The following is a 52,754-nucleotide window of genomic DNA, read 5'->3' on the forward strand; positions in this document are numbered from 1 at the left end:
TAACAAATAACAACTTTGTTGCCCTATGAAGGGGGGGGCCCGAATAATTTCTTGCATAGGGGCCCACTACAGTCGATGTCCACCCCTGCAACTAGTGTGGACGCAGCCCCACTCATGCAGCCCCTAACCAGGAGCCCCATACATGCTCCCAATACATTATATCATCATTACCACAGCATAGCACAGGCAGGAAAGATCACTGTATGACAGAGCAGCACGCGGGCATAGTCTATATTATGTCTGCAGACTGGTCCCATACAGCACATCCCTCGCTTCCGAGCACGCTCAGTGCCGCAGAATGGATCCCTGCACACGGAAGCACATGGATCCGTGTTGTCCTGGATCCGTGCTCCATGTTAATTCCAGACGTGTAGCCGCGGATCCGTGCGTCTCCCTGTGCCTGCGTGTTTTTCAGATGACACAAAACTGCAACAAGTTGCGTTTTTGTGCATCTGATAAAATATGCAGACATGCGGATCTGTGGGAAAACGGTGACAATTGGATGCACAGACCCATCCGTCACCAGTGAAAGTCAATGGAGACAAAAACGGATCAGTGCACAGCCAAAATATGCAAGTGTGAGACCAGCGTCACCCTATATAATGATTGGGGCTGGACCGAGATCTCTCCACAGGTTTTACCTAAAATCACTTTATATTACTTCCCCTACCCTTAGGGCTCAACTCACTAGCGAGAGACTCGGACAATTCTTGTGCGAGTCTCTCGCATGGAAACCTGGCGCTGCCGCCGGCACCGGGACTGGAGCGTGCGGCAGCATAGAAGTACATGTATCCGCACGCTCCGGTCCGAGTGCTGGTGGCAGTGCCAGGTTTTCATGCGTGAGAAGTGCATTTATCCACATCTCCTCCTCTCCTGACCGCTCCTCCCCCCAGATGAGTCACATTCAGGATTCACTGCTTCCAGACGCCAGAAAAAAAAAACAAAAAACGGCTCATTCTCCCTGCAGAGCCGGCTCATTTCGTTCACAGCAGGGAGCCGGCTCTTTGTATCGGATCGTTCACGAACGACACATCACAGTTGCCTCTCTTCTTTGGCGCCGCAGCAGCAGGTGAGCGGAGCGTGTGGTTCCTGATGAAAGTGTGTCCGGTGCGTGACGTCATCGTGAGCGCAGACCTGAGGCAGCGCTTTGTCTGCTGAGCGTATGCATGGGGATGGCGCAGTGTGTGGCTGAGCTGTGTGGAGTCTGCCGTGCTCAATGGTCCCCTATTGTGTGCTCACTGGTGTCCTAACCAGTCTGGCATTGACTTATGCTACTCGCCAACATCCCCTTTAAGGGGCACTTGTACCAAAAACTTAGACACACCCCTGTATAATTAGATAATTAGTGGTGCTACAGGATGCAGGACCTCCAGCCAAGAATCCCCCTAGTTGTCCTGCAGTGATTTGTAGCACAATCTCACAGCCCATGTTCAGTTTCCCTGCAGCGCCCCCAGAGGGGAAATAAGGCATTACACCGCTTTCCATTCAGTCGAAGAGATGAGGCTCCTGACCAGGGATTGTCAGGCCTGATCTCCTTTAAGGGGCATCCATATTCCATGCTGCAGTTTGTTTTGAAAAAACTCACCCTCCCCTGGTCCATTGCGGAGTCTCCATTGCTGTTCCCAGTGTAAGTTATTGTCTGGCAGTATTGATGTCACTCCAACAGCGCTTCAGCCAATCAATTCTATCAAATCGGGTAAAGCTCAGTGATTGACTACAGTGCTGTCAATGTGATGTCCTCGTTACAGACAATATCAGATGCTTGGAGCAGAATTCTAGAGTTTTCTGAAGCTGGAAATCCCCTTTGAACCTCAGGCAGCATGAATCAGAGACCCTACAACACACAGGGAGAGACTTGTCAGTCTAGGGGATCGGGGCCGAGAGAAGCCACCAGGGATCTATCTCTTGGCAGGGATGTAGCAATTGCAGAGGGTGCGACCAGTCCTGTGCAAGAGGGGACCTGCCCATGCCAGTGACTATTTCAACTGGATGTGTGTCCGAGGATACACATTCAGCTGAACTGTATTGCAGCACACAGACCCACAGAGCGGCACATACCATAGCCAGACTGTGCTCTGGCTATAGAAGAGGATGCTGAACATCGTGGAAGATGGGCCAATGAGCTGGAACATTATATCAAGAAAAGCCCAGGATGGGGGACACGTTACTGGCAGGGGCCCAGGATGGGGAAAATGAAATCAGGATGGGGGGCATTATACCAGGAAGGGGTCCAGAAATGGAGGATATTGTACAGAAAGGGGTGCAGGATTGGGGACATCATACTAGGAAGGTTGCCCAGTTTGGGAGACATTTTACCAGGAGTGGGTCAATGATGAGGGACATTATTACAGGAAAAGGCCCATAATGTTGGACATTCCTACTGGAAGGAGTCCAGGATTAGAAACATTCATACTGGAAGGGGCACAGGATGTTGGACATTATTGCAGGAAGGGGCCCAGGATGGCTACGTTAGAACAGGATGAGGGACATTATTACATTATGGAGGGTGGGGGGCAAACACACATGTCTTTAATGGATTCAGGATGCTATGAGGGCTGATACATATGAGCAACATCTAGGTGGGAGCCCCGGTCCAAATTTTGCATCATGACTCTAGTTACCCCACTGCTTTTCGGACTAGTCTCATTGTCTCTTGCTGGTATTTATAATTATGCTTCCTCTTAAACACTGCATCGTTTTAGAGTAAACCATATGTTTTCCTTCTATAGCGCCACCATACTCCTCAGTGCTTTGCAGCCATGATCATTGTACATGGCAGTAATAATGGAGCCTGTCACTAGTTTTTCCCGTCTGAGGTTTGAGGAGCATTAATCTTTCAGGCTCTTTTGACCTTTGATGAAATCAATTTACTTCTGTGACATAAAGTTATCAGAACATCAGAAGGGCCAGCTGTCGTAGCAGACCACCAAGGTGCTGGAGACCCCACTTAGTCTGGCCTAAAGGGCAAAGGCTACCAGTCATCGCTCCGCTGTCTTCTTGTAGGAGCCTTTATGGCATATACCGGCTGTGGTTGGAATAAGAAAAATCTCTTCTTTGTATCTTTCAGGGACATCGTTATTGGAATCATGGCCGCCACGTCTCAGTACGTCCTCCCCAATGACCTTCCCGTCGCTTTACTTGATTGTGAAGAGGCCTTTTCACTTCTATCAGCGGAAGAGAAGCTTTACACCCATTTTTTGTCTCGAGCGTCATTTTATGGAGGACTGATCGTTCTCTTCCAGACCTCGCCTGAATCTCCAGCCATATACATTCTGCTTAACAGGCTCTTCCGGGCGCAGGAGCCCTCTGTGCTGCATGGAGTGGCCCAGGCCCAGGGGTTGACCGATGAGGAATACCAGGTATGTGTATGTATATTTATTAAAGGGGGATTCCGGCTCCACTCTTTTCCGTGTCGGGAGGTGAGTGGGGCAGGTATTGTCTCTTATACAGGTATCTGAATGGTCATGAGCGGCTGTTCTCGTGCACCTCCCCTTACAAGTACTAGTTCATGAGATTGATATGTGCTGATTGAACACATGACCCAACAGATATCTGCAGACGTGACATTACTTACTCCATTTACCTCCATGGAAGTGAGCAGAGCCGGAATAGTCAATCGATGGCTTCTCCACCACGGAGATACGGTTTGAATAAAAGCATGGTTTAAGCACCTATATCCTGTTAAAAGGGGTTATCCCACAAACACTTATCTAACCACAGGATCGGTGAGAGTCTGACTACTGGGATCCATGTGAATTCAGTACTGTACATGTGTGACCAGAGGTCCCATACACTGTAGATATGCTTACCACTTCTCCACACATATTTATGGGACCACCATTCTTGTCCCTGCAGTGGAACCCACACTGATCATACATTTTATGCCTAACCTCTGGATCGGGGATACATTTTGTCGAGAACTATTTTAATTTTCTTTTACTGTGGACTTAAAAACTAACAGGCATGTAGCTGCTAACAGCGGCAACTACCAGCCTTTTCCATCCAGCGGCCGATACAGAGAGGTCACCGGCGATTCAGCTGCTCCATGTCAACAGACCAGCTATTCTTCTTCTGAACTGCTCTGTCGACAGGGTGTGACTGCCAACGTCATGCTGATTGAAAGCCAGCTCCCCGTAGTTAGGCAGCAGGGATCTGGCTGTCAATCAGCATGACTTCAGCAGTCACTCCCCGTCAACAGAGCAGAGCGGGAGATAAGTCACTGCTCTGTCAAAGTGGCGTCAATGAAATCCGCTGAATCCCCCGCAGGAGCTGTCTGTGATCACTCTGAGTTGGGAGAGATCGGTGCCGGGGCAGGCAGATAGGTAGCAACTACCTGGCTGTTAGTTCTTAGGTCCATGGTAAAAAAAAAATAAACAGATAATGCCTTTAATGGCAAGAGAAGAAGGAGTGACGGTGATTGGAGCTGTAGACGTTCCTTCCCTTTGTTGATTGTTGTAATGGTGAAGATGACATCTACAGCTGTGGGTTGATCATTCGTGTCTTCAGAACCTGAGCAAATAATTGCCGGAGTCTCATGATAGAATATAATATATTCTGCAGTCTCTCCAGTACAGATCTGCACACTATGTACAAATGATGTACAACACCTATATCACCATGCGCTGTAGTGACACGAGCTGTGGGGTCTATGGTGCGGTGATGGTAAGGACACATGGACATCCTGTATCTCCCCTCTTATTCTTGCAGGCCCTCCTAGTTTACACTGCTGGATTTTTTGCCAATATGGGAAACTACAAATCCTTTGGGGATACAAAGTTTGTTCCTACTGTTCCTAAGGTAAGTGCTTTCCAATGGTGAAGAGAAAGTTTCTGTATAGACGGAGTCATTGCTGACTGTTTCCTGTGCAGGAGAAGCTGGAGAAGCTGCTGCGCGCAAGTGAGGCCTTCACTGAAGACCCAGAAGGGATGGAAGCACTGTGGAAGATGGTGGAAGATGGCATGTACTCACTGGAGCCGCAGGAGAGACAGCTGGGTCTAGGGGACCATGTAAGTGGCCAGAACTAAAACATGAGTAAGGGTAACGTTATTTAGGCTAACATTTACAGGAGGAGTCATTTATGAGCGGTGCAACAGAGTTGTAACAAAACATTGCGCACATATTAAAGGGAGCACAGAATGACTATTGAGACCAAGCACTGGCGCCTAGTGTTCACATTTAAATACACCTTCCCACCTACTTGATTTCCATTTCTTTCCATACTCTTCATCGATAAAACCAGATCTGTCGCTCAAAGAAGGGAGGGTGGAGATAGATGGGAATGTGGTACTTTAACCCCTTAACGACCGCCGATACGCCTTTTAACGGCCGTAATTAAGGGTGCTAAAACCACAGCGCCGTTAATTCACGGCGCTGTGTAGAAAGTACATAGCGCCCCCCAGTGTCGGATTTTCTCCGGGGTCTCGGCTGCCAGGGGTAGCCGAGACCCCAGAGAACATGAATCGGTCGGTTTTTACCAACCCTGCTTTTGCGATCACCGTTATTAACCCTATAACGGCGACCGCAAAAAAAAAGCGATTTTACATTAAATTTCTCTTTCCTCTGATGTGATCGCACATCAGAGGAGAGAAAAATGGGGTCCCCGATTCCCCCCCCGGTACCTCTCCGTGGTCCTCCGTCCCCTCCTGGTGGTCCCGAGTCCTGCCGGTGTCCTCCGATGGGCGCCGCCATCTTGAAAATGGCAGGCGCATTCGCAGTGCGCCCACCGGGAATCTGCCGGCTCCGGCTGGCAGATTCCATTCATTATTTTGATCACTATGATAAACAATCATAGTGATCAAAATAAAAAAAAATAGTATATAACCCCCCCCTGTTTATCACCCCCTTATATAGGCAAACATAATAAGATAAAGAAAATATTTTTTTTTTCAGTTTTCCATTAGGGTTAGGGCTAGAGTTAGGGTTGGGTTAGGGTTAGAATTAGGGCGAACTAGCATTAGGGTTAGGATTAGGGTTGGGATTAGTGTTAGGGTTGGGATTAGGGTTAGGGGTGTGTTGGGGTTAGGGTTGGAGCAAGAATTTAGGGGTTTCCACTATTTACCAAGTTTGGGGGTCTAAAAATTGGGTCTAAAAAATCACTTTTGTGGAAATAAAAAATACTTTTTATTTTCACGGCTCTGCGTTTATAAACTTCTGTGAAGCGCTTGGGGGTTCAAAGTGCTCACCACACATCTAGATAAGTTCCTTAGGGGGTCTAATTTCCAAAATGGGGTCACTTGTGGGGGGTTTCCACTGTTTAGGCACAGCAGGGCTCTGCAAACGCAACATGATGCCCGCAGACCATTCCATCAAAGTCTGCATTCCAAACTGGCACTCCTTCCCTTCCGAGCTCTCCCATGCGCCCAAACAGTGGTTCCCCCCCACATATGGGGTATCAGCGTACTCAGGACAAATCGCACAACAACTGTGGGGGTATAATTTCTCCTGTTACCCTTGTAAAAATAAAAATTTGTGGGCGAAAAGATCATTTTTGTGGAAAAAAAATGGATTTTTTATTTTCACGGCTCTACGTTATAAACTTCTGTGAAGCACTTGAAGGTTCAAAGTGCTCACCACACATCTACATAAGTTCCTTAATGGGTCTAGTTTCCAAAATGGGGTCACTTGTTGGAGGTTTCCACTGCTTAGGCACATTAAGGGCTCTCCGAACGCAACATGGCATCCGATCTCAATTCCAGCCAATTCTGCCTTGAAAAAGTCAAGCGGCGCTCCATCCCTTGCGAGCTCTGCCATGTGCTGAAAAAGTGGTTTACCCACACATATGGGGTATCGGCGTATTCAGTAGAAATTGTACAACAAATTTCGTGGTTGATTTTGTCTTTTAACACTTGTGAAAATAAAAAAAATTGGTTCTGAAGTAACTTTTTTGAAAAAAAAAAGTTAAATGTTAATTTTTTCCTTCCACATTGCTTTAGTTCCTGTGAAGCACTTAAAGGGTTAATAAACTTCTTGAATGTGGTTTTGAGCACCTCGAGGGGTCTAGTTTTTAGAATGTTGCCACTTTTGGGTATTTTCTGTCATGTACACCCCTCAAAATGACTTTAAATATGATGTGGTCCCTAAAAAAATGGTTTTGTAAATTTTGTTGTAAAAATGAGAAATCGCTGGTCAACTTTTAACCCTTATAACTTCCTAACAAAAATAAATTTTGCTTCCAAAATTGTGCTGATGTAAAGTAGACATGTGGGAAATGTTATTTATTAAGAAATTTGTGTGACACATCTCTCTGATTTAAGGGCATAAAAATTTAAAGTTTTAAAATTGCAAAATTTTCGCCATATTTCCATTTTTTTCATAAATAAACACAAGACTTATCGAAGAAATTTTACCACTAACATGAAGTACAATATGTCACGAAAAAACATTCTCAGTATCAGCGGGATCCATTAAAGCGTTCCAGAGTTATAACCTCATAAAGGGACAGTGGTCAGAATTGTAAAAATTGGCCTGGTCATTAAGCTGCAAACTGACTCTGTCGCTAAGGGGTTAATGCTTGGCCATTCCAAGGGTGCACAGAGTGCCTCAGCTTGGTTTGAACAGTCATTCTGTACTGACACTCACTTTCCTCATGTGCAGGCATTGCACGACTTTATGTATCCGTGATTACATCTACTAGCCACTAACTGTCACTATATCAGTAGTCTTTATACCTAAGGTCCTGCAGTGCCTGCATATGGGGAAAGAGATATAGTGAATCACAAAAACTATACTGCATTTCTAATTGGAGGTATTTGCTAATATTATTATTACACCTACACAACATTGGGATAGGATCTTTGAGTTGGGAATATCCCTTTATGTTCCGGATATCCCCTTTAAGCGCACTGTTTTGGATTATAAATCTGAAAATACTCTACTAGTTCTATGACTGTTTCTGATTGTTGGCGCTTCTTTGCTAAAACATCACTATTTATATGATCATTTTATACTTTTGTTTTCTTATAGGGTATTAGCACTTATTTTTCTGCAAATTGCACATTGGAAGATGCCGAACTGATTCAGAAGTTCCTTGACTCAAAGGTAAATGAATCAAGTTGTTCTGCTCACTCCTCTGCTTCTGGGATTACATACCTGTCAAGATGCGCTGATTTTCCTTTTCTCGTAGAGCCTTAGTGCCTACAACACGCGACTATTCAAAACTCAGGACGACGGTGGCAGAACCAAGTATGAAGTTCGTCTGGCATCGGTCAGCAAAGAAGGTGAGCAATTAAATGGGGTGGCGAACAGGAAAGTAACGTTTACACCTGACATTGCCGTTATTTATAGGCCTTCATTTCATATCCGTAGGATCTGGGGATGCATCGTCTGATCTGTCAAAGGTCTTGGGACAATTTGAGTTTGAAGGTCACGAGATCCGAGTCACAAAGGGGGATTACTCTCCTTTACTGCTAAGAGTGAGGGAAAACCTGGAGAAAGCCAAGGTATGTCCTGTACTGAACGCTGTTTCGGACACCAGGGTGTATGTACGGTCCTTATAGCCTGCACGTAAAGGAAAATATGTAATGTGTATATTTCAGAAGTTGGGTTTTGTGGATAATTCAGAAAAGTTAATAGGTATTTGCATCTCACTAAATGATCAACGGGGTCCAACCTTTAGGACCCCCCCCATGAGCCTTTAAAATTAGGATGAGAAAGCATGTAGTGCCCCCCCCGTAGGGAGTGCAAAAGCTCCTTTGGTTGTCTCCACCACACTGCTCACGATTTCTCTTATTAGTTACCTTCGTGACCATACTTTTATTTTCTTCCATTCTTATAGGTTTACGCTTCCAATGAAAACCAAAGGAAAATGCTGGAGGAGTATGGACGCAGCTTTCAGGAAGGGTCCATCGAAGCTCACAAAGAGGGCTCCAAATACTGGGTGCAGGACAAAGGACCAATAGTGGAGAGGTCGGAAGAGACGAGGGAGGTGGGGGGAGTAAGAATATATGAGGAGCACATGTTTTAACAGTCGACCTTTCATTACAGCTACATTGGATTCATTGAAAGTTATAGAGACCCATTTGGTTCCCGTGGAGAATTTGAAGGTGAGATCCAGAGAATTATAATATAGAAACTTACATAATTTTGTTTTCACTTTTAAATGAATATTTGGGTTTAAACAAATTATCTCTTATCTAGGGGATAGGTGATAACAGATCGGTGTGGGGGACATAAAGCCCCCGTTACACACTGCGATATCGCTGTAAAGTCACCAATTTTGTGACGTAGCAGCGATATTGCTAGCGATATTGCTGCATGTGATACTTACCTCCGACCGGCTCCCCCGCTGATTATAGCTGGTCGCGCGAGAAGCTCCTGGATCATTCCTCGTCGGCCACTTCCTGCTGGGCTTCCTGTGGCGCCGACGAGCGACGCGTGGAGCCGGGCGGGAGGACGCAGGATCGCCGCGTCTGACAGGTAAGTAGCGATCTCCGTCCCCTGCGATGTCGCTGGTGAGATCTGCCTGTGTGGCAGCTCACTAGCGACCAACTAGCGATGCACCAGCGATCCTGACCGCGTCATATCGCTAGTCGGGATCGCTGGTGCATCGCTAGGTGTAGCGGTACCCTTACTCTCGCTTGTGCTCTGCTGCTCCATTCAAAGTCTTTGGCACTTGCAAAGATGGCTGAGCGTCGCCATTTGTGTCAGTCTCCCGGACTGTGGCCAGAACTAGCTGAATGGAGAAACGTGCATGGGGCGATGTATTATAAGGAGGTGTCACACTGTGAAGGTCTTCAGTAAGGGAGAGGGGACCCAAACTGTACTTATCATGCTCCTGTTAAACCCTAATCCCCTCCCCCACCCCATGAGGCATGGGACATAAAAGTAAGGTAAACAAGACACAAATACACAACAGGGATAACAGAATACCTCTATCATACAAAAGCACTAACCAACAATAGGATAGGGACAGGGAAGAATAAAACGAAAGGGAAAATGGAATAGGAGATAAACACACACGAGCTACAAATCACTACTACTGCAAGTCCACTCCAACCACTTAGCTTTAGCACTCAGCACAGGAAGACAAATCTTTTACCAGCAGGGACTAACTGCTCAGACCCTGTATAGTTAGAGGGAGTAAATGATAAGCAGTTACAGCTGACAACAACCAGGCTGTATGGTCTCAGCCAGCATGGAAAGTGCTGAAGGAAACCAAATCCATTTAAAATAGAATATGATTCACACCATCGCAAAAGAAGTCCTGTGAGTCATTATCCGACGTGAATGTCTAACTCCAGGTCTTCTAGGGGCTCGTGATAGGAGGGCAGAAGAGAATAATGACATTTCTGTGGTTTGTTGAAACTTTATACTGTGTGACTATCTTGCTTAATTCTCTTGTAACTAGCTGTTCTTTCTGTTTTTCAGGCTTTGTGGCTGTGGTTAACAAGCTAGTGAGTGCTCGCTTTGCTCAGCTGGTCGCTGCAGCAGAACGGCTCGTTGCATCGCTTCCATGGCCGTCTACGTATGAGAAGGACACTTTCCTCCGGCCCGACTTCACCTCATTGGACGTAGTCACATTTAGTGGAAGTGGCATCCCTGCTGGCATCAACATCCCAAACTGTAAGGTTACACAGGTTTACTTGCCTATTAGTATGTGATTTTGAGTTCTTGGCACCTGCTGAATAAGACCCGTTCTGCCTTTATTTCATCTTTCATTGTGGGTTTCTTGATCCTGACTGCAATGTTTGCATATGGCTTTGAGGCTGTTAGTTCAGGTCATAAGACCAGATTTTGGTCTATAACATGGACTGTTTGGGTACAATCGTGTGAATCTAGTCGCAATCTGATTCAGAACTACATGCCGATGATGCATAGTTTTGTAAAATCATAGCATAATAGGACCTGATAATAAAACCGGCTCGTTGTTGAACCGTTACAGTGCAGCCCTGTCCTGCCATGTGTGTAGTAGCATACTTGTGGCTACATGCTGACTAGACGTTGGCCACATGCCGACTGGACGTCGGCCACATGCTGACTATACGTGCTTGTCCGCTCTCCCAACAGAGGTGCACTGAGAAAAGGATGCGCACATCTAGTCTGAATGTAAGTGGAAATCTGTAAATTGCATACTTGCGCTCCTCACCGGCCATACTGGAGAACCCTGATAGTGAGCGCCGCACAATGTCAGGTTTCAGACTTTCATCCCAAGCCTGGACAACCCCTTTAACATTTAAACAATCCACACACTCCTGTTTATGCAGGAATCTGCTGAACTGTATACTGATTGGCTTCATCTGACCAACGTTCCCAAATTAATGAATGGGATTTAGTAGAGTCTGTCACATTTTATATAAAAATAGTACATATCTTGCAAAGTGTAAATGTACGAGCACACGTGTACATGAAAAATTCTCACACGTCCATGAAACATGGCCCACGCTTGGATCAAAATACCTGTCATAACTGGACGTATAGGAGACAGTTAGCTCAGGTCAGAAGTGGTAGGGACAAGTATTACGATCCAAGTGCAGTGAACATATGAAACCAGCTTGGAGTCTGTTTAGATGGGCCGATGATCATGGAAAGAGCTTTAGAAGGAATGCTTGTTTCCAAATATCTGCCTCTTTAAACAGACCAGCGATGATTACTAAACCAGCTTAACGATCATCATCGGCAGCACATCCTCCTGCGTAAACAGAACACGTGCTGCCGAGAATATGATATGCTTTGTTCACAGAGCTATCTTAGTAATGATTGTTTTACCCTTCGCCACGACAGCACCCACTGGAGTTATCAGATCCTCCCCATTTGGAACAGGAAAGATAAAAGGGGGGTCCGCCTTTCCTCCTCAGTTTTGGTTTCCTGTTCCAAATGGGAACCTCAGGATATCCTTCAGGAAACATACCTGGGCCAGATGCACGCCGCCTGTGCGGTCTCAGTGGGAACGGCAAGGGCTGCGGTCCAGAGGCAGCGTCGGGGGGAGACTCCGTTAGACGGCTCCCCCCTCGTCTGATGGATGGAGGGTGATGACCGGGTCCAGGGAGGGCCGCCTGGTCTCACCCAGGAGCGCGCCGGGTGGCACCAGACGCGCAGGCCGCCGCTGCTAGGAGCGGTGAGTGCGCCAGTGTCGCGAAGAGAAAAAAAAAGTGAAGGAATCAGCGGTGGCGTGGGGAAGCGCAAGCCGCATGGAGAAGCGGTGGCGCGGTAGCCGGCCGGCACAGAGGCTCCTGACCCCCGGAAGTAATGATTGAACTTCTGGGGCAGGATGGCTGAGAGCGCGACGGCGCATGTGCGGCAACCCTGGGAGGAAGAGCGACTTCCGGGGGCAGACAAAAAAATAACAGAGGCAATCTATTTAAACAAGCGCCGCAGCTGAGTGGCGGTGAGCCATGTCGTCCTCAACAGAAGCGCACGCTCCAGCAGGAGACTCTGCGGGGGGCAGCTCCTCCAGGGACCGCAACACCAGGACAGACACCGCCCGCAGGAATGAGGTGGGAGAGTCAAGACATAGGACGGGATCTCAGCCATCCGATCCGGTAATATAAAGCTTCACTGGGTGAGTGTGCAATGTATATACTCAACCTACTAAGGTGACCTCTACCCCCCCTCTCCTTTTGCCATGTCTCCCCTCTTCAGGCGAAGAAAAAATAAAAATCTAAGCATAAGGAATGTGCGTTATGCGCTGAACCTCTCCCTGACTCCTACCCCAAAAAGCTCTGTAAGCAGTGCACCGGAGAGACTAGGCAAGTCTCGGCAGTGTCATCAAAGGACATTCGAGCCATAATTAGGGAGGAAATACAGGCTATTACCCACGCCAGTACTCCCTCAGAGCCTAGGAGCAAAAAACAGGTGACCCTCAGTGTCAGAGGAAGAACAGGGGTTAATCTCCGACTCCTCACTCACATCCTCGTCATCATCATCAGTCATGGAGGGACGGTCATGTTTTCCCCTGGATAGTGTGGATAGCCTGGTCAAATCCGTGAGGAACACTGGGGTGTGAGGAAGCGAGGGGTGCCCAAACCGCACAAGAAATAATGTTTGCGGGGTTGGCGGAAAAGAAAAGGAGAGCGTTCCCAGTAATACCGGCGGTTAAGGCCCTAATAAAGAGAGTCATCATTGAAAAGATCTTGGGAGTCTACTATGGGGATTTTTAAGCCAGCAGTAGCCAGCACGTGCACCGCTAGATCTATGCTCGTATGGTTGGACCAATTGGATCAACAAATCAAGCAGAAAGTGTCGAGAGAAAAACTAAGGGCCGCTATTCCATTAATCAGAGGGGCAGCAACCTTCATGGCCGATGCATCGGCAGACACTCTGAGGCTGGCAGCGAGATCGGCGGCTCTCGTGAACAACGCCAGGCGGGCAATGTGGATGAAGAGCTGGAAGGAGGATGCGCAATCGAAATCTAAGATTTGCGCAACCCCGTGCTAGGGTGAGTTTCTCTTTGGGAAATCCCTAGATGACATACTCGCCAAAGGAAAGGAAGAAGGCCTTCCCTGATTCTTCTATCCCTTTCTATAGGAGAACCTTTAAGAGGCGACCGTTTGGAAGAAGGAGACAAGCGGATAGATCAAATAGATGGGCCGCGAAGGAGGAAAAGCAAAAGGGTAGCATGTTCAGGGGTTCAACATTCCGGAAGGAAAATAAATATTGAAAAATCAGACCCACCAGTAGGGGGTAGATTAAATTTTTTTTATTCAAAATGGGAACAAATTACTTCAAGCCCAGGGATTCTAAGTATAATTAAAGAGGGAATGAAAATAGAATTCCTTCAAATCCCTTATGATTTTTTTTATCGTAACCCGCCTTAACTCGATGGTTCAACAAAGGGCCCTCGAAGAAGAAATTCGGAGCCTACTATCCAAGGGGGTTTTAGTAGAGGTCCCAGAGAGACAGGAAAGTAGAGGTTTCTACTCTCCTTTATTTTTAATCTCCAAACCAGATGGTACGTTTAGGACAATTATAAATTTAAGGAAGCTTAATACGTTTATAAAAAGTTATAAGTTTAAGATGGAATCAATCAGATCCACCATAAAGCTTCTCTTTCCAAACTGTGTAATGGCAGGGATTGATTTAAAGGATGCTTACTATCATCTTCCCATTCATAATAGATACCAAAAATACCTAAGGGTCGCAGTGGTGTTCCAAGGCAGGATCCGTCATTTTCAATACACAGCCATGCCTTTCGGCCACTCTACAGCGCCAAGAATCTTCACCAAGGTGATGGCAGAGGTGATGGCCTATCTTCGTCAAAAAGACACTCTAATCGTACCTTACCTAGATGACTTCCTAATTATCGGGAACTCGGTCACCCAATGTACTAGACATGTGGCTGACGCGATCTCATCTTTGCAGGATGTAGGCTGGATCATCAATGTACAGAAGTCCAGACTCGTTCCGCATTCCCTCCAGATGTTCTTAGGGTTCCAGTTAGACTCCACAACCCAGAGATGTCTACTTCCTCAGGTAAAGATTGCACTCATAAAAGAGAAAGTGGAGGCAGCCATAAGTAGACCACGCATGTCTCTGAGAGGGGCAATGTCGCTATTGGGGTCGCTAGATTCTTGTGCCTCGGCAGTCCAATGGGCCGATTATCATGTCTGCACACTTCAGAATCAGATCCTCCAAGAGGACAGGCGACATGGTGGTCACCTCGAGAGCAAGATAACCTTATCACAGCAGGTCTTGACTTCTCTAGAATGGTGGCTAGATGATGACCATCTATCCTCGGAAGTCCCATGGGTTATAGTACCATCTTGTATCCTAACCACTGATGCTAGCCCCCACGGCTGGGGAGCCCATATGGGGAATAGCTTTTGTCAAGGAAGGTGGAATAGAGAGGAATGGGACTACTCGTGTAACTTAAAAGAGCTGACAGGAGTATTTTATGCTCTACACCATTTTCTTCCACAGCTCCAACAGAAACATGTCATGATCTTGTCGGACAACACCACTACAGTGGCCTACATAAACAGACAGGGAGGTACACGATCACAGACTCTGATGTCTTCTGCGGCAAGGAACTTAAACTTCGCCGAAAGTTATTTGTTGTCCCTCTTGGCTCTTCATAACAGGGGAGAGAACAACCGAGAGGCAGACTTCTTAAGCTGACACACACTTCGGCAAGGGGAGTGGTGCCTCAATTGCCGAGTCTTCAAGGACATAGTAGCTTTATGGGGGCAACCTCAGGTGGACCTCTTTGCCACGAAAGAGAACAGACAGATAAAGATGTTTGCTTCCTTGTCTCCGTCAGATCACCCAGACATACTGGATGCCCTCCAGGCCTCATGGAAGTTCAACCTGGCATATGCCTTTCCTACGATGATTCTCCTGCCACAGGTTATTCGGAAGATCAGAGAGGAAAAGGCGAGAGTAATCTTGATAGCACCATTCTGGCCCAAGAGACCGTGGTTCTCATGGCTACGAATTATGTCAGTGACAGATCCTTGGGTCCTCCCTTCGATTCCCAACCTACTCTCCCAAGGCCATTTTTTCCACCCCCAAGTGGACAGCTTACACTTGACGGCGTGGAATTTGAAAGGCAGCTACTAAGATCAAGAGGCTTTTCTGAAACACTAATTGCTACGCTCCTACAGAGCAGGAAGCAGTCCACTACCCAGATTTATACAAGGATATGGAAGAAATTCCTACAGTTTCATACAGCACCTCATACTACAGAAGTCCCGATAGTTCCTATCTTAGAATTTCTACAGAGAGGGAAGGACTTGGGCCTGGCAGTAAACACACTGAAAGTCCAGGTGTCCGCATTAGGGGCACTGTACGGCCATAATATAGCAGGAAATAAGTGGATATCACGATTCATTACAGCTTGCGAACGGATAACTCCAGTTCATATACCTGCAATCCCCGCGTGGGACTTAAATCTGGTCTTAGACGCCCTGACGGAAGAACCCTTTGAGCCAATAGACACAATATCCCTCAAATACTTGTCACTCAAGATGGCCCTCTTAGTAGCACTGACATCTGCTAGGAGAGTGGGTGATATCCAGGCCCTATCCATAGACCCACCCTTTTTTCAGGTATACCAAGATAGGTTGATATTAAAGCCAGACTCCTCATACCTGCCTAAGGTATCAACAAAATTCCATAGATCTCAAGAGATACTTCTCCCATCCTTCTTTGAAAATCCCTCCACTCCAGAGGAGCGGAAATTCCACACTTTGGACGTTAAAAAACTGTCCTAAAATATATTGAGAGGTCCAGGAGCTGGAGGCAGTGTAGGGCTCTGTTCGTATCTTTTCAGGGCTGTAAAAAAGGGTACGGAGTCACGAAGAGCACCATTTCCCGATGGATCAGAGATGCCATTCGCTTAGCTTACTCCGCAAAAAATGAAGAACCTCCGGAGAGCATCAGAGCACATTCCACTAGAGCAATGGCAACCTCCTGGACCGAGAGGGGAGACATTCCAATTGAAACCATATGTAAGGCGGCAATTTGGTCATCTCCTTCTACCTTCTATAACCACTATAGACTTGACCTTTCATCAACTTCTGACCCTAAGCTTTGGCAGGACTGTCCTTGGCACGATGGTCCCACCCAGGTGATGGTCTCTGGAATCTCTCCAGTGGGTGCTGTTGTAGCAAAGGGTAAGAAGCCGGATTACTTATCGGTAATGCTCTTTTAATGAGTCCACGACAGCACCCACTCACTTCCCTCCCTGCTAAAGATATCAATAATAAAGTATATCTACTAAAGATGAATAAGTAAAATTTAAAGACATTGCCTAATCCTTGGCGGTCCTCCTGGTACTCTGAAATGCAAAACTGAGGAGGAAAGGCGGACCACCCCTTTTATCTTTCCTGTAGGGTTTCCTGTTCCAAATGGGGCGGATCCGATACCTCCAGTGGGTGCTGTCGTGGACTCATTAAAAGAGCATTACCGGTAAGTAATCCGGCTTTTCGTGTGCAAAGAATTTATGGACATCTATGGTTTGGTATCTTTGCCTGTGTGGATTGGATGGGTTATTACCGACATCTGGTGAGAATTTCATGTCAGTAGCACCTTTAGAAATATATTTACTTAGAAAACTGGTGATGTGTTCATTACTTATTTCACCCGCTGTATGTCTGGCTTCAGTGGAGGAATGGACCAATCTGCTTGTGTGTTTAGGATGGAGGATTAGTTTGGGAAAAAATACGCCAGTGATATAATAGGGTTAATAGTGCATTGACCTTTAATTCTAGGTGATATAAAATGCACTCTGTGTCTGTATTTCCGCAGATGATGACATCAGACAGAGCATTGGATTTAAGAATGTCTCTTTGGGGAATGTTTTATCGGTCGGATATGCGACGGAGCGCGATAAGCTGACCTTCTTATCCGAAGAAGACAAGGTACAGTATATACCGTATACAGAGACTGATGACTGCAGTAATGAATACCTGAGAAGTGCACCCATGCTGTGTAAGCAGCGGTCATGTATTCGGGATATTGTCTGTGCACGTTCACACTCGCATCCTTGCCCGACACGCTTTACTAGCTTTTCGAGAAGAGAGGCCCATTGTCCGGCAAAGTAACAAATGGATAAGAGAAGAGAACAAGATTCTTGCACCAAGATGTTGTACATGGGCTGGTAAATGTAATATTAAGTCCACAGGATGATGAACCTTTAGGGTGATGAAGGGAACTTGCTCTCATAGCAAGTTATGTCCCCAGATTTCACAATATAAGCTGCATTTATTATCAAACACATATTAGACCATCAAAAATCCATGCAGGATTGGTTGTGCAATCCATTGTGAAAGTTTCACTGCCAAATATTAAAATGGCCTCCTAAAATGTTCATATTTAATATTTGGATTATACAGGGATTCTAATGTGGATTTTGACAGTAAGTACACCAGGTACTTCAGGTCTAAAAAAATTTATTTAATAATTGTATTTTGGTGACAGATCTGCTTTAAAGCGTGCTCGGATGCTAACAGAGTGTCTTCGGCATATTTGAAACATGATTGAGTCCTCGCAGCTGTTAGCCCCTACACATACAGGGATTGCGTGTTTTTTTTTAGACAATCCATGCATGTGTTGCAGCTGTCGAACAGTCGGGAGAAATTCAGCCAAAGGGACTCGAACATATTTTTCGAGCACACCGAAATCACTTGGTTAGCACCCGAGCATGCTCAGATAACACCTTATCCCAGCACGTTCGCTCATCAATAGTTACATTCCATGGGAAAAAAGTCTGCTATCTCTCTAGTACCACTTACAACAGGGAGCTACCTTTTATAAGTCAGTGTTAAACTTCTTAACAAGCCTTGGAATATGGGAATTTCAGTTAAAAAGAACTTTAATCATTAACCCGTTCATGACCGGAGCTTTTATTCGTTTTTGCGTTTTTGTTTTTCGCTCCCCTTCCTCCCAGAGCCATAACTGTTTTATTTTTCCGTCAATATGGCCGTGTGAATGCTTGTTTTTTGCGTGACGAGTTGTACTTTTGAACGACACCATTGGTTTTACCATGTTGTGTACTAGAAAAGTGCGGAGATTTAAACTTTATTTTTTTTCTAGTTTTTTTTTTTATATATTTTTAAAACAATTTTTCTTTAACTTTTGGCATGCTTCAATAGCCTCCATGGGAGGCTAGAAACTGCCATAGCTCGATCAGCTCTGCTGCGTAGAGGCGGTGCTCAGATCGCCTCTGTGTAGCAGAATTACAGACTTGCTATGAGCGCCGACCACCGGGTGGCGCTTATAGCAATCCGGCTTCAACAACCATAGAGGTCTCAAGGAGACTTCTGGTTGTTATGCCGACACACCGGTGACCCGCGGTCACATGACACTGGTCACCGGTGAGCGTATTTCCGGCCCGATAGCCGGAAGTGCTTGTTAAATGCTGCTGTCAGAGTTTGACAGCGGCATTTAACTAGTTAATAGCCATGGGCGGATCGCAATTCCGCCTGCGGCTATTGCGGGCTCATTCAAAACAGCTGACATGTCCCAGCTTTGAGGTGGGCTCACTGCCGGAGCCCACATCAAAGAGGGGGATGCTGCCATGAGACGTACTATACCGTCCGATGGCAGTAAAGCGTTAAAAGGGCTCTTCTGAAAATCGCAAGTGGTCTTTTATCCGTTGGATTTGGGAAAAATTGATACCGCTGGGAGTATGAATGGATGGGACCCTCAGCGATCCCAAGAATGGGACTTTGAAGAACCTCATCTTGAATGGACCAGAGAGACACAAAGCTCAACCTTCGTTCCATTCATTGTCTGTGAGTCTGCTAGAGAAAGCTGATTGCTGCGCGCCACAATTTCCAGCAGTCCCACAGACAATGAATAGATCAAAGTGCTAGCATGAGCTCCTCTTGTCTGGTCAAGAGAAGACTTTGTATCGCCAGGTTCTAGAACCCCCATTCCCTGGATGACAGGGGGTCCCAAAGATCAGACCCTCAGCGATTAACACGATATTGAGTGAACAAGTTGTGATATATGAAGTCTTTGTGCTGCCATGAACACGACCATTATAGCAGCTGTTCCCATCCTTTAGGACGTCTTTATAAAGTACCGAGGCCCATCTTTTGAAGTTCAGGTCGGCCTGCATGAGTTATTAGGACACGGCAGTGGAAAGCTTTTTGTGCAGGTAACCTATATTTTCTCATTATGTGCAATGCTGTCCAGTTACAACATATGAACAAGCTGTTACTTGTTGTTGTTGCACCGGTCTTTCTTCCTGTTTTCTAGGATGACAAAGGAACATTCAATTTTGACAAAGAAAATATTATCAACCCAGAGACTGGGGAGCAAGTAAGTGAGACATTAGTTAGCCTGGTGCCCGAATAGGAAGAGTGAAGTAAGTCGCTGCCAAGTCTTTGATGAACAAAACTATTGGGTGTTGACATTCAATAAGCAGGATCCTACCCTTTTCACTTTATTTTGGAAGGGAGTGTAAACTAGGAATAGAATAAAAAAATTTTTTAAAGGAAAGGGTCCATCTCATCACGGGCAGAAACGGTGCCAGTCCGGACAGACAGACTCCAACTGTAAAGGAGTCCATCGCTTTCACGGGAAGCACAGTGTACCATGTTACCCATTTGGTGAAAAATGAATAAAGTTGCAACTGAGTATCCAAGACAAGTGTGACCCCAGCTCCCGAAATCTGCAGGTTCAGCTGACCTTACGATAATTTGTATGGGTGAGCTATTGGTTGTCAGGGACGGCCTATAGTTTCTGTATTTGTTGTATTCATGCTCGCAAATTCACTTGGTGTGTGTTCCAAAGACATACTGATAGGTAATTTACATTGTGAGCCCCATCGGTGACAGCAATGATGATGTATGTAAAGTGCTGCGGAATATGTTAGCGCTATATAAAAAATAAAGATTATTCTTACTGCCAGGTGAGAAGTTGGTATAAGCCTGGTGAAACTTGGGACAGTAAATTCTCTACCATCGCCTCTTCCTACGAGGAGTGCAGAGCTGAGTGTGTCGGGCTCTATCTATGCGTCAGTGAGGAGGTGTTACGGTAAGAAGCATCATCGTGATATTCTAAATGTTGTGCTATCAGACAAGTGTGCGTTTTTATCCCCCACTTCCATGGAGAAGGGGCTGGAGACTGAATCAGATTGGCTGTGACTTTTTTTTTCAAATTTTTGCTTTTTTGTTATTATACATTCCTTTTTTTTTCTTTCATTTTCACCTTGCTTTCATTTCTCTGCTATTCTTTCTCTTTCTCCTTTATCTTTCCTTTCCCTTTGTCTTTACTTTTCTTTTTTTCTATGCTTTTCTTTCCCTTCTTCTTTGCTTTCTCTTTCCTTTCACTTTGCTTTCCTATATGCTTTCGCTTTCCCTTTCTCTCTGCTTTCGGTTTGCTTTCCTTTCACTTTTCTTTCCCGTTTGCTTTTCTTTTGCTTTCCTTTCATTTGGGTTTGCTTTTCTTTCCCGTTTTCTTTGTCAATTCTTTCTTCGGATTTCACTGCGATTTCACACCTATCCATTATGAGGTGCAAAACCGCAGCCTAATCCGCAGATAAACCACAGGACTTTTGTCCTGCGGATTTACCTGCGGATTTTTCATCAAAATCCACACAACCTAAAAACTACTTGTGCACTTACCCTTGAAGTCCTAGATCTCTATTGATGATTCTGCTCCTAGGCCTTGTGCATGATAAAATGAACCCCAACAAATAAAAATCTGTCAGTCCGGCATCTGCCTAATCTGATCATATTTCAATTACTTCTTTCTACAGGATTTTTGGCCATGAATCTCAGGAAGCACAAGATGTTTTGTATGTGAATTGGCTGAACATGGTCCGAGCTGGATTGTTGGGACTGGAGTACTATACACCAGAGACTGGCAAATGGAGACAGGTGTGTTTTTTTTTTTTTCTTTTATGGCTGTTTTAAAGGGGTTGTCCTCCTTTAGTTAATTACTGAAGTGCATGTAGGTGGGGCTAAAAATCATTTTACCATTGTGTTGTATAAGAAGTTTTGCACCACTTTTCTCTTAGTTTCTCTGTTGTTTGATGTGGTCTGTGGTCATAAGTAATCTGAGAGGAGTTACAAACTCTCTGTGTCAGACCATCATAGCGGGCTGACTTACAGATTCTCAGTTAACTCATTTTGCAGCCAGCAACACAAAGGATATAGAAGACAAACTGTTCAACATTTTTAATGAAAGCTAATTGCAAAAAAAGATAGCTAGCTACAATTACATGCATTTAAGTAAAAAAAAAAAGCCTCAAAGGTTGACAACCCCTTTTAGGCTTCGTGTACGACACTGTTTTGGTTCTGACATACGACAAATTCCACCGGTGATTGACAGACCTCATTGCCTTACGTTTTCCACCTGCTTTCATCGTGCTGCAGCACTATTTTTTATTTCTTTTGATCAGATCTCTGGTTCTCATCCACAGGCTCATATGCAAGCTCGCTTTGTCATTCTCCGTGTGCTCCTGGAAGCCGGGGAGAATTTTGTCACCGTCGCACAAAAAACAGGAGCGGACGGCCGTCCTGATGCACAAGTATCACTAGACAGAAGCAAGATCATGAGCGTGGGCCGACCGGCCATCCAGCGATTCCTGCAGAAATTGCAGGTCTGTATCCTGAGAAGTAAATGGGTCGCAGAGGATCTGGGTCGCCTTTTCTCCATGCTGTCTATTCATGAAGTCACTGCTTCTCTATCTCTTTATTCCTTTGTTGTTTTTTTTTTGTTTTTTTCTTTTTTGTTGCTTATTGCTGTTCTTATCCTTCCCCCATTTTTTCAGGTATATAAATCTACAGCAGATGTAGACCGGGCTCGGGACATGTATGATGGATACTCTAAAGTTACAGAAGAAGAGCACAAGTTTCTCACCCTGCGTGACATCGTAATACTGAGAAAGGAGGAGCGCAAATTGTTTGTACAGATCAACACTCGGATTACAGGTGAGCACAACGACACATTTAGGTCTAGGGAAGTCCATTCACCTGTCTGACATCTGTATTCACCTTTATGTGGATATCTCATGCTCTGTATAAAAGTCAAAAGGGAAAAGATGTACTTACATATTGTCAGCTCTATACAGTAGCTTAGCTGTTTACCAGAAGTGGAAAACTTTTTGCTACCATTTAGTTTTGTTAGGTTATGTACATGTGTCGTGGCCAAAAGTTTTCCAATTGACGCAAACTTTGCTGCCTCGGTGTTTTTAGATCCTTTTTGGCAGATCTTTCATAAGTTTTGAAACTTTTATTGACAAATACTAAATAGTTATACTGTAGCGCTAGTCTGACAAGGGTCTTAGCAGCTGAATAAAGACAATAGCCACCTACTTGTCATAAATCATTCAAATAAAAACAAATATCCAGCTCTGGCAAAAATTAAGAAACCACTGCACAGTTTTATAAAAATCGGCTTCTCTACATGTCTGACAGCCATTCCATTCCAGTGTCAGACAGGGTCTATCACAGTGATCAAAATGAACCAATAGGAAGATTTTTCTATTGTTGCCGGGGGTCGGCCGGCAGATCTCGTTTGGTGCACTGCGCATGCACCCACCATTATCTCCCGGAAGAAGACACCGGCGCCCCAGGGGACTTCACGGGGGAAAGCAGGGACACCAGAGGATCCGGGGGGGGTGGGGGATTGAGGGACCCTATTTCTCTTTCCTCTGATGTTCGATCACATCAGAGGAGGAGGTAAATTAAATGGAAAATCAGACTTTTTTTTTGCGGTCGCCGTTATATCGTTAATAATGACGATCGCAACACTGGGGTCGGTAAAAACTGACTTGAATCATGTTCTCTGGGGTCTCGGCTACCCTCCGCTAGCTGAGTCCCCAGAGAAATTCCGACTCTGGGGGGTTCTATACACTTATTTCGCAGCGCCTTTAAAATGTGGCGCTGAGGCATAAGTACCCTTAACTGCCGCCATTAAAAGGCGTACCGGCGGTCTTTAAGGGGGGTTAAACAATATGTCATTTTTTGACACATTTGCATCTAATGTCAAAAGTTAAGTCTCCAGTGTCTGTAATAAAGTTGTGCTCCATTCCCTAAGAATGTGTTTTCCCCTCTTCTTGCAGGGGATGATGTGGAAGTTTTGCGCTATGACAGCAGTCCTTCTGGGCTGATACTGTCCGTCCTGCAGAGATTTTACAATGATGAAGAGGAACTAGAGAAGGAAATGCTGGAGCTGAGCTGTGCAGATGCCTCCTTCTGGGATAAACAGTGCAGCAGATGAATTGTGAGAAAAGCAGGCGACGTCCTGCAGGACTGTGCTGTGAAAGGGTCTGGGGAGCAATACTCTGCACACTCACAGCATAGAATGGGGGCAGTGTGCAGTCTGGATGTGCCGGCGCCATGAAGAGGATTATTATCTACATTTGGAGAATCGGGGACCCTAGGCAGCGCGGGGCGCAGTGCAGCGTCACTAATAATCACTCTCAATGGAGCAGCCCTCAAAGAGCAGGAGTGAACTCGGAGAAGTAAAAATAAAACATGATTTTATAAAACTCGATGTGTGTCATGTGTATTATATTATACAGTGATCAGCCATATCATTAAAAACCTTCTGCCTGATATCATGTAGGCTCCTATCGAGGCCTGGTCTCATCAAGATCTCTGGTAGCGTCCTGTGGATCCTATAACCCTTTTCCACCACAACCAATTTTCCTTTTTATGCATTTCTTACTCTTTTTCCAAGAGCAAAAACTTTTTCTTTCTCTTCTTTCTCTTTCTTTTTCTCTTTCTATATTTCTTTTTCTCTTTCACTCTCTCGCTTTCTCTTTTTCTCTCTTCTTTCTCTATTTCTCTTTTTCACTCTTTCACTCTACGTTTCTTTCTCTATTCCTTCATTTTTCTTCATTCTCTCTCTCCCCTTTTACAGACGTAGTGATGCTTAATATGATTGTTCTGTTTTATGTTGGAAAAGGAATGATTTGACCTCTTAGGTTTTTTCCATTTTTTTTTTTCTCACTTATGATTGGTTACTTTAGCATATTTTTTTATGTATCCTTACAGGGGTTGTCCAGTGAAAACAGGTTACCGCAGATCTATATACTTAAAGATCACGGGGATCTTCACTGGAAGAACAGTAGTGATGAGCGCAAGTGCTCTTTACTCGAGTTTGCCCTGGGTGCTCGGGTATTGCGAGTGCTTGAGTGACATGTTCAAGTCCCTGCGGCTACATGTTTCAGAGCTGGCACACAGCCACAAAACATGCGGGGATATCTTATGTATGTCAGGCAATCGCCCGCTTGTTTTGTGCCTGTGTAACAGGTGTGGGGACTCGGACATGTCACTCGAACACCCACGACACTCCGTGCGTACCCGAGCACCCTAGGCAGACTCCAATAAGGAGCACTTGCGTTGATCACTAGAGAACACAGCACTTTTATCTCCATTAGTGTGGAGCTCCATTGTCCTGAAACGTTGCGGTATTTCAGAGGAAAAGTAATTTAAAAATGTAACCGGGGGAGATGGTTATGCATCTGTGCTAATTAATCCATTCTGCACCCCCCTCTCCCATGACTGACAGGTCTCTTCTAGGTGTGAGACCTGTAACTAGGGGAGAGGGGCAGGGAGAAGCCACTGGAGATCTGTCTTTGACTAGTCAGCAGAGACGCTCTTTACCCAGATGGATTTTCTAAGTATGTTTTCTCTAAAATGCTGCGTAGTTTCAGAGTAATCACCGCTGCAATTGCGAAATCAGTGTCAGATACCTACTCCCTGTGGATTCCTGTTCCGTTTCTTGTTCTGTTTCCCTTTAACCACAATTGTAAATCTTTCTCTAGCTGACGACCGTCTTACCCGGCTCATAACGAGCCGATTCCACCTGTTGGATCAGGTGTCAGGATGGCCGAGCGGTCTAAGGCGCCAGACTCAAGATACCATCTTCCCCTATGTGGGTGTTCTGGTCTCCGAATGGAGGCGTGGGTTCAAATCCCACTTCTGACACATCTTTTTTTTTTTTCCTTTAAATGATTTAGAATTAAAATTAAAAAAGCGTTTATAGCGGCAACATGAATGTTTACCTCCTTTTTAATATTTTTATCTTTTTCGCACACTTGGGTATAACTTTAAGCCATGTTGTAATAATTTGGAATGCAGGAAAACCCGGTCACAGAGGAGCGCAAAGGACGAGGAGAAGGAGAGTAGTTAAAAGCTTTCTTTTATTAGATTCCTCTACGAGTTTCAATGGATAACATCCGTCTTCATCAGGTGGCATATACAGGAAGTGGGGGAAAGGGAGTATATAAAGGGCCACTAGCAAATAAGGTCCAATTATTAGGAACACTTGATTAGTTGGATTTAAAGCACAATTAGGGTAAAAGAGGAAAGAAAACACTTAAAATGACATGATATAAAAGACAAATACAACAGTAAAATGAGCTATTAATATAAAATAAGGGAATATATAAGACAAGATGTACAAGAACTGCTTAAAATATGCTAAAAAGAATATAGTTAAATGACTTTTTCAATAATAAGATTTAACCCCTCTGGTGCTAAAGTGCCTACCGGACTATCCCGATCTACATACAATGGGTCGCCCTCCCAGTGCTGTGGGGTACTTGGTACCGGGCCGGTGTCAGGGGGATGTGTCACAGCAGCGGTGGCCCTGGGCGCCCAAGCAATGGGGAGATGTAGTTAATGGTAGAATAGTTTGTGACGCCACCCGTGGTGTTTGGCAAATATGGTGTTAGGCCAACGCTGCAGACAGATCCGCTGGGACGGATGGTATGTGCAGCTTAGCTGGTAAAGCTCCCCACAGGTGGAGCTGTAGTCCCAGGGCAGTGTAGATGTAGCTGGCACGGAGATGTAGCAGTGCCGAAAGCGTAGGGAACAGACAAGACACAGCGGTTGTAGTTTCTGTACCTTTACTGAGTATATGCAGTCCAGAGTCCTGATTACAGATGGTATTGGAGCAGGTTAGCCTGGAAGCAGATCAGGATTCTCTCTCAGCAGAAGGGCTGTGCAGTCTCCTTCCTAGCGCTTTGTAGTGTGAAGCATTCCAGTACTTAGTTACTCTGAAATGCCTCTCTTCAGATGTTCCTAGAACTTTACTTGTATGACAGATAGCTGTAGCCTCTCGGGGACTCCTCCTGAGTCCTGGCTCACTAGTCAATTGCTGTTGTGTCCCAAGTCTTTGCTGGGAGCAGGGCATTTACAGCCTCCTGCTCCTCTGGTATCTGTGGTAGGACCGTCAGTATCCGTACCACCGTGGAGACCAGGCTCCAGTTCTGTGCGCTCTCAAGCTGAGGGAGCGCGCCTTCTGCAGCTCAACCTCTCAGCTTCGCACCTCCCGTCTGCACACTTCAACCTCCGCAGACTATCTGATCTCTTTTCCTTCAGGCCCTCAGAGGACACCCCTTTCCAGAATCCTGGTTCAAAGTTCCCCCTGCTGGCCTGGAGTGGAACTGTGTTGCATGCATTAGGTTAACTGCTGGAGAGACCCATCACTGCTTCCAAGCCTCGCATTACCCTCCCCTGGAGGAAGGTAAAGCCAGTGTGGTGACCATACCCCTGGGGGCGCCACATTTCCCCCCTAGTGAAAGTCAGCACTCCTGGGCTGAACAAAAACATGGAAAACAACATATAAACATTTAAACAACAATAATTGTACAAGATTTGAAAAAGAGAAAAATGTACAAAAACCAAGAGCTCAACAATGGTCCTATGATGATAAGTCCAGCATCAATGTCCATGGTCCATCCCTTGGTAAATGGTAAAAGGTTTTGACCACACACAAGTCCTGTGGTTCAGTGTCCATAAAACAAACCAAAGAGAACTCTTACAGGTCACCTGTAGGTACAAAACTTGAAAACAGTTACATATTTACACAATTTCAACAATTACATTACTTTATATACGATATCTAACTGGTAGTATGCCTTGTGTGGTACGGGTAGATCTGCATAAGGCTGGTTTCACATTAGCGCACGCACGGCCGGGGGTAGCTCCACCCCCGAGCCGGCTCTCTGCCCGGCGTGCCCGCCCCTTGCTTGTAGCGCCGCCTCCTAGCGCACAGCGGCGCCTGCGATCGGCGCACCCTATCTTTAGCATAGGGTGCGCAGATCATGCGCAGGCCGTGCGCTAGTTGCGCTTTGACCTGCGCTGCGCACTTTTGACGGTGCGCCGTGCGCGCCAAAATCAAACTTCGGATTTCGGCGTGCTCGGCAAGGGGCGGGCACGCCGGGCAGAGAGCCGGCTCGGGGGAGGAGCTACCCCCGGCCGTGCGTGCGCTTAAAAAGCGCTAATGTGAAACCAGCCTAAGACTGCTGCAGTGGGTAATGTACTGGATACACTACTGGATGTTCCACATGGCACAGGAATTCTAGATTGTCTAGTAACTCTTGGACTCACCATGGGCATAACAGGTTCACCACTGGCAGGGCGAGGGTTCTCTGGCTCCACTGCTGGTGTGGCCTCTGTTGTCTGATTTTCTCGATCTTCAAGGTCTTCTTGAGTCCTATTCTCCTGTGCTTCTACTTGGCGAAATAACACCGGCACCACAATTGCATCATTAACTCTAGTCCAATTCGCAGGGAACTCTCCCAGCACGGTACTGACTGTCTTTTCTTCCTCTGTAGGTGGGATGTTATCCGATCCTCCCTCTTTTTCTTTCAACTGGTCAGGGCATAACTTCAAGTGATCCCTGGATACCGCTGCTGAGGTCTCTCCTCCATCTTTACTAACAAGGCATACTTTGACATTATCAAAGTTCGAGGGCAAAATTGTATAGGGCTCCTCTTCCCATTGATCATCCAGCTTATGCAGTCTTCTTTTTCTCTTGAGAACTTGTTCTCCCGGCAAAAAAGGAACAGCAGGTGCATTTTGGTTATAAAGTCTCTCCTGCTTCTGCCTTGCCTGAGCCAGACTCTTCTCCACACATTCCTGTACCCTTCTGTACTGCTGCTGCCTCTCCTTGTCCCAGTCAGCATCTGGTGACGTTACTTCAGGCATCAGGACTCCCATGTCCAAGTCAATAGGCAGCTTTACCAGGCCTTGCTCTCATGAGGCACGCTGGAGTACAGTTGGTAGAGTTCACTGGGATATGGTTGTAGAGATCTACCAGATCGGGTAACTTTTCTGGCCACAGATTTCTCTCCTCCAAGGGCAATGTCTTCAGTAAATCAATCACTACCTGGTTCATCTTCTCACACATGCCTTTGGTCTGTGGGTGATAAGGTGTTGTCCGGATCTTCTTACAACCATATGTCAAGGTGAAAATATATTTTCTTATATAACTTTTATACTTTTATACTGTGAAACAATAAGTTTTTCCTAATTGCTTGCTAATGCAAATGTAACTGTATTAAAGATGGCTGCCAGTGTTCACTTTCACTTAAATTCAGTGTCTAAAGAGTTAAGTTAAGTTTCATTTCTCCTAAAAAAGATAACTCAGGAATGTGAAGAAGAAGTAACCATCGGGAGACGTTTTGACGAATCAGAGAGAGACTGGACACTAGATGTATACTGCATAAACCCCGCCTAATGCACGCCTTCCCCTAACACTCAATATATTATTGTGTATTTGTAAATAAAGCCAGTTGTTGTACTGCTCCTGACAGGTGTGGATGCGGGACATTAGCTAAGACTGAATCAGCTGCGTGTCTGAGTCATTCTTAATTGGTACCAGAAGTTTTGCGCTCGCACAATGATTTGGAATGACTGGTGAATGAGGATTTATTGTCGTTTACGACCCCGACAATTTGGAGCCCAACGGGGGGCGTGGACAGTGATCCGAGGCTCCTCTGGACCCATGCCTGGATGTCTGTGGATGATACCTGTAGTGGCTGACCTCGAGGACTGATCACCCTCCAAAACACGGTAAGTGAGATCATATACACTGTATGTGTCACACTTGCTAGTGTCTCAGCCGTTATTGGTTTGTCTGTGGTCTCCTTGGGTCTGAGGGGTGACCGGTCGAGTGGTGAGACTGAGTGCGATCCTGTGCCACGCTCTGAACCAGCAACTGAGAGACGTCGCATTCTGCGCGTCCTCGTGTACACCACACCTCCTCCACTGGTCATTGTACTCCATTCAACCACCCTACCCGTGACTATTGTCTAGTAGTGAAGTGGAGTGATAAATTGAGCTAGTTGCAGATTGTGGGGCAACTTAGAGGAAGGGATAGGAGACGCAGCCTCTGTGATATTGTACCAGCTAGGTAATTAAGACGTCCCGAGAAGGGACCACCTGTATTTCTGTGGAGGGCTCTCACTAGGAGACCGCCTCCCGACTGTTGGAATATCGTGGCAGGATAATCTGTTAATCACTGCTGTTCAAGGTTAGGGAAAGGAAATATTGAGCGCGAGGCTCTTTTCCTAGTACGTCGAACGTGAGGCTCCGTACTGTGGAACATCAGTGTTGATATCGCTACCAGTGGTTTTTCTGCAGAGAACCATAGTATTCTGTAAGAGTCATGCTGCGTATCTTAAAGCAGAAGAAGTCTGTGCCCCACAAGTTAGATGAGGATGCTGTGGAGGTCAAGGCAATAGTAGCGTCACGGGAAGGCAAGAAGGCAGTCAAGAATGTTGAGAGATTGTATAAGCATGTAGGATTGCCCTCATCAGGGAGATTACAGCCGGCTATGTGGCATAATCTCATAGAGAACAAACGAGGCATGTTGAAAGATAAAGGATTGTTAGAACAAGCACAAGCTCATCTGCGAGTTGCGCGAGGCTTGAAGAATGAAGGATGGAAAGAGATTGATGGGGAAGGAGGATCAGACAATGCGGAACCTGTGTTTGGTTATAAAATGCCTTTGAACTGTGATCTTATAGATTGTAAAATGGCCGCCGTGCCACTGATGATGAAAATGCAGTCCCAACCACCGCCCTATAATGGCGACAAGACGAGCTCTCCAGAAGCGTGGGTGTGTCCTGTTTGTGGCGTGCAGAATCCAACCTGGGTGGAAACCTGCCGTGTGTGTGGGGCGGGCCGTCCTTGGGGTTCCGCCCAGACCATGGACGGAAGTGGGGCATGCCACGCCTCCACCGGCAGCCATTTTGGTGCACCCGGAATTCCTCCCCAGCCACTATGTCCGCTGGTAACACTTTCCGGCGAGTACTATCAGGGACCACCACTTCCTGAGAAACCTCCAGCACCGACCGATGCTGTTCCCACCTCTAATGTTCCTGTTTCTGTTCCGGCCTCTGGGCCTAGTCTCCCGGTGCAACCCACTGTGATATTTGTAAATACACCTGGTCAAGGTCCCTTCACTCTTGATGCCCTGACCGGCAGTACGGCTTTCCGGTCCGTAATGCGTATGAGGCGCCAAGCTATCGGAGATGATGAGGGATCAGAAGATTCTGACAATCAGGTTGCTACAATTCCCCCTGCCCCGCCACTGCTATTAGGTCCGTTCGAATCCCCCCGGCCCGGAAGGAGCCCACTACCTACCCCTCTCAACAAATCCTCTAGGTTGCCCCATGACCCTGAAATCTGGTTCCCCTGTCATTCACGCTATTACATCACACCTCAGGGCTCCCAGGTTCTTTTCTCAGTGGGGTATGGGGACATAGTTACCCACCAGGTAGGAGCCATAGTGAACCCAGCTAACTCTACCCTGTCGCATAGAGGTGGTTTGGCCCAACAGATAGCTAAAAAGGGAGGCCCAGCCATAACCCAAGAGTGTCAGGCCTACCTTACCAATTATGGCCCCTTGCATCCAGGAGACGCTATGTCCACCCAGGGAGGGAATTTGCCCTGTGATATAGTGTTACACACTGCAGGCCCTATATATGATTACAGGACACCCGAGCATTGCCGTACAATATTGCAGACCGCCTTACAGACAGTGCTTATCTTTGCAGGACGGCTAGGGAGAGATACACTTCCTCGTAGAACTTTGGCTATACCATTGATATCTTCAGGACTCTTTGGATACCCACTGGGCCCCTGTATGAAGGAACACGTTGAAGTCATCAAGAATTGTCTCCAATCAACCCCAGATCTCGATTTACAAGAAGTTAGGATCGTCTGTTACCATGAATCCGGATTAGAGGGCATCATGCCCTTGGTAGCTGAATACATGATACCACTGATGCACACAGGTATAAAGCCCCTGGATGAGGTAATACCCACAGCACCCCCAACTGCCCCGAAGGATGAGGCAGTGACACATGACGAAGAAGAAGAAGGGCTGAAGCTGAAATACAAACCCTTCACTCCGGTACAAATTGATGCTATTGTTAACAAGTTACCTGACCCGGACAAATTTCCCATGCAGTATGTAAGGAAACTGGAACAGACTAGGAGCATCTACGGGGCTACATGGTCTGATCTATCAGGCATCACCTCAATCAAAGCCTCCGAATATTTTCTCCCCACCATCATGAAGGAATTGGACCCCACTAAAGCAGGACCTCTCAACTAGTTCAAGTCTGGAAAGGAGTTTATCGCTCAACTCACAAAGTGGGCCCAGGATCGTCTCTGTGACGAAGCAGGATCAATACAGGATATACAACAAGAATCTGGTGAAGCTGTGGAGAAATACGCTGCCAGACTAACTATGCAGTTTGAAGACTTGGGTTATTCAACTCATGTGAAGACGCAGGCAGCCTTGTTGGTCCGTGCTTTTATTGATGGTCTGGAAGATCCACTGAAGGATAAGGTCATGAAGCTTCGTCCCGAATTACCTGATGGTCCCCTAAAACAGGCCCTCACTGTTGTGAAGAGTTATCAGAAAATGCTTCAAAGGGAAGAAAAAGAAGCAGAAAAGGAAGCAGAGAAGGAAGCACAGAAGGACAAAGGCAAGAAGAAACCAGCCATGTATATGGCAGAAGCCTCAGAAGTACCTGTTATGGTGTATCAGGCTCAGGATCGGTATGGATCACCACGCTTGAGGCCGAGAGGGTCCCAGGGCCAAAACTACAGGGACAGACCAGTTCGTGATGACCAAGGGAGACCTCTGTGTTGGGAGTGTGCCAGCCCTGGTCATATGAGAAGAAGTTGTCCTCACAGGGGGCACCCTCAGAGACCTCTTCCTCCTCCACACTCATGAAGTTCAGGCCAACCGGTGCCCACTTTTCCCGCCACCTGTACTTCCTCGTCTTGTGGTACAGTGACCCTGGAAGTGGACAATCAACCTCTCAAGTTCTTAGTGGACACTGGGGCGGCCACCTCTGTTATCTCTTCATCTCAGCTGCCTCCTACAATCTCCCTGTCTTCAGATTTCCTCACATGTATTGGAGTTGAAGGTCAACAAACCTCATCACCACTCACTGTTCCCGTCCCAGCTGGCCCATTCTCTGGTGTCTTTGCCAAATTTCTGGTGTCTGAAACCTGCCCCGTCAACCTTCTAGGAGCTGACCTCCTTCAAAGGCTTCACGCTACCATCATCTTCGGTGATCAAGGGATGGAATTGCAATTACAAGATCCTGCCTCACAACAAGGCACTGAAGATCGTTGTGTCCTTAAGGCTTTCCCTCTGATGATGATGACTCTGCAAACGACACCTTCCCCGGATTTGCCCAATCTACCTACCACTCTGTGGTCAACTGGACCTGAGGATGTGGGTCTGCTCAAAGTGCCTCCAGTAAAAGTCCACCTCAAACCTGGGCACCCATACCCCAGACTACCTCAGTATCCGCTTAAGGCTGCCCAAGAGCGGAGCCTTGGAGTTCAGATTACCTCCCTCTTACATTCTGGAGTGCTAATCAGATGTGTTTCACCCTGTAACACACCCCTGTTTCCAGTGAAGAAGAAGACAGCTCCTGGAGACCCTCCGAAGTACAGACTTGTACAGGACCTCAGAGCAGTCAATTCAGCCACCATCTTGGAAACTCCTGTGGTACCCAACCCAAACACCTTGCTTTCTCAAGTGCCTACTTCAGCAACACTCTTCACCGTTATTGACCTGGCTAATGCTTTCTTCAGTGTCCCGCTTCATGAAGACTCACAGTTTTTATTTGCCTTCACGTTTCAAGGATCTCAGCTGACCTGGACCAGGACACCACAGGGTGCCCAGAACTCCCCTAACCAGTTCACTCATGCTATGAAGATGAACCTGGATCCGTGGGTGTTACAGAATCTTCATGTCACGCTTCTCCAGTATGTTGATGACCTACTCCTCTGTGGAACTGAAGAGAATCTGTTTGCTGCTTCTGAGTCCTTGCTCCTTTTTCTTCATTCTGCCAACTGCAAAGTCTCAAAGGCCAAGGTCCAGTGGTGCAAAGAGAAAGTCGTCTTCCTCGGACACTGCATCTCTCAAGGCTCGAGACACCTCACCGAGGACACAAAACATGCAATCGAGGATATCCCTTATCCAAAGACATACTCTGCTATGCAGTCTTTCTTAGGACTCATTACCTACTGCAGACAGTGGATTCCGGATGCTTCAAGACTCATGCAACCTTTGTATGATTGCCTCAAGACTGGAGGACCGGACTGGGATCATGCTGAAAATCCGTATATCTATGCTCAGCAAAAGGACTGTTTCCTGGCTCTCAAGGAAGCTGTTGTCAGCGCCCCTGCTCTGGGTCTCCCTGACTACACTCAGCCGTTTCATCTCTTTGTTTCAGAATCTGAAGGACATGCCTCTGGTGTGCTGGCACAGAAACATGCTGATCGTTTCCGTCCTCTGGCCTACTACTCAGCCAGGCTAGACCCTGTTGCCAGAGCTGCTCCTTCCTGCCTCAAGGCTGTGCATGCAGCCCATGTTCTTCTGGATAAGTCTGCTGACATAGCACTTGGTCATGACTTGGTCATTCAAGCTGGACATGATCTCTCTGCTGTCCTCCAACAAACATCTCCTAAGCATCTAACGAGCCAAAGACATCTCAGACTTCAGTGCTCTCTACTTCTGCCCTCCAACATCACCTTCCAGAAATGTACTACCATCAACCCAGCCACTTTGCTTCCACATTCTAGGGGGGAGTTCCCTGACGGGTATAAGGACTTACCAGACGGGAGGTCACCTGATGACCCGCATGACTGTGTAAAAGCACTGGAACAAGAAGCCTCTGCACCACAAAATGTGGTAACTCAAGAACTTCTCAACCCTGATTTGCAACTATGGACTGATGGATCTCGATTTGCAGACTTTTATGGCAAGTTCCACACTGGATATGCGGTCACCACTGAAACAGAAGTCCTTCTGGCTGAAGCCTTGCCACCTCACCTTTCGGCTCAAGAAGCCGAACTTGTGGCCCTACAACAAGCATGTTATCTAGCAGAAGGGAAGACGGCCAATGTCTACACTGACTCAAGATACGTGTCATGTCGGACGCTGTTCACACCACAGCATCCGGCAGGCAGAGGTAGTTCCACCTCCAGCCACTATAGCCTCAGTGATCTTCAGGCTCTCGGGGGTTAATCCTGCTGGAGACCAGGTTGGATGGTTAGTCACGCCCACGGTCTTTAAATAGTCATACTGGCATATGGGCGTCGCCGATTATAGCTTGTGTTTCATACCAAGTGGTTCCGGTCTGGAGTGGAGGTGTTCAAGAGAGAGAGATTCATATCTGGTGTCGTATGATCCGTCGTTATCCTTTCTCCTTCCCATATTTGTGTTTAGTTGTGCCCTGTTCACATTACTGTTTATTCCTGTGTGTGTGCGGCGCAGTGCAGTTTAAGTTCTCCCTGTCTGTCATTATTTGTGTGGGAGCTTTGGTGGTGACTTCTCACTGGGTGGAGGGTGGAGGGTTAAGTGCAGGGCTGAGCAGGAGATAAGGAAAGGTCGGAGGCTCAGGCATTTGCACCTTCAGCAAAAACCCTGGGTTGAGGGTCAGACAGGGTTTCCCCTAGTAAAGGGACACCACAGGGGCCCCGGGTATTTCAGCCTTAGTTGAACTAAGCCCCCGTGACAATACGGCTATGGAATCTGTCACGATTTTGGATTCCTGTGGAAGTCCCGAGGGTTCATTACGGCTACAGGAACCCCTGTTAAACATGCACTAAGGATTAAAGCCCTGATGAAGGCATTGGAGCTACCTGTACAAATTGCGGTGATCAAGGTCAAAGCTCACGGGAAAGTCAATTCGAAGGAGACTAGAGGAAACCATTTAGCAGATCAAGCTGCCAAAGCTGCTGCCATAAAGAATATCTCAGCAAAGTGGGAAGAAGAAGAAACAGCACCAGAAAAACCCTGTTGGGAAGGCACTGATACACCTGTGATGCCTGTGCTTACCAGAGCACAAACAAGAGAACAGGCAACCAAAGAAGCTACCCAAGCCGAAGAAGAACGAGACTTTGAGAAGTCCGAAGCCCGAAGAAAGAAGAGGGAGTTGATAGAAGACATGGAAATGGAATACCCTGCCACCGGATTTGTCTGGAAGCCAGCCCGACCACCTGAAGAGAGATTGGGGGAAGAACAAAAGTTGACCTCTAAAGAAGAAAAGAAGCAGTGGGAAGCTGCAGGAGCCATTCATGGGAATCGCAGTTCTGCCGGACAATACCAATTTCCTAGACTCTATAAGGTGGATGGGAAACCCTGTCTACCCAAAAGAATGTATCCAGCCGTTGCAGCATGGGCTCATGGATCAACTCATCGAGGAAAGAACCAAGCTCTGGCCTGTATCAAGAAGCTCTACTGGGCCCCAGGAATCTCTACCACTGTCACAGCCTACTCAAGAGCCTGCCCAGTCTGTGCCATCTGTAACCCAACAGCCACCGCCAAGGTTCCACTTCAGCATCTTGCCAAACCAGACTACCCTTGGCAGAGAATCCAGGTTGATCATATTCAGATGCCCAAGTCAGGAAAGTATGAGTATGTCCTAGTGGCTGTGGATATGTTCTCAGGATGGCCCGAAGCCTACTCAGTGACCAACATGACTGCCAAAACTACAGCTAAGAAGCTCATCACTGAAATTTCGTGCAGATTTGGAATTCCCGAAGTTGTTGAATCAGATCAAGGCCCAGCCTTCACTGCCAATGTCTACGAGGAATTGTGGCACATGTTAGGGACAGATTTGGGTCTGCACACCCCCTATCACCCCTCCAGTTCAGCCAAAGTTGAGAGAATGAACTCCACAATTAAGACCCAGTTGCTTAAAATGAGCCAGGACCACCCACTCCCATGGCCAGATTTGCTCCCCGTGGTCCTATACCATATCAGACACACCCCACAGGGAAAACACGGCCTGACTCCCTTTGAGATTCTTTTTGGTGCTCCACCTAAAGTAGGAGACATTAGGCCACAAGAGTTGTCTGAGACAAATGATAAAGTTGTACAATTTGTGATTGCATTGTCTAAGGAACTGTCTAACACCCACTCTACAGTTTCTGCTTCTCTTCCAGAATCCACAGGTGACGTGGTCCATGACTTTGTGCCAGGAGACCTGGTGTATGTGAAAAAGTTTGTGCGCAGAGATTGTCTCCAGCCGAGATTTGAAGGACCCCACACGGTGATCCTGGTCACCCCCACTGCAGTAAAACTTGAAGGAAAGAGCACCTGGATTCATGCTTCACACTGTAAAAGAGACCGAACCAGTGTTTAGTCACAGTAGTGACTGAAGGGAAATGTTGCTGTTGTTTTTGACCTTGGGACTGGGGGCCATCCTCGCCCCTACCTCTTCGGCCCCTATTGTAAATAAGAATTCTGGTCCCTTTATTCTCTGGGTAAACCTGACAGCCCCGGTGAATATCTGGCGATTTGATTTCTGTGATGTAGTCAAGTGCCTTGAGACTGAACGGGTGGTAGAGGGGATCATCCAGTTCTATATGTGTGTTACCAGACAAGACAACAATAATTGTCATTATTGGACAGATGCTGCCTGGAGTACGGGGAATGATTGGGGATATAAACCTAGTGAAGCCATGTTCCCCAAGGATGGGACGGGTAGGAGTCTTCGTGAGAGAATGCATCTAACAGCCCTTCTGCAACCATTTAGGGGCTGTAAATGGGGTAGAAGCTGTCACCCCCTTCTCCTAAATCTTGAAAGCCCTCAATCTGCTGATCTGCAGACGTTCGTACTAGGAAGGCATTATAATTATGTATTTAGTGCTGGACCTTATGCGTATTTAGGCCATATACGGCTTCAGGATATTAGCTTCAGACCAACCAAGGCCCCCGTTACCAGTACACCTAAAATAGGCCCAGGTGAGCGTTTGCAAAATGTAGTTAATGAAGTGATCCCCATTCCAGGTCTCAGTTAGCAAGAGGTTTTCTCCATAGAAACACAAACAGCCCCAAGGAAAAATTTGTGGTTAGAATGGGTGAGGTACAATGTAAAAGTCCAGAATATCTCTGTAGGATGTATTGCTTGTGCTGCTGCGAATACACACCTATACACACATGCATTGCTTTTCCCTGATGACAACACCACTGCCTGTGTCATGAATTTGTTGAAAGGTTTGAAGCCCACTGATTGCCCAGATTACATCCCACTAATTCATAAGGAACCCAAACTAAAGGTCCCAGGAGAAGTAACTGTATTAGCTGACAATTACACCTGCTATAATTCCCACGACACCACAGGTACACCAGTAGGGATCTTCGAGACAGGTTTCTGCAAAGAGAATAGTTCTCTAGATACTGACTTGTTAATCAAACATACACAATATATGTATGACATTTATTGGTTATGTGGAGATGGTAAGCTCCGTCCTAGGTTGCCAAATGCCTGGACAGGCCAATGCACCCTTGTTAAACTAGCTATGCAGTTCAAGATTCTACCCTGGGATCCAAAGATACCTGATGAACCTACCAGGAAAAGGAGAAGCCTCGATCAGCTCCATATGAGTTATGAAGAAGTTCCACTAGTATATATTGATGCTATTGGAGTGCCAAGGGGGGTGCCTGACCAATTTAAAGCCCAGAACCAGATCTATGCTGGCTTTGCTTCTATAATCCCACAGGTGCAGATTAATAAAAATGTTGAATGGATCAATTACATATATTGCAGTGAACAAAGGTTTGTCAATTTCAGCCAAGATGCCTTCCAAGGTATAGTTGAAGAATTGGGCCCTAACACTAGAATGACACTCCAAAATCGACTAGCCCTTGATATGATATTAGCTGAGAAAGGAGGAGTTTGTGGGATGGTGGGAGAGGAGTGTTGTACCTATATCCCTCAGAACTCTGGAGTGAATGGAAAAACCATGATAGCCCTTAAAAAGATAACTGGGTTAGCAGCAGAATTGAAAACTAATGCTGGAGTAGACACATCTTTCTTTTCCGGCTGGTTGGGTGGACTCAAGGGATTCCTTCTACAAGCTTGTATAGTACTGATTGCCCTCCTTGTAATTGGATCGATAACTCTTTGTTGTGTTATTCCCTTGTATAAAAAGGTTATTGCCAAAGCAACTCCGACTGGCACCTTCCTCAATCAAGAAGTAGACCCACCAGAGTACGATGGTACTGATCTAGGGGAGATCCCTAAGTATATTCCCCTCAAGAGAGTAGACAAAACCCCCCATTCTCAGATGATGTTAAGAGACTTAGTTTAGGGACAGCGGGAGAACTCCATGTGAGGTTAGTGAAGGGTTCAGCTGCCTGGAGGCCTCTCGCTAGGGGAGAGCTTCTGAGGTGTCTGGATGAAGAAATCCACCTCCCCTTTTCCCATCGCATGGACAGTCTCGAAGGATCTTTCATTAAGGGAAAAACTTAGTGTTTAGGGGGGATTGTCAAGGTGAAAATATATTTTCTTATATAACTTTTATACTTTTATACTGTGAAACAATAAGTTTTTCCTAATTGCTTGCTAATGCAAATGTAACTGTATTAAAGATGGCTGCCAGTGTTCACTTTCACTTAAATTCAGTGTCTAAAGAGTTAAGTTAAGTTTCATTTCTCCTAAAAAAGATAACTCAGGAATGTGAAGAAGAAGTAACCATCGGGAGACGTTTTGACGAATCAGAGAGAGACTGGACACTAGATGTATACTGCATAAACCCCGCCTAATGCACGCCTTCCCCTAACACTCAATATAGTATTGTGTATTTGTAAATAAAGCCAGTTGTTGTACTGCTCCTGACAGGTGTGGATGCGGGACATTAGCTAAGACTGAATCAGCTGCGTGTCTGAGTCATTCTTAATTGGTACCAGATGTTTTGCGCTCGCACAATGATTTGGAATGACTGGTGAATGAGGATTTATTGTCGTTTACGACCCCGACACATACAAGTTGCAGAACTCATGGAACACTTCTGCCTCAAAAGCTGGACTTTGATCTGTGAGTACTCTTTCAGGATACCCATGTGGCCTACAGAAGTGCTGTTGGAAGGCTCTGGCCGTTAGATCTTTGACGGGCAAAACCACCAGGAATCTTGAATAGTGGTCTACAATGGTAAGGGCATATAGAGGTAGCCTGACCGGCTTGGAATCAGCTTCACATGGTCCAGGGCCACCAACTCCAGAGGCTGTTTGGTGATGATTGGCTGTAAGGGAGCTCTCTGGCTGTCTCGATCCTTTCTGCGCAGGTTACACTGTCCACACTCCCAGCACCACCTCTCAATGGCCTTCCGCATGCCAGTCCAGTAGAACCTCTCTCGGAGCAATGTTTCCAACTTCTTCCAACCAAAGTGTCCAGCTCCATTGTGGTATGCTCCTAGGACCATTGATGCATCTCTCTTTGGGACCACCACCTGCCAGACCAGCTCATGTGTGCGGGCATTGATACTCCTCCGACACAGCTTCCCTTCATAAATGAACAGCCGACCTCTTTCCTTCCACAACTGATGAGTTTCTTCAGGAGCATTCAACTCTGGGCGTGAGTCACCTTGTGTCAGCAGCTCTTTCACCAGGCGGACTGCAGGGTCATTATCTTGTGCTTCTGCCCAATCATGCTGGGGCAACGGATTCAGAGTGACTTCCTTCAAGCCAGGCCGCCTGTTTTTCACTCCTTGAGCACGTTGGGCCGCCAGTGGCTGGTGGAAGGGAGGCAATTCTACCTCTTCCAGAGCCTCTGGGTCTTCTCCTGAATCTGGCAGATTAGGCATCCTGGATAGCGCATCAGCATTGGCATTCTTGTGCCCTGCCCGGTACTTGATGGTAAACTCATAATTGGATAACCGAGCCATCCATCGCTGCTCCAGTGCTCCTAGCTTGGCAGTGTCCAAGTGGGTCAAATGGTTGTTGTCCGTGAAGATTGTAAATTTGGCCAAAGCTAGGTAATGCCTGAACCTTTCGGTGACAGCCCAGACTATGGCAAGGAACTCCAGCTTAAAAGAACTGTAATTATCAGGGTTCCTCTCAGTGGGACGCAGCTTCCTGCTGGCGTAGGAGATCGCTCTCTCTTTTCCATTCTGTACCTGCGACAGTACTGCTCCTAATCCCACGTTGCTGGCATCCGTGTACAGCACAAAGTGTTAAGGGCTGGCGGAACACACCAAATAATAAGATGGTGTTTAGGTGCGTTCGCAGCCCGAGGTCCACCGTGCAGAGGTGTTAACTGCTGCTCGGTAATGGCGGACGCGATATGGCGGTGAAATAACGGCACACACGGGGTTGTACTGAGGCGAACTCTTATGACTTAGAGCCGCACTACCGCAAATAATAGATGCCGTAGCCTGTTTTCGCTCAAAGAGCTTGGCAGAGTAAGCGCTAGCGTAACGTCACAGAACTCAGCCCTTAGACAGCAGGACTGAAGTCCCTCTAGACTGCTAGCGCCCGGCACCGCGACTGCGATACCAACAGGGATCAAATAAATGGCGTGTGCAAGTGTGCAGACGGCCGGTATGCACTGTGGCCTACAGGTTAGCTACTAGCAGGCGCTGACTCAGTCTCTAAACCCTAACAACAGACGTATCAAAGGGTAGGGGTTTCATAATGAGTCAGACACCAGATACATGCATCCATCATCATACACACCAAACTATTTGAGTCTATCTTAGCGCATGGCCGAGCGGCCATGCGAACCTTTTATAGCCGCAGGCGTCCGTGATCCTCCTTGCTTCTCGAATGGGCCAATCCGAACACGAGCAGGACTTGAGCACATGACCTTTGATCTCCAATGGGAGATCACTCCACAGGCATGCTCAGTGGCCCGACATGAGGACTTAGTCCCTGGAGGATCTTGCTGCTGAGCAGCATGCGTTGCCAAAGCTGAACCAGGGGTGGCAGCAGCAAGCAAACCCACGGAGCTGGTCTGGACAGAGCGCTGGGACCAACGAGTTTGCTGAGCAAGCTCCTCTGCGGCTGGGGAGGAATGGGAGACCGTCGGAGGCAAGGCTCGGGACTCCCGCCTTGCGGCGCCGGAAATCCGACGCCTAACATTACCCCCCCCCCCGCTCCGCTCAAACTCTGCAATGAGAAGAGGAGCGTGGATATTCTCCACCAGGTCCGGGCCTCTGGACCATGACCCTTCCAATCCACCAAGTAAAACTTTTTGCCCCGCATCACCTTGCATCCCACAATGGCATTGACCTCAAACTCGTCAGACGACAGATCTGATGTTCTGGCAGCTGGCTCAGAAAACCGGGACATGTGAACTGGCTTGAGGAGAGACACATGAAACGTGTCCGAGATAGCCAAGTGTGGTGGAAGGGCTAGACGGTAGACCACAGGATTTATCTGCTCGAGGACCTTGAAAGGACCGATGTAGCGTGGTGCGAACTTAGCGGATTCCACCCGCAGCCTGATGTTACGGGCAGAGAGCCACACTAAGTCGCCAGGGGCAAAGGTCAGAGCAGGGCGCCGGCGGGTATCAGCGGAGGACCTCATTCTCTCCTTGGAGACCCGGATAGCATCCTGCGTGCGGTCCCAAATGTCACGTGCTTCCACCGCCCAGTCTGCCACCCTAGAGTCGGTGGATGACACGGGCATGGGCACGGGGACGCGCGGATGCTGACCGTAATTTAAGAGAAATCGGGTCTGACCGGTGGAATCGGCTACCGCGTTGTTCAAGGCGAACTCCGCCCACGGCAGTAATGATGCCCAATCATCCTGCCTAGCCGAGACAAAACGTCGCAGATATGTCACCAGGGTCTGGTTGGCTCTCTCCACCAACCCATTCGTCTCGGGATGATAGGCCGAAGAGAGATTTAGCTCAATGCTGAGCAGAGAACAGAGCTCTCTCCAGAACCGAGAAGCAAACTGGGGACCCCGGTCGCTGACAATCTTATCCGGCATGCCGTGTAGGCGGAAAACATGTTTAATGAACAATGCTGCTAGGCCTCGTGCCGACGGTAGCCGAGAGAGTGGTACTAGGTGCACCATCTTGGAGAAATGATCGGTGATCACCCAGATGACGGTGCTGCCACTGGACTTGGGCAGACCCACCACAAAGTCCATACCAACCATCTCCCAGGGCCTGTCCGCAACCGGCAGAGGATAGAGTAACCCAGTGGGCCGCTGCCGAGAGGGCCGATTCTGGGCGCAAGAGACGCACGCCTGAATATAGTCCTTGACGTCATGGGCCATATGCGGCCACCAGTACGTCCTCGCCAGTAGTTCAGTGGTCCGTTTGATCCCGAAATGACCTCCCACTCTGGACGAATGAGCCCACGAGAGGACCTCCGGTCGCAGATGGACAGCGACAAAAGTCTTGCCCGGAGGTACAGACTCAAGAGCAACCGGAGCCACGGTCCTCAGGCTCTCCGATGGGACTATCAGTCGAGGCTCCTCCTCCTCCTCTGATGACACCACAGAGCGAGAAAGAGCATCGGCTCGGACGTTCTTCTCCCCGGAGAGAAAATGTAGTGTGAAATGGAACCGGGAGAAGAACAAGGACCATCTGGCCTGACGAGAATTCAGCCGCTGAGCCGTCTGCAAATAGACCAAATTTTTGTGATCGGTGAACACCTGGAAAGGATGGCGAGCCCCCTCCAGGAGATGTCTCCATTCTGAGAAGGCCAGCTTCATTGCTAGCAACTCCCTGTCCCCGATGGAATAATTCCTCTCCACCGGTGTGAAGGTCTTGGAGAAGAAGAAGCATGGGTGCTTCCGACCTTGCGAGTCCTTCTGGAAAAGGACCGCCCCAGCACCGACGGAGGAGGCATCCACTTCTAGAATGAATGGCTTATCTACATCAGGGCGATGTAGAATGGGAGCGCTATCAAAATGGGACTTAATGGAGGCGAAAGCCTTGGAGACAGTCTCCGACCACAGTTTGGGGTTCGCACCCTTCTTGGTGAGGGCTACCACGGGTGCAACCAAAGTTGAGAAATGGGGAATGAATTGGCGATAGTAATTTATGAACCCCATAAAGCGCTGCACCGCTTTGAGAGAATGGGGTTCCTGCCAATCCATCACCGCCTGTAGCTTGGCAGGATCCATGGCCAAACCCTGGGCTGAGATGATGTAACCCAGGAAAGGCAAGGACTCCTGCTCAAACACACATTTCTCCAATTTGGCATAGAGGGAGTTGGCCCGCAGGAGATCGAAAACTTTGCGAACATCTCTCCGGTGGGAGTCAATATCTGGAGAAAAAATAAGAATATCATCCAGATAGACTACCGAGGTGGCAAGCATATCCCGGAAGATATCGTTCACAAAATCTTGGAAGACGGCTGGGGCGTTACATAGCCCGAAGGGCATCACCAGATATTCATAGTGCCCATCTCTGGTGTTAAATGCCGTCTTCCATTCGTCCCCATCACGGATGCGAATCAGGTTATAGGCTCCCCGAAGATCAAGCTTAGTAAACACTCTCGCTCCCCGTAGCCTATCAAATAGTTCCGATATCAGGGGCAGAGGATACTTGTTCTTAACGGTTATGGTGTTAAGTCCCCTGTAATCGATGCACGGACGTAATTCCCCATTCTTCTTTTGGACAAAGAAGAATCCCGCTCCCGCCGGGGACACCGACTTCCTAATGAATCCCCTTGCCAGATTCTCCCTGATATACTGCGACATGGCCTCTGTCTCTGGGAGAGATAGGGGGTATACTCGACCCCGAGGAGGCTCAGCGCCGGGCAAGAGGTCAATAGGACAGTCGTAAGGGCGGTGCGGCGGAAGGATCTCCGCCGCCTTCTTGGAAAAACGTCTGCATACTGCCGATATGGCTTGGGAAGCGAGGAGAGATCTGCAGGAACCTCAGAAGTAGCGACCTGAATGCAGTCCCTCAGACACCTACCCTCGCAGGACTTACTCCAAGCGAGGATTTTCCCCGAGGACCAGTCTATGTGGGGAGAGTGGGCCCGTAACCAGGGAACCCCTAGGAGGACCTGGTCGATACCTTCTGGCATCACAAGGAGAGACAGCATCTCCTGATGAGATGGAGACAGTGAGAGTCTCAGTGGAGCCGTCTGGTGGGTGATTTGGGACGGGAGTGTCGCCCCATTCACCACCCTAATGGTGACTGGCTGAGGTAGCAAGACCAGAGGGACTGCGTGTTGTTGAGCGAAGGCAGATGACAAAAAGTTGCCCTCCGCCCCAGAGTCCACGCAAACCTCCACCATCAGAGTGGAAGACTCAAACTCTAACGCCCCTTTAAACAGGAGCTTGGAGGAGAAATTAGCTGTGTCTAGTAGGCCCCCTCCGATAACCACTAGACGGGGGCGTTTCCCGGCCGCTGTGGGCACTGGTTAGCGTGGTGCCCAGTCTGCCGACAATGGAAGCAGACTGGGGGTACCCGCACGGACCGGGCCCTGGACCCTGTGCGGGACACCTCCATGGCCTCTGGAGGCTCAGGCGGTGGGCCGAGGGGTTCCAGCGGTCTGGCAAAATTTGGAGCCAACTTATAGCGTTGGCGGGACCTGGAGCGCTCCAACCCTCGCTCAGTGAAGCGAACGTCAATCCGGGTGGAGACTGTAATGAGCTCCTCTAGGGTGGTGGGCACCTCCCTGGTGGCCAGGGCGTCCTTGACATGATCAGCCAGGCCTCTCCAGAATATGGGTATGAGCACCTTATCTGGCCACTCCAGCTCAGAGGCCAGAGTTCTGAAGAGGATGGCATACTGGTTGACCAAAGACGAACCCTGGGTTAGCGCCAGCAACTGGAGTGCCGTATCATGTGTGACCTGAGGTCCCAGGAACACCTGTTTCAGAGCGACCAAGAAGTGGGTGGCACTCTGTACCAGGGGATCCCCACGCTCCCACAGTGGAGTGGCCCATTCCAAGGCCCTGCCCGACAGGAGGGAGATGATAAATCCCACCTTGGCCCGCTCAGAGGGGAATCGTGTAGCCAGCAGCTCTAGGTGAATGGAGCACTGACTCACGAAACCCCTACACGAAGCACTAACCCCTGAGAACTTCTCGGGCAGCGGGAGGCGGGACAAGGTCGGGGCAGGACTGGCCGTGGAGACACGAGCGACAGCCTCTGTAGCTGCCTGAACGGCGACCGAGGTAACATCCGCAGCTGAGGTGGAACGCTCTAGCGCTGCCAACCTACCCTCCAGCTGCTGGATGTACCTATGCAGTCGTTGTTCATCCGCCATTATCGGCCAGACCCTGGCGCTAAGATAATGTTAAGGGCTGGCGGAACACACCAAATAATAAGATGGTGTTTAGGTGCGTTCGCAGCCTGAGGTCCACCGTGCAGAGGTGTTAACTGCTGCTCGGTAATGGCGGACGCGATATGGCGGTGAAATAACGGCACACACGGGGTTAACCTCACCCAAGGTGTATCGAGGCGAACTCTTATGACTTAGAGCCGCACTACCGCAAATAATAGATGCCGTAGCCTGTTTTCGCTCACAGAGCTCGGCAGAGTAAGCGCTAGCGTAACGTCACAGAACTCAGCCCTTAGACAGCAGGACTGAAGTCCCTCTAGAGCGCTAGCGCCCGGCACCGCGACTGCGATACCAACAGGGATCAAATAAATGGCGTGTGCAAGTGTGCAGACGGCCGGTATGCACTGTGGCCTACAGGCTAGCCACTAGCAGGCGCTGATTCAGTCTCTAAACCCTAACAACAGACGTATCAAAGGGTAGGGGTTTCATAATGAGTCAGACACCAGATACATGCATCCATCATCATACACACCAAACTATTTGAGTCTATCTTAGCGCATGGCCGAGCGGCCATGCGAACCTTTTATAGCCGCAGGCGTCCGTGATCCTCCTTGCTTCTCGAATGGGCCAATCCGAACACGAGCAGGACCTGAGCACATGACCTTTGATCTCCAATGGGAGATCACTCCACAGGCATGCTCAGTGGCCCGACATGAGGACTTAGTCCCTGGAGGATCTTGCTGCTAAGCAGCATGCGTTGCCAAAGCTGAACCAGGGGTGGCAGCAGCAAGCAAACCCACGGAGCTGGTCTGGACAGAGCATCGGGACCGACGAGTTTGCTGAGCAAGCTCCTCTGTGGCTGGGGAGGAATAGGAGACCGTCGGAGGCAAGGCTCGGGACTCCCGCTGTGCAGCGCCGGAAATCCGACGCCTAACACAAAGGGTTTGTCATAATCTGGGTAGGCCAGAACTTCGTCACCTGTGAGAGCCATCTTCAATCTGGTGAAAGACCTCTCCAACTCTTCAGTCCATTCAAATGTGGAATTCTTCTGCTTGCCTTTCTTGGACTGCCCCACCAGAAGGTTTTGCATCGGGATGGCTATTTCAGTAAAGCCTTTGATGAATCTCCGGTAGTAGCCTACCAGTCCAAGGAATTGGCGTACCTCATGGAGGTTGCTGGGCTTCGTCCAGTCCCGGATGACCGTGACCTTGTCAGGATCTGGTGCCACACCTTCTGCACTGACCACATGCTTGAGGTACTGTACCTTATTCTTCAGGAGGTGGCATTTTGAAGGCTTCACTTTCAGGCCAAAATTGGACAGAGCTTCAAACACTTCGGCCAGGTGTTCCAGATGCTCTTCATAGGTCTTGGAGAAAGCAATGACATCATCCAGGTACAACAGGACTGTTTCAAAGTTCATGTGTCCCAGGCAACACTCCATCAGCCGTTGAAAGGTTCCTGGAGCAGTGCAGAGCCCAAATGGCATATAATTGAACTCACAGAGACCCATTGGAGTGGTAAATGCGGTTTTCACCTTGTCTGCCTCTGCCACGGGAACCTGCCAATACCCACTGGTGAGCTCCAAGGTGGAAAAGTAGTTAGCAGTTTTAAGTGCAGCTAATGACTCTTCAATTCTAGGCAATGGGTAGGCATCTTTATGTGTGATACTGTTAATTTTCCTGTAATCAACACACATTCTCATAGTACCATCCTTTTTCTTTACAAACACTATTGGAGCTGCCCATGGGCTACAACTGTCCCTAATGACCCCAGCTTCCTTCATCTCTTTCAACATACTCTTAGCACATTGGTACTGTGTTGGGGGTATAGGTCTGTGCCTCTCCTTTATGGGTGGATGGTCTCCGGTGTGGATATGATGTTGGACCCCTTTTGCCTGCCCAAAATCTAGTGGGTGTTTGCTGAATACCCACTCATACTCTTGTGTCACTCTGTAAACCCCATTTCTCTGGTATGAAGGTGTAGAGTCAGTTCCCACCTGCAGTTGCTGGCACCACTCTTCTAGCTGCTTCACAGGGCCATTGTCCTCCACCGGATCGGATGAGACCAAAGGCTCTGCTGCCTGCAATGAGTTGTTATTAACAGTGAGCAGTTTAGCAACTGTGCGTACCGAGGTATTGTGGCTTCCTCCTCCCCACAATTCAGAAGGTGTACAGGTACTCTCCCCTTTCGTACATCAACCACCCCTCTGGCTGTCAGGACAGTGGGCCTGCTATCTGAATATACTGGCTCTACCAATGCCTGGTAATCCTGCCCTCTGAGCCCTATGGCTGCCCGACACCAAACCAACATTTCACATCTGGGGGGTATTACAATAGGAAAAGCATCACTCACTCTGACGCTGCCAATCTCTCCGCCAGAGAGTTCTACCTGTTGCCTTTGCATCAGGGCTCGGATCTCTTCCTGCAGGACTCTTTGTTCTCCGGAACCAGCAGTCTCAGACACCTGTTGCAACAAGACAATAACCTCGGACAGACAGTTTTCAATTAGACCTCTTTCACACTTCAGTTTTTTAGCATCAGTTCAAATCCGCCAAAAAGTCAGAGAAGCGGATCCGTTGTGAACTGATGCGAACGGATGGCACAGGATCCGTTTTCAGACGGATCCTGAAAATGAGGAAATATAAAGGAACTGCTGGCGAGAGAGAGAGAGAGAGAGAGAGAGTTGTCCGGCACCCAGAAAGAATTTCGGGTTAAATCAGTGTCTGGAGGATCCGCCACAGAAAAAAACGTTGCAAGCTCCGTTTTGAAATCTTTGAGGATGGTGACGGACAGCAACTTTTGGCGGATCCTCACAAAAAACGGATGCATCGGACAGCAATCCGTCACAATCCGCCATTAATGCAAGTCAATGGGGAAAAAAACGGATCCTCAAAAGAAAATTGAGGATCCGTTTTTTTCAAAACCTGGCGGATTGTGACTGTAAAAAACGGAAGTGTGAAAGAGGCCTTACATTTGTACCAAGTGTCATCATGGGATTACATTCACGTCGATCAATATCAACAATTATCAGACCTTGTGATTTTAGCTCCACTCGGCCCACTTTAACAGTACTTTCATTGCATCCAATCTGTGGCAAGGTATGACCATTACTAGCAACTACTGTTAGTTCATCAGTTGGGCCATGGGTGAGTTCAGAATCAGCCCAGTACCTCTTATACAAAATATACGGCATAGTGGTCATCTGGGAGCCAGTGTCCAGCAAAGCGTTCATGGGGATGCCGTCAATCACCACATGAAGGATTGGTCTCCCTCCCACATACTTGCCTCTCCAGTTCTTTGGGCCTGGGGATCCTACTCCTGGGGGTTGGCCCTTTGCCCCAGGGGTCGCTCGTTTAAAGGACAGTACCTTGCAAGATGACCTGCCTTGTAACAGCGGCGACAGATGGGACGTCCGTTCTGGTCGTAGCGATCGTTGTTCCTTTGTCGAAGTGGCGGGGTTCTCCTCCTCCGGAGCCACGGGACATCCTCTGGACTGGAAGCAAGCTGGACCTTTTCTTTGGAGGAATCCTGCAGGGACTGCACAGTTCTGGTGAGTGCAGCCACCCCTTTGGTCAGCTCCTGGACTTGAAGACGCAGCTCCTCAGTTGGATCTTTATCCAGGGTCTGGGCATCAGCCTCCACAGGGATGGAAGGAAAGGATGTAGCTTCCTGATGGTAGGTGATCGCTGGGCGCCTATGGGGCGCTGGACGGCTGTCAGAGGATTCCTGTAGTACCCGGATAGCCCTGTTCTTGAAATTAGCAAAGTCCAGATCAGGGTCTTGCAGGGTTAAAATACTTAACTGCCCTCTGTGGGTACTGGACAGGAGTCCTTCAATGAACTGCTCCTTTAACAGTTGATCTTCTTCCTTTACACTGTCAGGGTCAACTTGCTTAACTGCTCGCAGCGCCTCCTGCAGGCTGAGAGCATAGTCTCTGATACTGTCCTGTGCCCTCTGTTTACAGCCAAAGAACCTCATCTTGATTTCAGCTGCAGTGCGGGTGTGAAAAGTGCTCTTCAGCTTGGCCAGGACCTTTGCAACAGTCTCTTTATCGGTGTCCTGCCAGGCTTTCACCTCCCTCAGTGCTGCACCTGTTAGCTGTCCAATCAGGATATTCACTTTCTGGCTTTCAGACAGGGGGTAAACTTTAAACAAGCTGCACAGTCTCTCTTTAAATTCACTCAGGGTATGTGACTCACCCGAGTACTGTGGTAGCCAGGCCGCTCCCGGTATGTAGGGCATGGATAGCGGCATTATGGGGACCGCTGCGGTGGGTGCTCCTCCTGGCGGTACCGCGGAGTTGGCAGCGGCGTCCGCCGCTGCATTGGCTTGTGGCACAGACATTCTCTCCCCCCCCCTAGTTAACGTTAGCCAGGGCCGGGGGTTGCGGGAGCTCAACGGCGGCCACTTCGCAGGCCCGACGTTCCGGGCTGTAGGCCTCAGCTCCTCCTCCTCTCGCGCACTGTCCTCTCTTCCCGCGCGGCACTTCTCTTCTTTGCGCTCTGCGGCAGGCTCCGCCCATGAAGGCCGCCCCTCTTTCTTCCCGTGCGCGGCAATGGCGGCAAATGGCGCCAAATTCACACAGTTCACCAACACAGTCTATGGCACACAGGACCCGGGGATACCGGGCTCCGTAATCCTGTTCGTGACGCCAAATTTGGTCGCCCTCCCAGGGCTGTGGGGTACTCAGTACCGGGCCGGTGTCAGGGGGATGTGTCACAGCAGCGGTGACCCGGTCCGTGGCCCTGGGCGCCCAAGCAATGGGGAGATGTAGTTAATGGTAGGATAGTTCGTGACGCCACCCGTGGTGTTTGGCAAATATGGTGTTAGGCCAGCGCTGCATACAGATCCGCTGGGACTGATGGTATGTGCAGCTTAGATGGTAAAGCTCCCCACAGGTGGAGCTGTAGTCCCAGGGCAGTGTAGATGTAGCTGGCACGGGGATGCAGCAGTGCCGAAAGCGTAGGGAACAGACAAGACACAGCGGTTGCAGTTTCTGTACCTTTACTGAGTATATGCAGTCCAGAGTCCTGATTACAGATGGTATTGGAGCAGGTTAGCCTGGAAGCAGATCAGGATTCTCTCTCAGCAGAAGGGCTGTGCAGTCTCCTTCCTAGCGCTTTGTAGTGTGAAGCACTCCAGTACTTAGTTACTCTGAAATGCCTCTCTTCAGATGTTCCTAGAACTATACTTGTATGACAGATAGCTGTAGCTTCTCTCGGGGACTCCTCTCCTGAGTCCTGGCTCACTAGTCAATTGCTGTTGTGTCCCAAGTCTTTGCTGGGAGCAGGGCATTTACAGCCTCCTACTCCTCTGGTATCTGTGGTAGGACCGTCAGTATCCGTACCACCGTGGAGACCAGGCTCCAGTTCTGTGCGCTCTCAAGCTGAGGGAGCTCGCCTTCTGCAGCTCAACCTCTCAGCTTCGCACCTCTCGTCTGCACACTTCACCCTCCGCAGACTATCTGATCTCTTTTCCTCCTGGCCCTCAGAGGACACTCCTTTCCAGAATCCTGGTTCAGAGTTCCCCCTGCTGGCCCAGAGTGGAACTGTGTTGCATGCATTAGGTTAACTGCTGGAGAGACCCATCACTGCTTCCAAGCCTGGCATTACCCTCCCCTGGAGGAAGGCAAAGCCAGTGTGGCGACCATACCCCTGGGGGCGCCACAACAACACAGGAACAATTCAAAAGGTATTTTGGGGGGTATACAGGGGGAGTCAGGGGAAAGTATAAAAGTTTGTGGAATGCAGCATAGGTGCTGATAAAGGTAATGGTGATTGTTCAGACAGTAAAGAAATGGTGGCAGGTTTCCGTTTAATGGGCAAAGGATTGCAAGTGCTTGTAAAAATGAGCAAATTTGCAATTTTCTCTAGGACGGAGGGATCTATAATTCTATAGTGTATAGGGGTGTATAGCAAAATGACAGTATTCAGGAGCGGGAAGGCATTGTCAGAGAACAGCAACAGCGCCACGTGCCGTACAGCAGATCTAAAAGTATAGAAGTGCGGGCGCCGGAATTTACACCCGTCGTAGCAGTGCACACAAGCACATGCACACAGTCCAGGTATGGACTGGGGCTGAAATTCAGCCCTGGCATGTGACATCACACAGGCCCATGCTGTCCCCGTCCCCAAGCATCAGATGAGATCTATTACTAATATTACCCTGGATGGAGGAAAGGAAGATTTACTACAAGACTAATATGTCTAATGATACCCGTGGCCTGCTGGGGTCAGTGACGGAGTCAGCAACTTTGTGATCCGTCACAACTCTTTACAGCATAGATGTCTTGAGAACACTGATTCTGCTAACAATGTAGCAGACAAGGCGGCCCACAACCAGACAGGCCCTTCTGGCATTTGCCAGATGGCCAGTCCAGCCCTGACACAGACTCTTCTACGCCAGACACATTATGGCACAAGGATTTTAAAACAAAAATATTTTGTATTTTTTTTAGGCAGACCACAGTATATAAGGAGCGACGGAGACTCCCCAGTGGCAGCGGGGACGGTGAGTATGTTGCGGTGTCTTTCATTGTAATAACCTGCAGCCGGCGACATTCATTTACTGAAAGGGAACAACCCCTTCAAGGGATTTTCCATTCAGCTGACTTTGTTTTACACATTGGAATAAATAAAAATGGAAAATTCCTTTAAATGGTTTGTACCTGGATTTGCTGAGGTTTCAAAACCGCAGAATTGACATGTCAATTCTTTCTGCGGATTCCGTTGCGGATTGCCATCTCCTCCATTGTGGAGGTGATAAACCGCAGGCTAATCTGCAGATAAAACCACAGGTCTTTCGACCTGCAGATTTACCTGCGGATTTTACAAAATCTGCGCTGCCAAATCCGCAGAGCATTCCGCAGCGTGTGCACGTACCCTAAAACTTCATGGCCGGGAGGCTGGAGGGACCCGTCGAAGTGCTAGTAAGCACGAAACGGCCGTCGTCAGACATTGCTCACTCCTCCCTCCGGCCATAAAGTTTCCTCTCCTTGGATCCATACATTGTGTTTTCTGCACTAGCCCCCGAGACCTCGGGGTTCTGCCTCCTCGAGCAGTATGGACATGACAGTCGCACATCGGCTGTAGGATTGGCAGTGCCGA

General features: G+C 48.0%; 1 protein-coding gene and 1 non-coding gene across 4 annotated transcripts; both read left to right on the top strand.

Annotated features, from left to right (window-relative positions):
• The first annotated feature begins 877 nt into the window (after positions 1-877).
• On the top strand, positions 878-23,884 carry LOC141076017 (dipeptidyl peptidase 3-like). Of its 3 annotated transcripts, none has more exons than XM_073563263.1 (18): positions 878-1,069; positions 3,068-3,359; positions 4,708-4,797; positions 4,869-5,006; positions 7,963-8,037; positions 8,123-8,216; positions 8,305-8,438; positions 8,774-8,904; positions 8,983-9,041; positions 10,366-10,560; positions 17,182-17,294; positions 19,445-19,537; positions 19,639-19,701; positions 20,294-20,418; positions 21,143-21,263; positions 21,809-21,988; positions 22,160-22,319; positions 23,453-23,884. In XM_073563263.1, the coding sequence occupies exons 1-18, from the start codon at positions 894-896 to the stop codon at positions 23,608-23,610; spliced, it is 2,397 nt and encodes a 798-aa protein (XP_073419364.1). In that variant the 5' UTR covers positions 878-893; the 3' UTR covers positions 23,611-23,884. The 3 variants fall into 3 exon arrangements, with proteins under 3 accessions (XP_073419364.1, XP_073419366.1, XP_073419365.1); XM_073563265.1 differs by lacking the exon at positions 878-1,069 and adding an exon at positions 1,085-1,107; XM_073563264.1 differs by lacking the exon at positions 878-1,069 and adding an exon at positions 1,191-1,627.
• Positions 23,885-25,217: 1,333 nt separating this feature from the next.
• Positions 25,218-25,325, top strand: TRNAL-CAA (transfer RNA leucine (anticodon CAA)). The gene is made up of 2 exons: positions 25,218-25,255; positions 25,280-25,325. It is a non-coding gene; the product is annotated as a tRNA-Leu (tRNA).
• The last annotated feature ends 27,429 nt before the right edge of the window (positions 25,326-52,754 follow it).

This window comes from Dendrobates tinctorius, unplaced genomic scaffold, assembly GCF_039654945.1.
Source record: "Dendrobates tinctorius isolate UK_male_01 unplaced genomic scaffold, ASM3965494v1 ptg000384l, whole genome shotgun sequence".
NCBI classification, from domain to species: domain Eukaryota; kingdom Metazoa; phylum Chordata; class Amphibia; order Anura; family Dendrobatidae; genus Dendrobates; species Dendrobates tinctorius.

What these genes read in the sequence shown, in the direction of transcription:
- LOC141076017 (XM_073563263.1), top strand. Translation starts at nt 894, where the DNA reads ATGAGTCACATTCAGGATTCACTGCTTCCAGACGCCAGAAAAAAAAAA. An exon ending in AAAACCTGGAGAAAGCCAAG is followed by an intron (nt 8,439 to 8,773) that starts GTATGTCCTGTA and finishes CCATTCTTATAG; the next exon opens with GTTTACGCTTCCAATGAAAA. An exon ending in TGGCATCAACATCCCAAACT is followed by an intron (nt 10,561 to 17,181) that starts GTAAGGTTACAC and finishes GTATTTCCGCAG; the next exon opens with ATGATGACATCAGACAGAGC.